Genomic DNA, 72,089 nt, shown 5'->3' with positions numbered 1-72,089 from the left:
GAGAACCAATTGTTAAATTTTCAGTGTGTGCATTTATATCTGAGAAATTGTTAATCATTGCAAATAAGGGCTTGATTTATTGTTTTGTTCATTGTCTAGAATTAGAAAGTTTTTGTAATTCAGATTAAGCTTAAAAGTTTGTGAATACATTATTTTCTGGAGAAACCAATTGTTAAAGATTTACCTGCATATCTTTATATTGCTCTTTAAAGATCAGGTGAGCTCAGCAGGAGTATAAAAGAAAGCTCAAAATGAAGAAATCCTCACACCAGAGACCCAGTGAGTGAAAGTTAATGATAACAGCATCAGTACCAGTAGCAGCAACAATAACAATTATAATAATAACTTTCATTTGAAGTTTGCACTGTGCTTTAGATTCATTATTTCATTTGAACTTCAAAACATTCTTTTAACTAGTCCATATATGACTAGAAAAGAATTTTTGCCAGTAATACAGGAAAAAAAAATTTGCATGTGACCCAAGTGTTATAGCTCCTAATTTATTGCTCCTCCCATTCACCAAAACATGTGTTCTAGATTTTCCTTCACTATTCAAGTTTCTCCAGATGAAACATACATTTTTATAAGCTCCTTTTTCTCCCTGTTATCTCATTTCAAAATCCTTTACATCTTCCCCCCTTCTTAGTCTTTAATCCAGCTGTTAATAAAAAAAGGGCATTTCTGTAAGCAAAATAAATTCTTTTTGACAGAAGGTCCTAGATCCCACAGCCTCTCATATTAGCTAGCAGATTACTCCCACTATCATTTTTCCATCTCTCTTAAGTCTTAAGATTTTATCTATTGTTCCTTTTTGGTTGGTTGTGAACATTCCCAAGTCTCTCAACATGGGGGGGGGGGGAACAAAAAACAAAAAAAAAAATAAAAAAACAAAAAACCAAACAATCAACAACTAAATAATCCTCTACAAACTCAATAGATCTTCCCAGATATGTAAGCTTTTATCCTATATTTGCCCTTCTTTTGTTAAGCAAATGTACTTGTTGCTTCCACTTCCTCTTCTGATTCATTTTTCAGCACTTTTGTAATCTGAATTTGCAAGTCAAGTACAATGACTCCCCAGAGCTGTCAGTGATCTTTTTTCAATTTTTAAAAAAAAAAAATATTTTAATAGATGCTTCACACTTAAATGAAAAAAAAATCACTTTTTTTTTGGAGGATTCTGGAAAGATGGAAGAGTTGGTTGCTAAATTTCAAGCTCTTCCTATTTCTCCCACAAGTAGAACAAATTTGTGCCTCAAAGTGAACGTAGACTGGTGAAAAATCAAGAAAATTTGGGGCATAACAGACGTCGTCCTGGTATAACCCAAGAAGATCTGAAGAAAGGCTCAAGGCAGGTATTGAACTTTGTGAAGTCCAAATACCTCCAGGCTAGTTCCACGAAAATATCAAGTAAGTAACCTCGGGCTAGCTGGATATGGCTGGAACCTCATTAGAAACTACAGAAATTTCATCCCCTGGATTGTTTGTGTAGTCTGAGTCTGAGTCTGAGTCTGGGAAGACTGAGGGAACTTTGGCTGATTATGTATGACAGACCCAACTATACTGCAGAGTCAGGACCTTGCATGAGAAGAAATCAGCAGCTGCTGAGTGCAAAGGCAGTGGGCAGAAACTGTTGGTTATGAGCACTTGCTTGAGGGGGAAGCTTTATTGTGGTAATCCAGATCCCAGGAGAGAATTGAAATGAAGCTAGAAGTAACATTTCCTCACCTCAGGATTAGAGATGCTTAAACTATTACCTCTTATTAAAAAAAAAAAATGAACCACCAAAGAAGAAAGATTCCAACCATAGATGTCAAGGTTCATCTTCAGAAGAGGAAATTGAAATAAAAAAAAAACACAAAAAACAAAAAACTTCTACCCCAAAGAGTAACATGAAATGTCTCCTTACTCAGAGATAATTTTGTAATACAGATATAATGCTATTTCTGGGTCACAGTTCTAAAGTTCTTTGGGTATAGTTCCAATTGTTCTCCAGAATGATTAGACTAGTACACAACTCCAGCAAGAATACATAAGTGTCCCAGTTCTTCTGCTTCTCCATCCAACATTTGATCTTTTCCTTTTCTGTCATTTTGACTAATCTGATAATTATGAGATGGTATCTCAGAAGTTTTTAACGTGCAATTTAATTAGTAGTGACTTAGAGAATGTTTCATGAGGCTCTTGATAATTGATTTGTTCTTTGAAGCTAACTTCTCTGGTCATTTGTCAACTGGGAAGTGGCTCTTATTTTTATAAATTTTGCTGAGTTTCTGTTATACTTGAGAAATGGAGTTTTTATCAGAGAAAACTTGCTATAAAAGTTTTTTTTCCCCTAGTTTCTTGTTTTCCTTCTAATTTTGGCTGCAATAGTTTCATTTTTGCCCAATTGTCTCTTAATTGAAAATTTTAATGATGTTTACTCAGTCTTTATGCTTTTTAATGAGGAACTTACCCAACTTCTTCTCTTGGACACTCTCTCCTGTTTGGGTTTACACAAAACTATTCTCTATTGGTTTTTCTGCACGTCTGAATGCTCATTAGTTTTCTTTGTATTATCATCATTCATGTCATGTCTGATAACTCACTAATTATAATTATCCCCTAAGGCTCCATACAAAGACTTCTTTTTTTTTTTCCTCTACACTTTTCCAACTCTCAAATGATCTTTTTATGTATATACACGCACATATAAACACATAACATATATACACACATATACATACACATACACAGTCTCCCACATCCTATAGAGGATCTATTTAAAAATAGAAATAGGTACATATATAGTAGTTAAATTGTTTTAGTCATGTCCACCCCTTTGTGACCTCATGTGAAGTTTTCATGACAAAGATGCTAGTTTGCCATTTTACAAATCATTTTACAAATGAGAAAACTGAGGGATAAATGACTTACCCGAGGTCACACAGCTAATATATAAAGCCAGATGTCAAATCAGGAAGATGTGTCTTCTTGACTATAGGCTCTGGTACCACTCTATCCAAGTACACACACACACACACACACACATGTGCGTGTGTGTGCTTCTATGTATACATGTACATGTGTGTATGTATATATGTGGGTATTCATGTGAGCATAAATATATGCATATATTTGTATATGTGTCTTTTGTATATGTGTATACATATATGTAACTATATGTATATGTGTATATTATTTAATATATACATACACACATGGAGTGAATGATTATTCCTTATGCATATGTGCACACATACATCTATACACACACAGGGAAAGATAATTGAGAGTATGTATATATATGCTAGACTGAGGCCTTCATTATCTCTCACCTAGAATACATCCAGAGATTCCTAATTAGTCATTCTACCTTACGCCTCTCCTCACTGAAATTCAGCTTCCCCTCAGATGAAAAAGTGGCATTCCCAAAGTACAAATTTGATCATACAGCTACTTATTACACCTAAATTGAAATATATACTCCCCTGTTTTGTATGTAAAGCTCTTTATACACTTACTGTATCTAAGCTACTTGCATATTCTTCTTTGCCACAGATTTTATGGTCAAAAACAACCTTCTTTCTGTTCCTCACAGACAATATTCTATTTCTGTGTTTCACACTAACTATGCCTAACTATTTCTTGGAATATTTTTTTTTCCCTTTAAGATCCAGCTCATCTACCATTTTCTGGATCCCACTTCTGTTCTTCATACTTGGTTCCACTCCTTTGCAAGTGCCTCCCTCCCAGAAATTTACCTTTTATCTGCTTACATATATATTGTATTTGTTTTGTATGTAAGAAGGATGCATCATATTTTGGCATTAAAACTTTTTAATTTCCATCTAATCTACTTACACATTAATTATTTCTATGTAGACTGTAATCTAGTCAAAATAGACTTTTTGCACTTCTAGAAAACTTTATGATGTCTCATTACAAAAGAATATAAGCTTTTGAGAGCAGGGACTACTTCTAGTTTGTCTTTATATTCCCAATGCATAGAAAAATGCTTGGTTTATAGCAAGTGCTATATGCACTTGAAACTTGCAACTTGCAACTGATTAATTTTCAAAAATGTTCCAAAGAACAGTTCTCTTTAGAAATCATGGCTACATTCTTCTGTCAAATCTTTTAAAGGTTAGTGCTCTCTTCAGTACAGAATGTTTTAAGAGAATCAACAATAGGAAGTTTGTGAGGCTGAATCTTATTGAATAAACACACATTGTTTTAAGAGAAATTTATTCAACAAAGAACAACTAATATATGAACTCTGAGAAAAAATTTAGCCTAGCTCAACCCAATCTGAAAAGCACTTATCCAGAAGCATATTTAATATGAGACACTATGCTAGTTCTTGAGATAAAAAAAAACACGAAAAAAGAAAATGGGAAAAAATCTTTCAGAAAATCTATATTTTACAAAAGATTGTAATATATGAAAAACATACAAATAATAATAAGAGTAAGGAGAGGAAAAATCACAAACAATTAGGAGGGAAAGGAAAAGATTCCCCTTAAATAATAGTTCATGATTTGAGCGCTTAGGCATCCATAGTAAAAAAGGCTCCTCTTTTGTTTTTTTAGTGAACCATCTGCCCTGCTCAAACAAGCTTCCATCTATCCTTAGTGGTGTGGAAAGTGGACATCTGGTTCAGGCATTTTGCTTTTCCTAACAGAAGAGAAACTCTGTTGCGATAGTAAGGATCACAAGGGAAATGAAGAAGAGTACCATGACTGTTCTACACTGGGGAATTATATATATGCTATTATCTACTTCCACTGCTGCTGCTAAGCCTACTCCTACTAGCTTATAGTGATTACTAAAGTGATGATAGTTGAGAAGGATTTGTAAAGGACTTTCACAATTCATACATATAATCTGTACCCAGCAACAGATACTCTGACTTTAAGTGACAGTTCAATCTCTCTTTGGCTTGTTTTTGCTCTCTCATGGTCCTCTACGACCTTATTGTCAACCTCCCCATCCCCCCCAACACACACACACACACACACACACACACACACACACACACACACACACACACACCTGTATTACTCCTGGAATTTTTTAGAATATAATCAAATTAATTCATATTTATACAAATCTCCACTCTAACATAAGCACTAAAAGCATATTAAATATAGAATAGCTTTTGTTTCACCCTAGGGAAGATTTGAAAGGGACTTAAATGTCCCTAAACAGATAATTTGAGATCTGCGGAAGACCTCAGCTTAAAAAGGTTAAGATCTCCTATTTTATCTGGGGCTTGATCTATCTTTGGCCACTAGACCCAGATAGATGTCTTTGGAGGGGAAAACAAAGTAGTTAATCTTGCCCAGCCCTCCTTCACTCAAATCCTATTAATTTGCATGTCATAGCATCACCTCCCTGAGGTCATAGTCCTCTTTGAGAATAAAGACAAACAACATCAATCCTTGGAAATATGTCCCTTTATGAAATCAACATAGTGTAGAGGAATGATTCCTTGAGTTGCAATCAGGAAGCCTCTGTTCAAATCATAGCACTAGTTCTTTCAGTCTATAAGAACTTGAGAACACCATTTCATTTATGTTTTTTCATATATAAAATATAAAGTATACTCCCTAGATTACAGGGTTGCTCAGGAAATACATTGTCAATGTTAAATAATGATATTCTGTCAGCATAGCACTGAAATTACTTTCAGTATATATATATATATATATTCATTGTTGTTATTTTTTTCTCCTTTGTTCTTGAAGATTTTACTAGCATATGGCTATCTTCCTTCTTCCTAGAGGTTCCTCTTTATGTATGGATTACAATCCATTCACATCTATTAATGTTTATTACTTTTTCACATATCCTCTTATAACTTCTCTACAGAGGGCTATTTTTGCTATGTCCCTTGGATAGCTCTTGGCCTGGATCTTCTGTATCCCCTCCCAACAAGGAAGTAGTGCCCCAAAGCCTTGTGCCTAAGGTCACAACTCAGACATCTGACCACGACCCAAATCACTTATTCTGGGGAGTATTTTGCCATTCTGTTGCTGCAGACACTGATGTGTATGTGTATGTATATCCACATTTATGTATACATGCTTATTTATATTTATATGTATATTTATGTTTAAATGTGTGCATATTTATATATGTATATGTTTGTAGGTAGGTATATACTAACACATTCACAAAAGGTGAAATAGTAATCATAGAATCAGCACTATTAGTTTTCCTCCATCCCCAAAATACAATCCATTTTTATCATGAAATTACTGGCTAGTTGTTTTTTTTACACTTTAAAACTTTAGATCATATTTTGTTCTTCTTAATGATGACTTCAGCATTTTTTTTAAAAATCCCTGATTGCTACAACCAGGATACTCTTCCTAGCACTTATATAGTTTGTTCCTCCTTGATTGATGCCTTAGCAAGTTTGTGAATTATTGTGGTCAAAAAACAACTTTATTAGGTGGTGGCCAATCTTTAGGTGATTTGCTACTCTGAACTTAGATAAGCTAGTAACCTGGATATAACAGATAGGCACACTGATGCTAGAGTTAGCACTCAAATGGAATTCATTTGAAAGCTCAGCATGCCCTCTATGCCAAGCAAAGGTGTCATATTCATTGTCCAACAGAAACTGAATATGAAATTTCAATTAGGCCTATATGACTGCTATTAAACTCTAGTAAGACATAATTGTAATTTATTCTCTGATATCACACACACACACACACACACACACACACACACACACACACACACACACTCATACACGATGTGTATATGATAAGGCTGAGCCAAGATGTTGGAGTAAAGGCAGGAATTTTCCCAACTTCTCCAAACTGCTCCAAATTCCTTTAAATAATGACTTTAAACAAATTTTATGACATTAGCTAGAAGACAGAGTACAACATTTTACAGCTGAAGGCAACATGGAAGGTCAGCAGAAAAGGTCTCTAGAACCAGAGTCGGAGCCTAATGTGCAATCTCAGGGCAGATCCCAGTCCCAGTTCCATCCCTGGCCTGGATCCCAGTGTCAGTGAGTCAGGACTTCTGAATCAGCATCAGGACCTCTCTGGAAGCTTACAATATTTTCTTCTTGATCTTGGAGTTCTTGAATTTAGCTATAATATTCCTGGGAGTTTTCATATTGGGACCTCTTTCAGGAAGTGATAGATGGATTATTTTAATTTCTATTTTACCTTCTAGTTACAGAATATAAGGAAGTTTTCCTTCAATTCAGTACCTCTCAACCCCGGGGTTACCAAGAAAGACTCACAAAGTCAATGGGGAGGCTCTGTGGCAACTGGTGTGGTGTAGCCCAGTCCAACACAGTAGATCTTACAGTCACAGCAGAATGGGACATAACAGCTCCAGGGTAGAAAAAAGTGCTTGGGCTAAGATTACTAGAATATCTGAGAACAGCTACATAAAATCTCTGAAGCTTGGAATAGTGCACCCTTTACCTTAGAAACAGAGACCTACTGTAGTAAAGAGTTAAAAACAGAGTAATGGGCTAGAAAGATGAGAAAAAAACAAACCAAAAACAAAGTTTTAACCATTGCAAATTATTCAAAATGCATACTCAGAAGATGATAAAAAAGTCAAAGCTCCTACATCCAAGTGTACAAGAAAAATAAAAATTGAGCTTAGGGTATGGAAGAGCTTTAAAAATCAAGTAAGAGATATAGAGGAAAATTTGGGGAAAGAATTGAGAGTGGTGCAAAAGGAAATACCAAAACAAACAAACAAAAACAAACACACACACACACACACACACACACACACACACACACACACAAAAAAAAAAAAAGTAACGGGAACAATGCCTTAAAAAGCAAAATTGACCTATTGGGAAAGGAGGTACAAAAGCTTACTGAGGAAAATAATTCCTCAGACAATAGAATTGAACAAATAGAAGCTAATGACTTCATGAGAAATCAAGATACAATAAAGCAAAAGCAAAAAAATGAAAAACAAAACAAAAAAAAAAGTAAAATGTTTCTCATTAGAAAAACAAATCATATAGAAATAATTTAAAATTTTTTGGTCTACCTGATAGCCATGATCACAAAAATGAGCCTGGATATAATCTTTCAAAAATTATCAAGGAAAACTGTCCTGATATTATAGAACTCAAGGGTAAAATATAAATTGAAAGAATCCACTGATTACCTCTTGAAAGCAGCTTCTACATTACAGAACTGGAGGGCCTGGCATATGATATCCTGCAGAGCAACGGAGCTAAGATTGCAATTAAGAATCACCTATCCTGCAAAACCAAGCATAATCCTTCAGAGGAAAGGATGGTCATTCAAAGAAACAGGATTTTCAAACATGTGTGATGAAAACTCCAGAGTGGAATGGAAAAATTGATTATCAAATATAGGACTCTGAAGAAGCATAAAGAATTAATCAGGAAAATGATATAAGTTTCTTAATAAGGTTTATCTGTTTACATTTATACATGGGAAGATGATACTTGTAATTCATTAGAACATTCTTCTAATTAAGGCAGTTAGAAGTAGTATATATAGACAGAGATCACAGTTAGAAGTTGAATATGAAGGAATAATTTTTTAATGGTGAAATTAAGGGATGTCAGAGGAATGTACTGAGAGAAAGGGAAAGGGAGAAGTGGAATTATGCAAACTCTCTGAAAGAAACAGAGGCAAGTAAAATCATTTACACTGGAGGGGAAGAGGGAGAAAAGAAGGTGAGTCAGTGGATCTTAGTCTCATCAGAATAGGTTAAAATAGGAAATAACATACTCAACAGGTATATATAAATCTATCTTAAATAAATAAAATTGTTTTTAATGTAACTGGGGAAAATATTAAATAAAATTTGAAAAAAGTGTGCAAAATAAACATTCATACACACATACTGAACACATATGAAGATAACCAGATAAGTTAATCATTTATAAGCTAATATCTTAAGTCAGATTGAGGAGAGCAGAACCAAGATAGCAGAGCAAAAGAAGAACCCCAATGGGATGTCCCAACATATTTCTCCAAACAATTTAAAACAATGTCTCACATCAAGACCTGGAATTCAACATTCTAAAAGACCAAGATAACTTAGGAGGCATGAAAGAGACATGTGTGACCTGGGGATAATGAGTGGATACTGACTCAAAACTCATATGGATGCAACCCCAGTGAAGGGATTAGGTGGTAAGACAAAAACAGGAAAGGCTCTGGGACATATTAAGTTAGAAATGGTAAGGAGAACTGGCAACTGATCAAAAAGAGACTATAGTGAAGCCCTGTTCTAACAGTGGACAAAGGGCTAAAAGCTGTATGGCAACTCCATTACCTATACCCACTTAGTCACACTTTGAGGACAGAGAGGAATCCTATAATTTAAGAGTGAGCAGAGGGTCCAAGGAGCATTAATTATTGTTTTCAGTTACAAGAAAATAAAGTATCTTCCTTGTAAAGTACCAGAACTCAGACCAAGAGAACAGCGACCACATCTCTCCCTAGATTACAACACCTAGGAAGTGCAGAAAATTTCCAAACTTCAGGACTAATTCTGACAAAAGCTGAAAAGTCTAACACTTAAGACAATCCTTGTGTATATTCTAAGAAATTCTCTGGAAGATTATATATATATATATATATATATATATATATATATATATATATGCAAAATAAAGGAGAGTATTAAAGAAAACGTTTGATAGCCATTTGGACATTGTTCCAAATTGCTCTCTAGAATAGTTGGATCATTTCACAACCCCACCAAAAATGTATTAGCATCCCAGTTTTCTCACATCCCTCCAACATTCAGAATCACACATAATTTAGCAGTCATCAACTTAGAGGCCTGAAGGACTTAGAATATAATGATCTACAAGGCAGAATAAATTCTTACAAATAAGAATAACCTAGCCAAAAAACTGAATATAATCCTTAAAAGGAAAAAGATAAAATTTTAACGAAATAGAGGACTTTCAAGTATTCCTCATGAAGATGAGGGCAGATTATTAAATCTGCATTTCAAACATGAGGTTTTCAAGCACTTTAAGAGTTTACAAGAAACATTGATCACAACTTGTGTTTAGACACCTCCGTTTTCTGATATTACTTGGATTTCATTTTCAATTACAGCAGGATCAGATGGAATTGTCAGCCTGTGAACAAAAATAATACCCACTAATCTTTATCAAGACATACTAGAGGCATTTCCCCCCCTGTTTTTTTTTCTCTTAAATTTTGAATTCAAAATCAGAGAATAGCATAATACTTTTGAGGCACTGCCTTACTATAACAACTAGCATGAAAAATAATGTTTAAAATTATAGCATGCCTTAATTTAGTAAAAAAAAATCTATTTGTATAAACATAATTCTAAAACAAATGGCTTAGGAATGATTTATCAATTTTTTCCTGAAAATTGGCACTTCCCATGCAGTTAATAGACATGGAGATGTAGAGTGTGTTTAGGGAAGGTTGGTTCCTCTGGGGTGAGGGTTGTCAAACCTTTCATAGGGCTGCTTTCCATCTTTGGTGTTCATCTGATCCACCTAACTCTCACCTGTACCTACAAGAAACTGTATCATGCATAGTAGTCTCATCTGGGTAAAATGCTTTGGTAGATAGGCTAAACCAGGATGAAGATATTAAAAGGGTCTCACATCCTATAATATTGTTAGGGGGATGTCCACCCAAGCATATAGAGACTTCCCCTGGTGGAAGGGGCAGATAAAACAATTTGTTACAATGGCCACGAGGTCAGGCAAGTCAGGTATTATGGAGCATTTAGAGCTTTGTTAGACATTGAAGGCACCAAAGTCATCCACTGCATCTTGAGTCTTCACTAGTCATCTTGCCATTGTTCTGCCATTGGACAGTAATGATTCTACAGGAATAAGACCAAAGACTTTATGTAACTCTGCCTTACTTAAATCCAATTTCCACAAGAATCAAAAGATAGCACCTTGCCATTTTACTATTTCAACTTATCTCAAAGTCCTATGGAGACTGGCAAATGATTAAGCTGCAGAGGTAGATACACTCGGAGCTGTAGTCAGGCTGCACACAGACAGCCCAGGCCAAGGGCCATCTTCCACTGGAAGAAGCTGTGTGATTCAACAGCTTTCTGGGTATCTAAGTGGCTTTTTAAGGATTACACTACTCACCTCTAGGTGTAAGGAAGGAACTAGAAAAGGTGCCTTAAAAATGTCTGCTTACCCAAGCATAGACTAGATTATCACAATAAATAGGAATCCTACCCTGAAGTCAAAACATTAACAAATGTACAAAAACTTTTGCAAAGTTGATCCTACTCATTATTAGCACAAGGAATGTACACACTCTTATAGAAAACACAAAATCCAGTAGATCTGAAAAACACAACTGCTTGTTGTGAGAGAACTTAACAGGCATTGCCTCCAAATAGGAGCCCTGAGTTAAACAAGGTCTGGAAATGAAGGCCAGCTTTATGAAGTAGGAGTTGGATGCATATGTTTTTCTGGAGTGACATGAAGCTTATATAGGTTTTATAATCAGAACTAATCTAGTTAACATGCTTTTATACCTTTTAAAAGGAGTGAATAACAGATCATTACAAAGTGATTCTTACTTGCATGAAAACACCAAGCCACCATCATTAGTGTCTATGCTCCCAACAAGACAAATTCTGATGAGGTCAATTTTTTTAATGAATATCTGGAGACCTTGTGCTCAAAGAGGACAAATTTATAATTCTGGGAAACTTTAATGCTAGACCTTCTCATGACCAATGGCCTCATGATCAATATTGTATTTCATTTACCTAAATGCAATAAAATTTTGTGAATGCATTCTTGCACCAAACATTGGTATTTAATGAACTATGTGATTATAAGAAGAGACAGACAAAATGTGGAGGTGACAAAGGGAATATGTGGTGCAGAATGATGGACTGATCCTAGATTTATCCACTCCAAGCTGAATATTCGTTCAACAGAAGCAAAGGCCCTAAGACAAAAAGACTGCTTAAAGAATCAATGTCAACAGATGAGAGCACTTCTCTGAGAGAAAACAGTTGTTGCCAACTTGGAGATTAAGTTAAGGCAACACACAGTAGCAGTGGAGAAGAAAATGTGTGGATGGCTTTCAGAGATTTGATATCCAACACTGAATTTGGTCATCTGAATTAGAAAACTGGCGAACATCAAGACTAGTTTATAGCAAATGATGGAGAAAAGCAGAAGCTGCTAAATGAAAAGTGAGGACTCTATACTGTGTACCAATTGGATAATTCATCCATCTCTAAGAAAATAGCATTCAATCCCATCAAGAGCAAAGCACAATTGAAACTTAGAGGGATTCAGGAATCTTGGCTTAGTAAGAAGGCAAATGAAATTCAATTTTATGCTGATAGTAACAATCCAAGGCATTTTTATAATGCACTGAAGGCTATTTATGGGCCAAAAATATGTAGTGCATCTCAGATCTTCAATACTGATGGCAACACATTGATTAGTGATAAAGACATAATCCTGGAGAGATGGATTGAACACTTTCATAGTATTCTCAATGTGAAGCTATTGAATATTTACCTCAAGTTGAAATTAATCACTCCTTAGCTGAAGTTGCAACTTAAAGAGAGGTTTTGAATGCCATTAGCCTACTTTCATGTGGCAAAGCAACTGGTGCTAATTCTGCACTAGCTGAGATTTACAAGACATCAGGGATACAAATACAATGGATGAAAAAAAACACTATTTTCAAGAAACTTTACACCATATCACCTTGCAGATGATCTGATAATGGACCTCTTCAAATGTAGCTATTCTGAATCCCAGGGAGGAGGTAAGGATCACTATGTCCATATCTAAAGATTTTCAAGCTTACTTATACTTACCAGAGTTTGGGCAATGTAAGTATAGTTTTTTATAACCCAGGATTACCTTTCTGCCGAGAGAGAGAGAGAGAGAGAGAGAGAGAGAGAGAGAGAGAGAGAGAGAGAGAGAGCGCTAGGTTATTTTGTATATATTTATTTTTTATCCTTAGTGCTTAATGCCTGACATTGTTTATTCATTAATATATATTTATTAATTGTATAATTATTACTACATTATTTATTATTTTCTATTTTCATACATATGGGTTTATTGATGTACTTTCTTTGCAACATATTTGTAAATTTTTCTTAACATTCAGAACTTAGAAAAGGCTAGATGAGGTTAGGGGAAGGAGAGTTCATTAAGAGGTAATGGAAATTTACACTTGTCCAATGCAAAACTAGAAACTATATTCTGGGGGGAAAATTATAAACCTTCAGATATCTGAAATAGCATAGTGAATTACGAATTCTAAACACAAAACGGTACTCTAAGGATCTGAAAGATGTGCTCTAGTTCCAAATATGACTCACAGGTTGTTTTTCATTACCCAGAAAGAGTAAGGCTCAACAAAAATATAAGATATAAATTTACATAAAGAAAAGGAAAAGGAAATCTCTATGGTAGTAATTAAGTATATAGGCCAAAACAATGAATGGAGTTCTACAATGAAAAAAGTTTTATACTCCAATTTCATAACCATGCAAATTTGTGAATATTTACATATATCTATTTAGATGTACATAGATATATATGTAAATTTGATATTTTACAAACTGTGGGTACCATAGAAATCATTTGTGAATTATCTTTTAGAAGATTTTTTTTTTGTACTCTTTCCATTGTTTTTGTCCATATTGGCAGTTACTTCCATCAAAGATTTTACTTAAGATATATGTATATGTTTATGTATGTGAGTGTGTGAGTGTTTTTACAATACCATGAATAAAAGGTAGAATACTCTGAAATGCCACATATGAGAAACAAGTTTAGATTAATTCATATTCTAACTCCAATATAACATTCATTGTTGAGATTATTTGTGGACTCACCCAAGCAAAACACTAGTCTAATTCAATTAAATAATTATCAAAAGAAATGAAAAATTTAGCTAACAAGATTGAATGTTAATAAAAATCACATGAAATTAATATTGATTACATTTTTTAAAAAAAATCACTAAAATTTTTAAACAGTATCATGCAAGTTGCCAGACAACCATAGTGGATTCATTCAACATTATATTTAGATTGAGTCATTCTTTATCTTTTACTGCCATAATAATTCTCAACTGCAAAGAGGCAAAATGTATTTCAAGTAATATTAAGAAAATGTTATTTTCTATAACAATTGTAATAGAGATGAGAACTTTTTTAATAGATCACATTAAGAATGTTTAATTGGGATCTGGTCACCTGTTACCTATATTTCCAATCCTTTTCTTTTTTTTTTTTTTTTTTTTTTTTTTCTTTTTAAGTACCTGAAATTTATTTCATTGGCACAATTACTATTCAATAATGAATAAAAAGAATATTCTATTAAAAAGACATCAAATGAATATTCATTTTGTTTTAGTAGTTTATAAAAATCATTGAAGAAAGCCCAAAGGGAGCCCTGTTATAGGAAACTATTGGTAACTTATAGCTAAATAGGAGAGAAAATAATAAGCAATTTTTTCCCAAATGATGCAATTTTTCATCCATGAGAACTAGTAAACATATTCACTAAAGTATCTCCTGTTTAAATTTTTCCTAACTACATTTATCTTGAAAGATAATATTTATTGGTACTATCATTTCATCTGTATTTTCTTCACCAAGGCAGACTACAGTGTAAATAATAATTTATAGAATTAGAAATTTGACTGAAGCTTAGAGGGATACTTATTATTAATGTCACCTGGACCTCTAAGTTCACAGTTGGTTAAGGCCAGTCTGTAGTCAGGAAAATCTTGAGTTCAAATTTGGCAGCAAGACTTACTAGCTTTGTGACTTTGGACAAGCCACTTAGTCTCTCTTTCTCTCTGTTTCTCTCATCTATAAAATGTTATAAAAACAGGATAATAATAGCATCTATAATTGGGGTGGGCAGGTAGATAACATGACAGGCATAAAGTTAGGAGAACTCATCTTTCTGAGATCAATTCTGGCCTCATATACTTATTAGCTGTGTGATCCTGGACAAGCCGTTTAGTCTCTCTTGGCCTCAGTTTCTTCATCTTTAAAATGAATTGGAAAAGAAAGTGGCAAACTATTCCATTACCTCATCCAGGAAAACTCCAAAGGAAGTCATTAAGAGTCACACATGACTTAACAACAAAAAATATTGGGCATCTAGATGGTGTAGTGCATAGAGCATCCACACTGGACTCAGGAAGGCTTTTGAAAATGAGTCAAATCTGGGAAACACTTACTAGTTGTGTTATTTTACCATATTTTCCTGAGTTTCTCAGGAAAATGAACTGAAAAAGGAAATGGCAAACTGCTCCAATATCTTTATCAAGAAAACCCCAATAGTATCATGAAAAAGTCAGATATGACTGAAATGACCAAACAATAAATATCATCTACTTCACATGATTGTTGTAAAGAATAAATAAAATAACACTTATAAAATATTTATCAATGTCTAATATATACTGTTATTTCAGATGTAACAATATGAGGTCATGCAACCAGGTCATGGCAATATTAGAGGAAAAAAATTATATTATATAACTAATAAATCTCAGTCAGACTTTGAGTTCAGCATGCTATTTAAAACAACTATTAATTAATTAGTTAATTTTCTTTTAATATATATTGCTTTATGAATCATATTGGAAGAGAAAAATCAGAGCAAAAAGGAAAAACCATGTGAGAGATTTTAAAAAACAGAAAAAAGAAGTGAACATAGCATTTCTTGATTTACATTAAGTCTCCTTAGTTATTTTCCTAGATGCAGATGGCATTTTCTGTCCAAAGTCTATTGAGATTACTTTAGATCACAGAAGCACTGAGAAAAAAGTCTTTCATGGATGATCATCATTCATTCTTGCTCTTATTGTGTACAGTGTATTATAGGTTCTGCTTGTTTTGCTCATCATCAGTTCATATAAATCTTTCCAGGACTTTCTAAAGTCCGTTTGTTCATCATTTTTAAGGAAAAATAATTTTCCATTATCTTTATATGCCACAATTTGTTCAGCCATTCTCCAATTTTTATACTAATTTTTCAGTTCTTTGCTACCACAAAACGAGTTGTTACAAACATTTTTGCATATGTAGGTCCTTTTCCCTCCTTTATGATTTCCTTGGGCTACAGACTCAGTAATGGTACTGCTGGGTCAAAGGAAATGGAATGCACAGTTTTATAGCCCATTGACTAGATTTCCAGATTGTTCTTCAGAATGGTTGGATCATTTCACAAATCCACCAACAATGCATTAGTGTCCCTCTTTTTCCACACCTTCTCCAACATTTATCACTATATTTTCCTTACTCAAACTGAGAGGTATGAGGTGATACCTCAAAATAGTTTTAATTTGCATTTGTCTAATAAATAATGCGTTAGGGCAGTTTTCATATGATTGTAGATGGCTTTAACTTCATCATCTAAGAAAGTGTCTGTTCATGTCTTTTGACCATTATTCTATTGAAGAATGACTTGTATCCTTATAAATTTGACACAGTTCTTTATATATTTTAGTCATGAAATATTTTTTTAAGAAATACTGGTTATAAAGACTTTCCCCTAGCTTTGTACTTTCTTTTTAATATTATTTCTGTTGGTTTTCTTTATGCTAAAACTTTTTTTAATTTAAGGCATCAAAGTTATCTATTTTACTTTTCATAATGTTCTGTAGTTCTTCTTTGTTCATAAAGTCTTCCCTTCTCCAAAAATCTGATAAACAAATTACCCCTTATTTTCCTAATTTACTTATGGCATCATCCATTATACCCAAAGCAAGTATTCATTTTGAGCTTATTTTGGTATGGGGTGATATAGGTCTATGTTGAGTTACGATATATTATTTTCTAATTTTTCCAGCAATTTTTATCAAATAGTGATTTCTTAATCCAGAAGCTGGAGTTTGGTGATTTACCAAATGTTAGATTCCTATAGTGTTAGGTTTTTACTAAGTGCTAATGAGATAATGAGATATTAGGTTTTTACTAAGTGCTAAGTTGGTACATAACAATTCTCTAGTTCAGGCCTTTACTAGGAGATTTACTTGTGAACTTCTGGGGAGCAGCTTGCATGCTTAGGAGGAGCAAGTTCATTGGTTGAAGTAATTTTTCCCAGAAGCCCTTGCATTATCCCATGCCCATTCTCTGGGAAGATAAAAGAGGGCAGCACTCAAGAGAAAGAGAATCTCTGGTCTGGGCCAGACTTGAGGTGGCTATCTGGAGGAAAGAAGAGTCTCTGCTCTAGGCCAGAGTTGAGGCGGCTCTCTGGAGGAAGAAGTCTCTCTTCTAGGCCAGAGAGCGATTGGCAGTTTCTGGAGACAACAGCACATTACACTATAGGTCTTGATTATTGTGTTATATGTATATAACGTATTCCACTGATCCACCACTCTATTCTTTAGCCAGTACCAAATGGTTTTGATGACTGTGGCTTTATAATATAGTTTTAGGTTTAGTACTACTAAGCCACCATCCTTTGAATTTTTTTTTTCATTATCATCTTAATATTTTTGAAAATTTTTTTTCTTTCAGAAGAATGTTGCTATTATTTTTTTTCTACTTCTATAAAATACTGTTTTGGTGGTTTGAGTAGTATGCCATTGAATAATTAGACCAATTTAGGCAGAAAAATAATTTTTATCATATGAGCTTGGCCCAGTCATGAACAAGTGTTATTTTCCAATTGTTTAGTTCTGACATTATATGAGATATGTTTTGTAATTATGTTCATATAGTTCTTGTGTTTGTCTTGGCAGGCAGACCCTCAAGCATTTTATTTTTTCTATAGTAATTTTAAATGGAATTTCTCTTTCTATCTCTTGCTGATGGTCTTTGTCAGTAATATACAGAAATGTTAAAGATTTGTATGGGTTTATTTTATATCCTGCAACTTTGTTAAATCCTTGAATTGTTTCCAATAGAGTTTTGGATGACTTTTTAGGATTCTCTAAGTATCATCATATGATTTGAAAAGAATGATAATTTTATGTCCTCATTGCCTATCTAATGCCTTTAATTACATTTTTTCTTTTCTTGTTGCTAAAGCCAACATTTCTAGTACAATGTTGAATAATAGTGATGATAATAGGCACCCTTATTTAAGCCCTCATCTTATAGGGAGTGCATCCAGTGTTTCTCTATCACAAATAATATTTGCTGTAAGTTTTAGATAGATATTGTTTATTATTTTAAGGAAAGCTCTCTTTATCCCTATGTTCTTTACTGGTTTTTTTTTGTTTTGTTTTGTTTTTGTTTGTTTGTTTGTTTGTTTTTTCCTGAGGCAATTGGGAGTTAAGTGGGTTACACAGCTAGGAAGTGTTAAGTGTCTGAGAACAAATTTGAACTCAGTGCTCCTGACTTCGGGGCTGGTGCTCTTTTTACTGTGTCACCTAGCTACCCCCTTCTCTACTATTTTATTTTAATATCAATAAGGTGCTGTATGTATTCAAAAGCTTTTTCTTCACCTGTTGAGATTATCATATGATTTCTCTTGGTTTTGTTATTGATATGGTCAATTATGGTAATAGTTTTCTTAATATTGAACCAGCCCTGCATTTCTGACATAAATTCTACTTAATCATAATGTATTATCCTACAGATCAATTGCTATAATCTCTTTGTTAATGTTTAAATTAAAATTTTTGTTTCAATATTCATTAGGAAGATTGGGCTTAATTTTACTATTTCTTTATTTGTTTGGTAGAATTCACTTATGAATCCATGTAGCTCTGGAGGTTTTTTTCCTTTGGAGTTCATTACTGATTTATTCAATTTCTTTTTCTAATTTATTTCCTCTTCTGTTAACCTGGGCAATGTATATTTTTGCAAATATTCATACATTTCAGTTAAATTGTCAAACTTGCTGCCATGAAGTTGGACAAAATAGTTCCTATTTATTGATTTAATTTCTTTGTCCTTAGAGGTAAGCTAACTCTTCATTTTTGATGCTCATGATGGTTTTTTTTCCTTTTTTCTTGTCAAATTAATTAATATTTTATCTATTTTTTAATAAAACCAAATAAGTTTTATTTATTAGTTCATTAGTTTTCTTAGTTTCTATTTTAGTAATCTCTCCTTTGAGGTTCAGAATTTCTAATTTAACATTAAATTAGGGGGTTTTAATTTCTTCTTTTTCTAGCTTTTTTAGTTTCATGTCTAATTAAATGGCCTCTTCTTTCTCATTTTATTCATGTAGCTATTTAGTGACATAAATGACATAAAATTTTCCCTTAGAACAGCTTTGGCTGCATCCCATAGGTTTTGGAATGTTGTTTTATTATTGTCATTCACTTGAATTAAATCATACATTTTTCTGTGATTTATTGTTGGACTCATTTTTTAGAATTAGATTATTTACTTTTCAATTGATTTTTAGTTTATCTTTCCCTGGCCCTTTATTCAATATAATTTTATGACATTGTGTTCTGGAAAGGAAGTATTTATTACTTCTGCCTTTCTGCATTTGACTATAACATTTTAATGCCCTAAAACATGGACCATTTTTGTGTAGGTGGAATGTACTGCCAAGAAAAAAAGGTGTATTCCTTTGTTTCCCAATTCAGTTTTATCCAGAGATCCGTCATATTTACATTTTCTGGTGTTATTTAGATTTCCTAGTTTCTTTCTTGTTTATTTTGTGATTAATTTGTCTGATTCTGAGAGGTGAAAGTTGAAATCTCTCACTAGAATAATTTTGTTGTCTATTTCTTCTTGTAACTGACTTAAATATTCTCTAGATATTTGCCTGCTCTACTACTTGGTGTATACACATTTATTATCATTACTGCTTCATTATTTACAGTACACTTTAACAAGATGTACTTCCCTCCTTATCTCTTTTAATAAGATCTATTATTACTTTTGCTTTTTTTGAAATCAGAATTGCTGCTCCTGTTTTTTTTTTTTTTTTAATACTGTGTCTGAAGCATAGTAAATTATGTTTCAGCCTTTTAACTTTACTCAGTATGTGTCAGTCTTTGGCAAATATGTTTCTGGTAAACATATTATAGGATTATGTTTTTTGGTATTTGCTTCCATCTTATGGGAGAGTTCATCCCATTCACATTCACAATTATGATTACTAGATTTGTATTTCCCTACATCCTATTTTTTCCTTAATATATGCTTTTGTTTTCTCTTTCCATCTTGTCCACATACTACTTTATCTCCTATCATATAATCCTTCCCCCTTCCCTTATTAATGTTTTGTTTTACCCACCCCACCTACTACCTTAACTTCTACCATGCCTCCCTCTTCTCTTAATAATGTTTTTTTTTCATTCATTCCACCCAGAACCTTGTCTTCTATCAACAACCTTTCCCTCCTTCTCTTACCTTTTTTTCCCACTAGTGTTTCTGTCCTCCCTTCTATTTTGTCTTTCCCTCCTCTTTTCATCTTTCTCCTCCTTCTTTATAGGGTTAAATAAATTTCTATACACAACTGAATGATTAACTTATTCCTTCTTATATTGAAAACTGATGAGATCAAGCTTCAGACAATGCCTAGACCCTCCCTTCTTTCTCTTGATAGGACATTTGCATCTTTTCATGTGAACTGATTATCCCATTATACCTCCCTTTTCCTCTTTTTCCAGTACAGACCTTTTTTCACCTCTTTTTCTTTAATGTAATTACATCAGAGTTGATTTACAAGCACATCCTCAGTTCATGTGATGCCCCTATCTGTCTTCCCAGTGACAGATACAGTTTACAAAAGAGATAAATATCATTTTCCCATCTAGGTATGTAAACAATTTAAGTTTTAAATTATATATATTCCCCCCTGCTTACCTTTCTATGCTTCTTGAACCCTGTGTTTGTATATTAAATTTTTGTTTAGTTATATTTTTCATAAAGAAATGATTGAAAATCTCTTGCTTAATTGTATATCCATAGCTTCCTAAAAGATAATTCTGAATCTCATTGGATAGTTAATTCTTGGTTGTGACCCCAGGTCCTTTGCCTCCCAGATTATGCTATTCCAGGTTATCTGATCCTTTATTATAAAAACTGTCACATCCTGGGTGATCCTGACTGTTGTACCTTAATATTTGAATTGTTTTTGCCTGTCAGCTTGAAATATTTTTTCCTTGAGATTGCAGTTTTTGAATTTTACAACAATGATCCTTGGGTTTTCCTTGTGAGATTTTACTGTTGAGTGAGTGAGAGTTTACTGTTGAATTCTTTCAATGAGCCTTTGTTTATAGAGTACTGGGGCAATTTTCCTTAATGAGCACATTTAGAATGCTATCCATGCTCTTTTTCTGGTCATGGTGTTCAGGTAGTCCACTAATTTTTAAATTATCTCTCCTAAAACTATTTTCCAGATCACCTCTTTTTCCAGTGAGCTATTTCACCTGTTTTCCAATTTTTTTTTAGTTTGTTTGACTGATTTTTGTTGTTTCATAAAGTCATTAGTCTCCATTTGATATATTTTAGTTTTTAATGTGTGATTTTCTTCAGTTAGCTTTTGTATCTGTTTTTTCCATTTGGTTAATTCTACTTTTTAAGGAGTTGGTTTCTTCAGACATTTCTTTTTCCTTTTCCAAGCTGTTGATTCTCTCATTCATACTCTTATTTGTTTTCTCATTTTCTCTTATATCTCTCTTATTTTCCTTTTAAAGTCTTTTATGAGCACTTCTAAAAGCCTCATTGGTTATGAGACCCATTCATATCAGTTTTCTTCTGTGGACATTCTGTCCTCATCTGATTTTGTGTTTTGGTCTGCCTGGTTACCACAATATCTTTCTATCGTCAAAGTTCTTTCCTTTTTTTTTTTTTTAATTTCTTCTATATTTACTTTTATGGTTCAGCTCTGCTCCTGGGGTTAAGGAAGCACTGTCCTAAGCTTCCTGTGCAGCTCTAAGCCTTAGCTTTGAGCACAGGGACCCTTTGTGTTTGCAGGGGGTAACTTTGCTTACTGTTTTTAGGACACATCCTGGTTTGCCAGAGTTTACTTTCTGAGCTGAAATTGGAAGCTGCCCCACTGATTTGCTCTGCTACTGAAACAAGACTGAGGGTATTCATTAATGATTTGCTGTGTGAAAGGAAAACTCTTTCATTGGCTTTCCAACTTACCTTAAACACCCTTTTCACCACAGTGAAGTTTTTCTAGTCTATCTTGAGTTAGACAGTGATTTAATTTCATCAGACTCTATTCACAGGTTTGTTTTCATGGGGTTTTTGAATGATATTGGGAGAGCTGGAGTACCTTCCAGACTTTAATCTGCCATTTTAGCTCCACCTGGAAGTCACTAGCATGCTATTGTAAAAACATATTGTTTCTCTTATTTTAGGGATACATGAATATAAATATGTTTCAAGGAATGTCTGAAATGGAAGGAACATAAAATATAATTTTATCTACTTTATTTATAGATGAAGATATTCAGACTAGGAGAAATGATTTGGTGCAGGTAGTGGCTACAAACTCAACATGAACCCAAGATACAGAAAGCAAACATATATTGATATTAGTACTAAATTAATACACAGAAGGAAAGATCATAGAAAGTCAAATCTGTCCTAGTCATCCATGCTCCCCACAAAGCTTCTTAAGCCTTTCTGTCTAAGGCCACCTTTTACATTCACTATATGGTTTGTTACTAATCTTCATTCCTTAAATGTTGTCTACAGTAACTGTATGATCCTACAGTTACTGGGGAAGGTGGAGAGGTTACTCTTTTTGGACTTTTATCATAAGTTTACTCAAGATATTCAAAAGATTTAGTAAGAAACTTTATCAATATTTTTTCCCATTCTTCCTCTGTGCCAAACACTGTACTAATGTCTGAGGACATAAATATGAAACCAAATCATATACCTACTCTGTTTCTAACACTGGTTTGAGCTCTGAGGATACTGATACAAAGAATGAAATAATCTTTACTCCCAAGGAATTCACATTCTCTCAATTTGGCTTAGATTTACTTAATAATACAAAGTTGATTGATAAAGCAATGATAAACTTAACTATTCCTTTACCAATATATGTTTGGAAATAGTACCTTATGTACCCACAGCAGGATCAAAGCAATTCATAAGAAGTAAAAATTTTTATGATAAATTGTCAAGTCATGTATGATATTAGGCAAGAGTCCTCATTTTTAAGAAAGGGAAAGGAGGAAAAGGAAGTGACACTATTAGTTTTAGCAGGATCAAAAATTCAAGTTGTTCATTTTCTCAACACTCTCAAATGCTCAGTTTCTCATGTTGAGAAAATGAAGATCCAAAGAGGTATTAAATGGACAAGCCAAGATTTTTCTTAAACTTTTTCTTAAAATTCAGTCTTTCTATATATATATCTAATTTAGTTGACATTTAATCAGTCAGGTTTTCAAACATTCTGGCTAGATTATAAAATATAATATATCAAGTTGATACTAGTCATTGATAGTATCATAGACCTACATTGTCAGATACATATGCAGCAGTATTATTAGATTTGTAGACAAATTAAACATTTTAAAGCCATTTACTGAGTGGAGCATTAAACTTTTTCCTGCAGGAGAAAGCATATTCACATAAAACACAGACCTTGCCTTGGTGAAGATTACAGGTTTGTAAGGATATAGAACATAATCACAAATAACTATATCAATAAATCCATGGGTGTTTATGCCCTTCCATTAGAACACATCAGAGCCCCCCTGATTTGCTCTGGTAAGCATTTGCATAGGTAAAGCTTGTCCATGGGCTTCCATAAAATCTTTGTGAATGATATCAATGAAATGCAATAATACATTAAATAAGAAAGAAAGTGGCAGATATAAAGCTTTAGCCAGCTTTAAGATGCTTGTTTCTACTACAGTAAACAAATGACCTCTAAGACCAGAGAAGTCTGAGAAAGACAATTTTAAGTCTAGTCTAGACAGAAAGAATTTAATGAACTTAATCAATTAACCACTCAAGAGGTATTAAGTACCAGTTGTGGTCAAGGGACAGTATTAGAAGAGGAATATAACATAATGAATAAAGCAATCTTATTTGCTTGAAATTGAAATCTATGATATTTATTTTGTATGTGATTTTTGCACAATGCCTCAATCAAATGCTATTGATAAAAGGGAAGGAAAAAATGGCCTCTAAAATAGAAAGGAAACAGGCATTGATTAAATGCCTAGAGCATGCCAGACTTTGTGTACTTTGCTACCATCAATACATTTGACCTTCACAACCCTGGGGAGTAAAAGTTAATTACTATTAAGGAAACTTAGGCAGAAGTTAAGTGGGTTGACAAAGATCATATTATCAGTAAATATCAGAGAGCAGTTTTGGACTCATCTTCCTGAGTCAAAGTCCAGTGCTCTTTTCATCATTCTACTTTGCTGCCTCTGAGATAACTCTTAAATCTTATTTTATGATTCTGCTGTAAAGAATGCTTCTATTAAATTGAAATCACATAATTCCATTTCTGTGGTTACATTGCTATTCTAATAATTCCAACTAATTCAGATGCTAAAAGAAAAGTAAACCAAATATTTCTATCATCCTTATAATAACAGTAAGTTTCATTTCCTTCCAGGAATCAAACTCTACCATAAACAGTCATAATTCTACTTTACAAGGTTTCCAGACATTTAAAAAATATATAAAATACAACTATATTGGCATGAATATAGGTAATAAATATTTTGCCAATGTGGTTTGGAGAAAAGACGAATACAGTCTTACATCAGTGTTAATTTTCTTTTAAAAAATTCCCTTCCTCAAGGATTGTTTTTTGAAGTGTAACTATATTAAAGAATGCTATATTTGATCAAAACTACATTATGGTTCCAACAGTTCACATTTGAAAGATATTAATGTGGCATGATATTTTAGTATTAGTCCTTTGGTATAATGTAAAACTAACTTTGCTTTTTTCTCCTGCCAAAATTTCTTGGCTGTTGGTTTTCTAAGTGGACCATTGTTTTTCATATAGGAATGCTTAGTGAGGTCAATCCTTTGTAATTTTTGCCAGCTTCTGGGTTACATTTTTGAAATATATATGAGAACTTAATCAAAGTCTCTGCTCTGTATCTACCAAGTGAGTCACCTTGGCAAGACTCCATTCATTCCCAAGGCATTCATGCATTTCCCAACTAGTCACAACAGTCAAAAAAATAAATGAAAAATACTCAGGTGTCAGGAAGACAGATATTCACCATCCTCGAAAAGTAAACAGGGAAAAAGTTCTTTAAACTCCCAACATGTATTTTTAAAGCATGAGCAATAGAAAGATTCACAATGTTAAACAAGGTTCTTGGTTAACCCAGTATAGACTTGAGGAAGAACAGACTTATGAACAATTCTTGTATTAAAGATGTCCACAGCAGGAAACATTCTAGATTTTCTTTCTAGAACTATCAAACTTTTCTTAGTCCAATCTCCTAGGTAAAAACCTGTGGGGGGAAAAAAACAAAACAAAAAACCTTTTCATTGAATATTCTAATATACTAACATCAATTCCTTTCTCTTGAGACTGTATAGCAAAGTAGTGTTTTAACATTTTAATTTTTATGTAAGAATATATGGCTGAATAAAAGTTCAGTTTATGCTATGTGGATTATTTTTTATATGTATGTGACTTAGTAAGCTTTATTTACTAAAAATATTAGCTCCAAATAACAGTTTTATGGCAAATTATATAATTTGTTGTGTAGAGATAAGATTTTAATGCATGATTTCATTATCACAGAGAATTAAGGTGAGGAAACTTCTTGCATGACTGATAAAGGTCAATATCTTATCCAAATTTTCTAGTTTGAGAGAATCTGAGAGTTATAAGACAGGAAGAACTTAAGTAACTTTTCAAGGGTCACATTCATCATGTGTCAGAGGAAGAACTTTAACTCATGCTTTCCAGATTTTCTTTTGAGGTTATTTCTCCATGTGCTAAGTCATACTGCTTCTAGTGTGTATGAAATAAAATAGTTTTCTAAATGACCTCAGGAAAGAGAAAAAAAAACTTTTCAGAAAAAACAAAATTAAAACAAAAGTATTTATAAAATTGTTATGTTTAAAACAAAACTATTATGTTACCCATTCAGAATAAGTTATGTGAAAATATTAAAAGATAAATGTAATGTTCATATGAAAATGCAAATTGATACTGTGTTGCTGGGTTTATTATTTGTTACAACATTCCGGAAAGAAACTTGTAATAATACACAAAACATTATTAAATTGTATATTTCTAGACCCCTAATTAAAAATAACAAAGAAATATAAAAAAGTCTCCATACAAAATAAATGTCTGTAGCAACTACTTTGATGGTGCCAAAAAAATGGAATTGAAAATGTTGTCATATAATTGAGGAGTAGCTAAAAATGTTGTGAAATGAGGAAATAGTTGATTTAGAAAAAAAAAAAAACAACACATGGAAAAAACTTATATGAACTAATATAAAGTGAATCTGTAATCAAAAGCACAATTTATCCTATAATATCAAGATTATCAAAATAAACTATTTGGAGGACTTTTGTAAAATCCTAAAGAATGAAATTAGCAGAACCAGAAAACAACTTACATGATAACAACACTAAAAGCAAACAATTTTGAAAAATTTAAGAACTTTGATCAATATGATGACTATTCATAATTCTAGAGGATCAGTGATGAAAAATGTTTGTATTTTTACTATAGAGTGGTAATAGATTTAGGTTGTAGAATTAAGCGCATATAACTTTGTACACACTCAGTGAATGGCTTATTTTTCTCATAATTGTTTCAAGGGATTATAAAATGAAAATTTCATGAATGAATGAAATGAAATGAAAAATTAGATTTCTGTTCATTAAAAAAAATAAAGTGGTAGAGTATGTACAGATATGAAATATTTCAAGAATTTTTAGATGAGCTCACTGTATTAATTGCTTAGCTTATTTATTTTCTTTTTTGTAAGAGCTCTCGTGGTAATCTGTAAATGTAATGTAAATAAAATCAATAAAACATGAAAATGAAAAGACTTGCACATATATGGTCTTGGTCTTAGATTCAAAATGTCAACAAATATTGAATATTTTATAAAATAAAATTAACATAAGCTAAAGTCTCATACTGATGTCTTCCATAAGTTGTTCAACAAACACTAACATACTTTCTTCTATAGATATGAAATAGGCTTTCAATTACCCTTGTCACTTTACTGGGCTATTTTGCTAGTTGGTTTCTACTTAAACACTTTGTTTACTTCTCTCTGACAGTTTGTGAATCTGTCTTCTCCTTGTATTCTCTCTATATATCTAGAGTATTTAAAGTTTTTGTTGGTGGTGTTCAGTCATATCTGATTGCTTTGGGTTTTCTAGACAAAGATATTAGAATAGTTTGGTATGTCCTTCTCCAGCTGATTTTGCAGAAGAGGAAACAAGGCAAGCAGGGTACTCAAGGTAACATAGCTAGTAAGTATTCGAGACAAGATTTGAACTTAGGAAGATGAGTCTCCATGATTCCAGATCTGGTGCACTATCTACTATACCACCTAGCTGTCTTGTAGTATAAGTGCTAAATATTAACAGGTTAAATGCATGTTTCCCCTTTTAACCTGATTAATTAATTTTTCATGGCAATAGTATTTTATTTGTCTGCCAAATCACCATTTTTTTTCCCCAAGAAAGCATTTAGTTTTTAAGGAGATAATCAGAGCACATTTGCATTTGTCATTTCTTTTGTTAGTTGAGTCCATAGCCCTGAGTAACTGAAATACCAAAAGGCCCAAGACTTCTTAGGTTACCTATCTCAATCAACAGGCCTAGCTGTCCCTATAATTTAGTTAGAATGACTGAATTCTGGGTATTTTGTCTTTGCTTTAGGTTGTCAGCCATGTAACATCTTCCTGATAGTTCCCAATACAATTATCATGCCCAGCTGAATCTTTTTGTGGCTGGAGAAACACTATTAAGATTTTCTATGTACTTTGATCATTTCTGTCATTTTCTATCCTTCTTCTATAAGACTAAGCCATTTAAATTACTCTGAGCTTCAGAGAAAGATGGAGAAGGTAAACCAGAACAGATAGTTTGTGATGGCTAGAGGAGAGACATATAGCCTTGATTTTGCTGTCATGAAGCATTACTTACTTTTCTTTCTCATCCACCCCAGCCCTCTCCAATACATCTCCATTAATCTTTCCTTGGTTACTATCATCTTCAGATTTTAAAGGGAACAGTAGTAAAGAGGAGTAATGATGTATTCCTCTTCGAATGCTGTAACATGCCAAGGAAGTCTTTAGGAAATGCCAAAATATCATGATATACTGACTAGAAAATTGGTCCGGGTAAAGAGAAGACAAATTTCATAGTTTAACTATTTCTTACTTGCTCTTGGGGTTTGGGGTGTGTTTAGGAGAATGGGCATCATACCAGAGTATGAGGGCTTGCCAAAATATTTTCAGGGTTGCTGATCTGTCTTCAATATTCAACTAATTCACTCAACTACTACTTGCAGCTCTAAGAAGCTATAGGAGGCACAGCAGCCATGCATTGGTAAATCATCTTGGCAGAGGCCTAAGTTAGGCTTAGTGCCACTGATAAGCCTCAAAGTGTGTGTGAATTAAGGGGATGTCTAACCCAATCATATCAAGATTTTCCTCAGAGGAATAGATGTATGAGAACAATTTGTTTTAATAGCCATGAAAGCAACTGAAATAAATGCTGTGAAACCCTCAGAACTTGGCTTTAGAGACTTTCCAATTGAAGACTTTCACTGAAGACTCCAAAGTTATCCAAAGCATCCCTGATCATCACAGTTGTAGCTTTTATACCTTTTATCTTGCCTCTTGACTTCAAGAACTCAGGAAGAGAAAGTGAGATTGATGACTTTGTGCAACTCTGCCTCATTTAAATGCAATTCATGTGCAAGTTAAGACTTACTCAGGATGCCATTGGTCCTCTGAAATAGAAAGACAAAGAACATTTTCTATTGATCATCTTAAAAGGCTGTATGGAAGGAAAAAAGACTGGATGCTATTAACAAAAAATATCTTTAGGGATTATCAAGTTAGGTATTATCTTCCTATCATTAATTAAGAGGAATAACTATCAAGTATAAGCTATAATTATCACAACATCATTGAAATAAATAATAAAATGTCCACTATTATCAGTCACCATAGTGGATATCTATTGACTGTACTCAAAATATAAAATTACACTAGGTATTATTGGTTACACAAAATAGAAATAAATTGTGAAACAGACAAGACATAGAAACTAATCTTAGGGACAATACATCCCAAGCAACATAGTAAAATAATAGAGCAAGTTATCATTTATATGATCCTTTAAGGCTTGCTATGTGTTTTATGTATAATATCTAACTTTATCCTTCTAACCACCCTGGCAAGTAAATGCTGTTATTCACCTAATTTACAGATAAAAAGCACTCAAAGCTGACCTATATTAAGTGATTGTCCAAGGGTCAGGTTCCAGATAGTATCTGACTCCAAATGTAAATTGAGGTCTTTCTGAATCCAGGTCTGTTTCTCTGTCCACTATAAGCACTTAGCTGAAGACCTTGAAGAGAGCAGATAAATTTAGCTCTATGGGTGAGAGATATGAGTCTTATTTTTTCACAAAATATTAAAGAAGGAAATAAAATTGAAAAAATTTACCCTCAATTCTTGCAGCTCATAATTCTGAGGACATCATCACAGAATTTCATCAAAGTAATGAGAGCTGAAAAAATATTTTCATAAGTATAGACTAGCCTTATTTTACTTTTAAATAGCAGACTAATATTTAGATGAAATGGCAATCAATGTGAATTTTATGTAAGAATTAATTCAAAAGGATTTGAAGCTTCATTCTTTGGAACAATTGCAACTTCAAAACTAAATATCTTGTGTTTTTGAGAGATGAAGATTTCTATTTCTCAATGCAATTGAGGAGCAAGGCATGCTTCCAATTTCTTATTTTATAGTCTTTATTTTCTCCCAAACAAGATCAGGGATAAAGGCAAAAGGTCAATTAAGAGAGATTTTAAATATTCTTAATTGCCACTGTTTAATGACAATAAAATCTTTTTTCCATACTATTTCCAACTCCTATTGACCTAAGGCATAAGACATAAGGATAATATGTCATCTTCTAAAGTATATTTTACTGTCCATTTATGTAATTATCTTTCCAAAGATGTATTCTGGAGTCTGTCTTGCTTTCATATATCAATAAGCTGACTGAAATGCAATTCAGGACTATGCCTCATTATTCTGACTAAAAATAATAGAATAGTCAATTTGATCAGTCATGAGGAAGCATAAATTTCACTCTAAGGAAATATGAGAAAGGGCCAAAGAATTAAGAATATGGCTATACAAAGATGTGCTCTTACTATGTCTAATTTAACTAACCTGCCCTAAGACTACATTATTATCACTTATGTGTGTTTGGAATATGTGTTCATTGTAATATTACAAATATTTTTCTGCAATTCCCTTCATTCACCACCCTCTCATCTGCTTGTAGGGGTCCACTAAGAAATGATGTTACAGAGAGTTGACAGATAGAATGTATGAAAAACTATAAACAGATTCTACATATTTATTTAATATGATTAAAGAAAGAGAAAGAGGGAATCAAGTGTGTAGGTATAGACATATTTTCAACTGAATTTTGACTAGATGTTTGGGTATAGGGAGTCCCATACTATAAGCCCACTCTTCATGCAACATTATAGATAGATCATGGAAGAAAATATTATGACTGGTGTTATTTATAAATCAATCATCATGTTTTTACTCATTAAACTTTTTTATTTAGAAGATTTACTTCTACTTTGTGCCTGGCAATCTGCTAAGTTCTAGGGATGCAAAAACAAAATTAAGCACTCCTTCCTCCTTGATAATTTTCATGAAAAAATTATCACAATGATTACATAATGTGCTGTTTTCACGTGGAAATGAACATAAACAGATAGTAGTGCTGATAGAAGCTAGACCTGGATACAGGAAGACGAGTTCAAATTTACTAACTGTATAACTCTGATAAGTCATTTAAATTTTATCAGTCTTAGTTTCCTCATTTGTAAAATGAGGATATTAATATTGTCTACCTTCCAGGATTGTTGTGAGAATTAATAAGATAGTATTTTAAGGTACTTTGTAAACATTAAATCATCACATAAATAATGATTGTTTTTGTTTTATTATTAGCCATGCGATATAATGCACAAAAGCAGTAACTTTGATTAAAAAAACAGACTTTATTCTCAGTCATAGAATCATTATAATTCCCCTTTCTTCTTTGAGCCCCAGGTCCCTCATCTGTAAATGAGAATAACATTTGTCCTTTCTTAGAGTTTTGAGAAGAATGCTTTATAAATTTCGAAGTTTATACGCTATTTTAAATGAAGATAATATTGTTTAAATGCAATCAGAAAAATAATTTTAAAATAAATTTTAAAAAATGTAGTCAGAAAGACATGCAATTATTTTTCTTATAAACTCTCTATACATGCTATACAGTCTTTTTTCTCCTTGCCTTTGAAACCAAAGTAATGAATTTATAAGAACTCAGAAGTGAATGGGGCCATGAATGTATGGATGGTAGTGGGAGGAAGGATGTAATATGTACATATGAATTAAAGAGAAAGTCATTGAACCATAATGGGATTGAAATATCTGCATTTAATTTTTGTTGCACTATGAATAGGTGTATTAAATAGTTAAGCTTTAATGCTCTGGTGGGGGCAGGAAACAAAGAAACATTTTATTTCATGAAAAGATACACATTTAGTCTTATTCTTTACTTTTGTAATGCATTTCTTAACTAATTTACCAGAACATTACAGAACTTTGTATGTGTGCATACATATATATATATATATATATATATATATATATATATATATATATATATATATATCTGTGTGTGTGTATGTGTGTGTATCTATCTATCTATCTATCTATCTATCTGTGTGTGTGTATATGTGTGTGTGTATATATATATATATATATATATATATATATCTGTGTGTGTATGTGTGTGTGTGTATATATATATATATATATATATATATATATATATATATACACACACATATAAATATATAGAGAAAGATGGATATAGATATGTTAATTCCAAGCATTTCTTCTGCATATTACCACTTTTCCTAGGTAAATAATAGCAAATATTATTCTCCTTTTTTAAGAAAAGAAATTTCATTTTAGGATTGTGGTTATTCAGTCATATCTGATTCTTTGTGACCCCATATGGAGTTTTCTTGGCAAAGATACTACAGTGATTTGTCATTAGCTTTTCCTGTGGATTAAGGCAAATTGAGGTTAAATGACTTGCATGGGTTCACATAGCTAATTATTATCTGAGAAGAAATTTGAACTCTGGTTTTCCTTCCTCCAGGCTTATCATCTTATCCATTGAACTACCTAGCTGCCTCAAGGTTTAGAATTTGCAACTGATTAGTCAAAGCTCAGCTGAGTTACAAAAAACACTTGTGGGATTTTTTGTGCATTGGAAAAATCAAAATTAAAGTGGCTAATGGAAAGCCTCAATTTGTTTCTTTTTTATTATTTTTTTAAATTTTTTTTTTATTAATTGTATAATTATTTTTTTTGACAGAGCATATGCATAGGTAATTTTTACATTGTCCCTTGTACTCCCTTCTGTTCCTAATTTTTTCCCTCCTTCCCTCCACCCCCGCCCATAGATTCCCATACATATTAAATATGTTATAGTATATCCTAGGTACAACATATTTGTACAGAACCGAATTTTGTTGTTGTTGTTGTTGCAAAGGAAGAATTGGATTCGGAAGGTAAAAATAACCTGGGGAGAAAAACAAAAAATGAAAGTAGTCCACATTCATTTTCCAGTGTTCCTTCTCTGGGTGTAGCTGATTCTGTCATTTGGATTGGATTGGCTCTTCTCTATGTTGAAGATATCCATTCTTATCAGAATACATCCTTATATAGTATCATTGTTGAATGTGTAATGATCCCCTAATTCTGCTCATTTCACTCAGCATCAGTTGATGTAAGTCTCTCCAAGCCTCTCTGTATTCCTCCCGTTGGTCATTTCATACAGAATAATAATATTCCATAACATTCATATACCATAATCTACCCAATCATTCTCCAATTGATGGGCATCCATTCATTTTCCAGTTTCTAGCCACTAAAAAAAAGGCTGCCACAAACATTTTGTCACATACAGGTCCCTTTCCCATCTTTAGTATTTCCTTGGGATATAAGCCCAGTAGTAGCACTGCTGGATCAAAGGGTATGCACAGTTTAATAACTTTTGGGGCATAATTCCAGATTGCTCTCCAGAATGGTTGGATTCTTTCACAACTCCACCAACAATGCATCAGTGTCCCAGTTTTCCCATAGCCTCTCCAACATTCATCGGAATTAGTTCCTGTCATCTTAGCCAATCTGACAGGTGTGTAGTGGTATCTCAGAGTTGCCTTAATTTGCATTTATCTGATCAATATGATTTGGAACATTCTTTCATATGACTGGAAATAGTTTCAATTTCATCATCTTAAAATTGTCTGTTCATAACCTTTGACCATTTATCAATTGGAGAATGGTTTGATTTCTTATAAATTAGAGTCAATTCTCTGTATATTTTGGAGATGAAGCCTTTATCAGAACCTTTAACTGTAAAAATGTTTTCCCAATTTGTTACTTCCCTTCTAATCTTGTTTTATTTGTACAAAACTTTTTAACTTGATGTAATCAAAATTTTCTCTTTTGGGATCAATAATGATCTCTAGTTGTTCTTTGGTCACAAATTCCTTCCTCCTCCACAAGTCTGAGAGGTAAACTATCCTATGTTCCTCTAATTTATTTATGATTTCGTTCTTTATGCCTAAATCATGGACCCATTTTGATCATATCTTAGTATGTGGTGTTAAGTCTGGGTCCATTCCTAGTTTCTGCCATACTAATTTCCAGTTTTCCCAACAGTTTTTGTCAAATAATGAATTTTTATCCCAAAAGTTGGGATCTTTGGGTTTGTCAAACACTAAATTGCTATTTTTATTATCTTGTCCTGTGAACCTAACCTATTCCACTGACCAACTAGTCTATTTCTTAACCAATACCAAATGGTTTTGGTGACTGCTGCTTTATAATATACTTCTAGATCAGGTCTAGCAAGGCCAACTTAATTTAATTTAATTTTTTTCATTACTTCCCTTGAATTTCTTGACCTTTTATTCTTCCATATGAATTTTGTTGTTATTTTTTCTAGGTCATTAAAATAGTTTCTTGGGAGTCTGATTGGTATAGCACTAAATAAATAGATTAGTTTGGGGAGTATTGTCATCTTTATTATATTCACTCGGCCTATCCAAGAGCACTGAATGTCTTTCCAATTATTTAAATCTGACTTTATTTTTGTGGCAAGTGTTTCATAATTTTGATCATATAATTCCTGACTATTCTTTGGTAGATGGATTCCCAAATATTTTATACTCTCAACATTTGTTTGAAATGGAATTTCTTTTTGTATTTCTTGCTGTTGCATTTTGTTGGTGGTATATAAAAATGCTGAGGATTTATGTGGATTTATTTTGTATCCTGAAGCTTTGCTAAAATTCTGAATTATTTCTAATAGCTTTTTAGCAGAGTCTTTGGGGTTCTCTAAGTGAACCATCATATTATCTGCAAAGAGTGATAGTTTGATTTCCTCAATACCTACTCTAATTCCTTCAATCTCTTTCTCGGCTCTTATTGCCAAAGCTAGCATTTCTAGTATAATATTGCATAGTAATAGTGATAGTGGGCAACCTTGTTTCATTCCTGAACTTAATGGAAAAGGTTCCAGTTTATTTCTGTTGCATATTATGCTTACTGACGGTTGTAAATATATGCTTCTGATTATTCTAAGGAATAGTCCATTTATTCCTATACACTCAAGCGTTTTTAGTAGGAATGGATGTTGGATTTTATCAAATGCCTTTTCTGCATCTATTGAGATGATCATATTGTTTTTGTTAATTTGGTTATTGATATAGTTGTTTATGTTAATAGTTTTCCTAATATTGAACCAGCCCTCCATCCCTGGTATAAACCCCACTTGGTCATAGTGTATTATCCTGGGGATGATTTTCTGTAGTCTTTTTAATATTTTAGTTAAAATTTTAGCATCAATATTCATTAGGGAGATTGGTCTATAATTGCCTTTCTCTGTTTTCATCCTACCTGGTTTAGGTAACAGTACCATGTCTGTGTCATAAAAGGAATTTGGTAGGACTCCTTCAATGCCTATTTTTTCAAATAATTTATATAGCATTGGAGTTAGTTGTTCTTTAAATGTGTGGTAGAATTCACATGTAAATCCATCTGGTTCTGGGGATTTTTTTATAGGGAATTGGTTAATAGCTTGTTCTATTTCTTTTTCTGAGATGGGACTATTTAGACTATTTACTTCTTCCTCTGTTAATCTGGGCAAGCTATATTTTTGAAGGTATTCTTCCATTTCATTTAAGTGATTGAATTTACTGGCATAAAATTGGGCTAAGTAGCTCCTAACTATTGTTCTAATTTCCTCTTCATTAGTGGTGAGTTCTCCCTTTTCATTTTTAAGAATAACAATTTGCTTTTCCTCTTTCCTTTTTTTAATCAGATTTACTAAGGGTTTGCCTATTTTGTTGGTTTTTTGATAGAACCAACTCTTAGTTTTATTAATTAATTCAATAGTTTTACTTTCTATTTTACTAATCTCACCTTTCATTTTTAGAATTTCAAGTTTCTTCCCCCAACCAAAAATTAAACTCGAAATACAAAAATTAAAAGGAGAAATCAATAAAATTGAAAGTAAAAAAACTATTGAATTAATAAATAAAACCAAGAGTTGGTTTTATGAAAAAGCCAATAAAATAGATAAACCTTTGGTAAATTTGATCAAAAAAAAGAAAGAGGAAAATCAAATTGATAGTCTTACAAATGAAAAGGGGGATCTTTCCACCAATGAAGAGGAAATTAGAGAAATAATAAGGAGTTACTTTGCCCAACTTTATGCCAATAAATTTGATAACTTAAGTGAAATGGATGACTTCCTCCAAAAATATAGGCTCCCTAGATTAACAGAGGAGGAGATAAATTGCTTAAATAGTCCCATTTCAGAAAAAGAAATAGAACAAGCTATTAATCAACTCCCCAGGAAAAAATCCCCAGGGCCAGATGGATTCACATGTGAATTCTACCAAACATTTAAAGAACAATTAGCCCCAATGTTATATAAATTATTTGAAAAAATAGGGGATGAAGGAGTCCTACCAAATTCCTTTTATGACACAGACATGGTACTGATACCTAAACCTGGTAGATCGAAAACTGAGAAAGAAAATTATAGACCAATCTCCTTAATGAATATTGATGCTAAAATCTTAAATAAGATATTAGCAAAAAGACTTCAGAAAATCATCTCCAAGATAATACACTATGATCAAGTAGGATTTATTCCAGGAATGCAGGGCTGGTTTAATATTAGGAAAACTATTAATATAATTGACCATATTAATAATCAAATTAATAAGAACCATATGATCATCTCAATAGATGCAGAAAAAGCATTTGACAAAATCCAACATCCATTCCTACTAAAAAACTCTTGAGAGTATAGGAATAAATGGATTATTCCTTAGAATAATCAGGAGTATATATTTAAGACCGTCAGTAAGCATAATATGCAATAGAAATAAACTGCAACCTTTCCCAGTAAGATCAGGAGTGAAACAAGGTTGCCCACTATCACCATTACTATTCAATATAGTACTAGAAACGCTAGCCTCGGCAATAAGAGCCGAGAAAGAGATTCAAGGAATTAGAGTAGGAAATGAGGAAATTAAACTATCACTTTTTGCAGATGACATGATGGTATACCTTAGAGAACCCCAAAGACTCTGCTAAAAAGCTACTAGAAATAATTCAAATTTCAGCAAAGTGGCAGGATACAAAATAAATCCACATAAATCCTCGGCATTTTTATATATCACTAACAAAATGCAACAGCAAGAGATACAAAGAGAAATTCCATTCCAAACAAATGTTGATAGTATAAAATATTTGGGAATCCATCTACCAAAGAAAAGTCAGGAATTATATGAGAAAAATTACAAAACACTTGCCACAAAAATAAAATCAGATTTAAATAATTGGAAAGACATTCAGTGCTCTTGGATAGGCCGAGCGAATATAATAAAGATGACAATACTCCCCAAACTAATCTATTTATTTAGTGCTATACCAATCAGACTCCCAAGAAACTATTTTAATGACCTAGAAAAAATAACAACAAAATTCATATGGAAGAATAAAAGGTCAAGAATTGCAAGGGAACTAATGAAAAAAAACTCAGAGGAAGGTGGTCTAAGTGTACCTGATCTAAAGCTATATTATATAGCAGCAGTCACCAAAACCATTTGGTATTGGCTAAGAAATAGACCGGTAGATCAGTGGAACAGATTAGATACAAAGGACAAAAAAGGGTACATCTATAGCAATCTAATCTTTGACAAACCCAAAGATTCCAACATTAGGGATAAAAATTCATTATTCGGAAAAAACTGTTGGGAAAACTGGAAATTAGTATGGCAGAAATTAGATATGGATCCACACTTAACACCATATACCAAGATAAGATCAAAATGGGTCCATGATTTAGGCATAAAGAGGGAGATAATAAATAGATTAGAGGAACAGAGGATAATCTACCTCTCAGACTTGTGGAGGAGGAAAGAATTTATGACCAGAGGAGAACTAGAGATCATTATTGATCACAAAATAGAAGATTTTGATTACATCAAACTAAAAAGTTTCTGTACAAATAATACTAATGCAAACAAGATTAGAAGGGAAGTAACAAATTGGGAAAATATTTTTAAAAACAAAGGTTCTGACAAAGGTCTCATTTCCAAAATATATAGAGAACTGACCATAATTTATAAGAAACCAAACCATTCTCCAATTGATAAATGGTCAAAGGATATGAACAGACAATTCTCAGAGGAAGAAATTGAAACTATATCCACTCACATGAAAGAGTGTTCCAAATCACTACTGATCAGAGAAATGCAAATTAAGACCACTCTGAGATACCACTACACACCTGTCAGATTGGCTAAGATGACAGGAACAAATAATGACAAATGTTGGAGGGGATGTGGGGAAATTGGGACACTAATACATTGCTGGTGGAGTTGTGAAAGAATCCAGCCATTCTGGAGAGCAATCTGGAATTATGCCCAAAAAGTTATCAAACTGTGCATACCCTTTGACCCAGCAGCGCTACTACTGGGATTATATCCCAAAGAAATACTAAAGAGCGGAAAGAGACATATATGTGCCAAAATGTTTGTGGCAGCTCTTTTTGTTGTAGCTAGAAACTGGAAGATGAATGGATGTCCATCAGTTGGAGAATGGTTGGGTAAATTGTGGTATATGAAAGTTATGGAATATTATTGCTCAGTAAGAAATGACCAGCAGGAGGAATACAGAGAGGGTTGGAGAGACTTAAATCAACTGATGCTGAGTGAAATGAGCAGAACCAGAAGATCACTGTATACTTCAACAACGATACTGTATGAGGATGTACTCTGATGGAAGTGGAAATCTTCAACATAAAGAAGATCCAACTCACTTCCAGTTGATCAATGATGGACAGAGGTAGATACACCCAGAGAAGAAACACTGGGAGGGGAATGTAAATTGTTAGCACTAATATCTGTCTGCCCAGGTTGCATGTACCTTCGGATTCTAATGTTTATTGTGCAACAAGAAAATGATATTCACACACATGTATTGTACTTAGACTATATTGTAACACATGTAAAATGTATGGTATTGCCTGTCGTCGGGGGGAGGGAATAAGGGAGGGGGGGTAATTTGGAAAAATGAATACAAGGGATAATATTATAAAATATATATATATAATAAAAAAAATTAAAAAAAAAAAAAAAAAAAAGAATTTCAAGTTTCTTGTTTGTCTGGGAGTTTTTAATTTGTTCCTTTTCTAAAAGTTTTAGTTGTAAGCCCAATACTTGACCTTCTCTTTTTCTATTTTATGCAAGTAGGCCTCTAGAGATATAAAACTTCCCCTTATTACTGCTTTGGCTGTCTCCCACACATTTTGGTATGATATCTCATTATTGTAGTTTTCTTGGGTGAAGTAATTAATTATGTCTATGATTTGCTTTTCACCCAATCATTCTTTAGTATAAGATTATTTGGTTTCCAAATATTTTGGTCTATTTTCCCTTGGCTTTTTATTGAATGTAATTTTCATTGCATTGTGGTCTGAAAAGGATGCATTTACTATTTTTCATTTACTGCATTTGATTTTGAGGTTTTTATGTCCTAGTATATGATCAATTTTTGTATAGATTCCATGAACAGTTGAGAAGAAAGTGTACTCCTTTCTGTCTCCATTTAGCTTTCGCTAAAGATCTACCATATCAAACTTTTCTAGTACTCTATTTGCCTCTTTGAATTCTTTCTTATTTATTTTGTGGTTTGATTTATCTAATTCTGAGAGTGCAAGGTTGAGATCTCCCACTATTATAGTTTTGCTGTCTATTTCTTTTTGCAGCTCTCTTAATTTCTCTTTTAAGGATTTAGATGCTGCACCACTTGGTGGGTATATGTTAATATTGATACTCCTTCATTATCTATGCTACACTTTAGCAAGATATAATGCCCTTCCTTATCTCTTTTAATTAGATCAATTTTTGTTTTTGCTTGATCTGAGATGAGGATGGCTACCCCTGCTTTTTTGGCTTTGCCTGAAGCATAGTAGAGTCTGCTCCACCCTTTTACTTTTAGTTTGAATGTATCACCTTGTTTCAAGTGTGTTTCCTGTGAACAACATATAGTAGGATTCTGGCTTTTTATCCAGTCTGCTAACTACTTCCTCTTCATGAGGTAGTTTACCCCATAAACATTTATGTTTAGAATGACTTATTCTATATTGCTTGCCATTCTGTTAACCCCTGCTTATGCTTTTCTCCTTTCCTTCCTTCTTACCTGTCCTCCCCAGTATTAAACTTGTGAGCACCACTTGTTTTTCACAGCCCTCCCTTTTTAGTATCCCTCCCCTACCTTAAAGTTCCTCCTCCTATTTTACCCCTTTTCCTCACAATTTCTGTCTTCCCTTCATCTTAGCTTTCTCCTTCCCTCCCACTTTTCAATGAAGTGGAAGAAGTTTCACCATAAATCGAATATGTCTATTGATACACACTATCTTCATCCTCATCCTTTTTTTTTTTTTCTCTCAGATATAATACCTTTGCCTCTTCATGAGATGTAGTACCACCACTTTACCCTTTTTTATGATATAATTTCCTTTTCACCTCTAGTTTCTAGGACAAATTATACATATGTTCTTTACATATCTTTATGGCAGAAATATAGTTCCCAAGATTTCTTTTTACCTTTTTTAGAAATCTCTTGAGTCCTGTATTTGAAGATCAAACATTTTGGGTATATCTGTTTTTTCATCAAGAATAGATGGAATTCATTCCTTTTGTTAAATGTCCATCTTCTTCCCTGGAAAAGGATGATCATTTTTGCTGGGTAAGTTATTCTTGGCTACATACCAAGTTCCTTAGCCTTTCAGAACTTCATATTCCAGGCCCTTTGTTCCTTTAATGTGGATGCTGCTAGATCCTGGGTTATCCTTATTGTGGCTTTTCCATATCTGAATTACTTTTTTCTAGCAGCTTCCAATATTTTTTCCTTTGTCTGATGGTTCTTGAACTTGCTCACTATATTTCTTAGCGATTTGATTTTAGGGTCCCTTTCAGTAAGTGATCGATGAATTTTTTCAATGTCTATTTTACCCTCTGTTTCCAAAACATCTGGGCAGTTCTCTTTGATAATTTCCTGGAAAATAGTGTCCAGGCTCTTTTTTTTCCTCACATTTTTCAGGGAGTCCGATTATTCTCAAATTGTCTCTCCTGGATCTGTTTTCCAGGTCTGTTGTCTTTCCAATAAGGTACTTGACATTCTTTTAAATTGTTTTGTTTTTCTGGTTTTGCTTGACTACTTCTTGGTTTCTCCTTGAGTCATTCATTTCTACTTGTTCAATTCTAATTTTCTTTTTTTTTAAATTTTATTTATAAATTTTTTGACATTATATATGCGTGAGTAATTTTTAATAACATTATTCCTTGTATTCATTTTTCCAAATTATACCCTCCCTCCCTCCCTCTACTCCCTCCTCTTGATGACAGGCAATCCCATATATTTTACATGTGTTACAATATAACCTAGGTACAATATATGTGTGTAGATACCATTTTCTTGTTGCACATTAAGTATTAGATTCCAAAGGTATAAGTAACCTGGGTAGATAGACAGTAGTTCTAACAATTTACATTCACTTCTCAGTGTTCCTTCTCTGGGTATAGATGTTTCTGTCCATCATTGATCAACTGGAAGTGAGTTGGATCTTCTTTATATTGAAGATATCCACTTCTATCAGAATACATCTTCATACAACATTGAAATGTACAGCAATCTTCTGGTTCTTTTCATTTCACACAGCATCAGTTGATGTAAGACTCTCCAAGCCTCTCTGAATTCCTGCTGCTGGTCATTTCTTACAGAGCAATAATATTCCATAACCTTCATATACCATAATTTACCCAAACATTCTCCAATTTATGGGCATCCATTCATCTTCCAGTTTCTGGCCACTATGAAAAGAGCTGCCACAAACATTTTGGCACATACAAGTCCCTTTCCCCTCCTCAGTATTTCTTTGGGATATAAGCCCAATAGCAGCAATGCTATTGTTGGTATCTTTGGGTTTGTCAAAGACTAGATTGCTATAGATGTACCCTTTTTTGTCCTTTGTATCTAATCTGTTCCACTGATTGACTGGTCTATTTCTTAGCCAATGGTTTTGGTGACTGCTGCTCTATAATATAGCTTTAGATCAAGTACACCTACACCACCTTCATCTGACTTTTTTTTCATTAGTTCCCTTCCCTCGACCTTTTATTCTTCCATATGAATTTTGTTGTTATTTTTTCTAGGTCATTAAAATAGTTTCTTGGGAGTCTGATTGGTATAGCACTAAATAAATAGATTAGTTTGGGGAGTATTGTAATTTTTATTATATTCGCTCAGCCTATCCAAGAGCACTGAATGTCTTTCCAATTATTTAAATCTGACTTTATTTTTGTGGCAAGTGTTTCATAATTTTGATCATATAATTCCTGACTATTCTTTGGTAGATGGATTCCCAAATACTTTATACTATCAACATTTGTTTGAAATGGAATTTCTCTTTGTATTTCTTGCTGTTGCATTTTGTTGGTGGTATATAAATATGCTGAGGATTTATGTGGATTTATTTTGTATCCTGCAACTTTGCTAAAATTCTGAATTATTTCTGATAGCTTTTTAGCAGAGTCTTTGGGGTTCTCTAAGTATACCATCATGTCATCTGCAAAGAGTGATAGTTTGATTTCCTCATTTCCTACTCTAATTCCTTGAATCTCTTTCTCGGCTCATTGCTGAGGCTAGCGTTTCTAGTACTATATTGAATAGTAATGGTGATAGTGGGCAACCTTGTTTCACTCCTGATCTTACTGGGAAAGGTTCCAGTTTATTTCTCTTGCATATTATGCTTACTGATGGTCGTAAATATATGCTTCTGATTATTCTAAGGAATAGTCCATTTATTCCTATACTCTCAAGCGTTTTTAGTAGGAATGGATGTTGGATTTTTTCAAATGCTTTTTCTGCATCTATTGAGATGATCATATGGTTTTTATTAATTTGATTATTAATATGGTCAATTATACTAATAGTTTTCCTAATATTAAACCAGCCCTGCATTCCTGGTATAAATCTTACTTGACCATACTGTATTATCCTGGGGATGATTTTCTGAAATCTTTTTGCAAATATCTTATTTAAGATTTTAGCATCAATATTCATTAAGGAAATTGGTCTATAATTTTCTTTCTCAGTTTTCATCGACCTGGTTTAGGACCCAAGATGGCAGAGAAGATACAAGCGATTTTGTGAGCTCCCTTCTTCCCTCATTACCAATTAGTTAAATCAGCCTCAAAAAAAAAAAAAAAAAAAAAAAAAAAAGCTGGGTTGATAGAAACCACAAGGTCTGGAAGCACGACTTAACACCTGAAGAGAATCTGGAGTTTCAACAGAAAAGGTTGGTTCCCAGGGGAGGAAAAAAGAGGCCAGCACAGATGGTTGGGTGCTAGTACACTGTGTCGATTTCAATTTTCAATGTTGTATTTTCTTCACCCACTTTTTAAATTCCATTTTTGTGAAAAGACTTTTACCCAAGTGTGGATATTCCATCTTGGCAGCAAGCTAGGAGCAGCAGAGAAGGTGTAAACACTGGAGGTAAAGAATAAAACCCCATAAAGCTAGCATCTCTCTGGACCTGGCTACCCCCACCCCCACCCAGAGTGACTCAGTTCATTCTTAGAGTCTCAGAGCACAGACACATTGCAGCCATCGCGGTACTGTTAGTGCCTTGCTGCTATCTCCTTTTTCTCTTACACACCTACTACAATCTTTGGCAGAGGATTTCAATCTGACAACTGTGATGTATTTGTATAAATGCATATATGTATACATAAAAAATATGTATGCATACAAGTATAAGCATAAATGTTTCAGTACAATTTCTTTCCATTATAATGCCCAGATCCGGTGTTGCCCTGGGGTATAGTTCCTTGAAGAGACCTATTGGACAAGTATCTCTCAGGTAACATTGCTAGCCATTGATTTGTTGCTGCAGAAAATAGAGGAGAGCCAAGAATGTAGGAAGAGAAAGTATCAACACATGCTTAAAGTAGACCCTTGTTGGATGGGCACATAAAAAAGGGAAGAGGAAAAGTAAATTAGGACAATATACTTAGTCCTAATCTAGAAACATGGGACATTTGTCTCATTTGGGTGCTGGCTGTTTTTGGGTCCATATTAGATAAACCTTGAGGTCTTTGAAGGGCTTTGCCATCTATTGAAGAGCAAGAAATATCTTCAAATGATTCAGGAGTTCACAGTCACAATTTTGGCAGATGTGACACAAGTCAAAAGGTACTGGTAGAGGCCCTTAGACACAAAATGTTTTACATTCACCTTTGAATCTGTTTCTGGTCAACAAGCATAAACCCTACTTTTTCCAGTCAGACAGAGCTAAGTTCAAACAGGTTAATAAAGATTGCTCCCTATAATTTCCATAATTGCGTAATTATGCTTATAAGTCTTATAATGGACTAGTTCTGAGAAGGAAGATTCATGTCACCAAGGTAACCAAAAAAACTTAAATATAATCATGATACAAAAGACCAAAGCAATAAAATGATTATCACCAATATTAATTGACAACAAGTCTTTTTGTATCATCATAAGCCAATCTTACTATCTATTTAACCAGGACATTTTAAGTCCCGAATGCCTCATGTAATTATCTAGTGAACAGATATCTTTATTTGGACAATAGGTTTTATTTTCATGACAGCTCTAAAAGACATTCTATTTGTCTCTTCCAAATTGAGAGTTTCCTATATAATTCTTATTTAATATAATTTAGTTCAGCCACTTAAAATTTGTTCTCTAATTTTGAAACTTGAGAATTTCAGTTTATACTGAAATTTTCTATTTCTAACCTTACTTAAATACTTTGATATAAGAATCTTTAAAAATGCTATGAGGATCCAAATATAAAATAAACTTTTATGACTTTTATAATTATCAGAGAGATACTTTAATAATGAGAAAATAATTTTATTTTCTTTACATTATGAACATAATTTATGTTACTTCCATAATCCTTAATTAATAAATCCTTAATCCAATTTTAAGAATTTATTATCAAAATATGCTCAAAGCCTGAATTTTTATGGTAGATAAATTTTGCAAACCATATACATATCTGCGAATAATTCTTAGTGAAAACAGTCTAATCCTGTTGCTTTCTTAAAATGTATTATTCCATTTATTTACCTGAAGACCACCTGCCCTATGAGACTTAGCTCCAATACAAGCAATTGTAATGTGTTTTGTTTTGCAGTCTTGGCTTCAGGAAAACTTCCACATTTTCTACTGGGAAAAAAAAAAAAGTTGCATGGAAATTTAGTCTGTATAAAGCCAGTAGAATTAGATCCATTAATTTCAATGGGAATTGAATAGCCATCTAGGGGGAATTTTCCAAATTAAGGATTACAGTAGTCAAATTTAAGATAAGTGTCATGAGTATATTTGAAAGTATAATTTAGGCTAAAGTTATTCAGTGTAGCTCATTAGTCACACCTAGATGTCTGTTTTCAAATTTGAAAAGGTAATAAAAATAACTGGAAGAACAATTAAGTACCAATTGAGGATGCCCTGGAGAACTTCCTTTGGTAGAAAGATTAGTTAAAGAAAGCATAGCGGACACTAAATACCTCAATGATTGTATAATGTTAATGAAAAGGTCACATTTAAAGGTTTTCCTATAATATTGCTTGGGTATCTCAGGAGTCCTAGAAATTTGCCTTACTATAGAGAAACTATTACAGATATATATATATATATATATATATATATATATATATATATATATATATATATATATATATATATATATATATATATATATATATATATATATATATAACTATTAAATTATATATATAAATATATAATTTATATAATACATATATAAATTATATATATATAACTATTATATTAAACTATTTTATATATTATATCCGTATCCATATATATATATACCAAAGTTCATTTAATTTTTCTACTCAGATTTCTGAAGTAAACTTAGTCACTCACATTCAGGATTAAAAGAAATTAATCCTAAAAAAAAAAAAAAAAAAAAAAACAGGCCAAAATAAAGACTTTTAAGGAACTGGAGAAGTGTTTCTATGCCCAGGAATCCTCATTTACTGCCTTCTGAGAAATTGAAATTGGAGGAATATAAGCATCAATGCAGCAATCATGAAGCACAGAAAAGTTTAAAATTGCTTCAGGAACCAAGATATTACCTTAAATTAGTTACATGTATTGGAAAATCAGTTAACCTCTATAGGTCTCTTTCATCATCTATAAAGTTAAGGGTTTATACTAGAAAATATTTAAGTGATCTTCAAACTCTAATGTATTATGAATGTACTACACAAAGCCTACTTACTGTGTAATTAAAATGGCATAATGTATAGGCAAAAAGGTTGTTTCCAATAAGAAGGGGATCTGAGTGCCTAACATTTGGTGTACATTTGAACCTAACTGAATGGATGAAGTTAGGGACAAAATGTGATGATATGAAAGATTCCAGTTAAACCTGCTTCCCCATAACCCCATTTCAAGAACAGCTAGAAAAGATAGCAAAGGAAACTGAAGATCAACAAGCATAATAGAAGCCTGAAAAGAATCCAGAATTAGGGAGGCATGTCAAATACAGATTGAAAAATAAAAAAAAGTAACAAAGAACAGTACTAGAAGCAATCCCCCAGGCTTCTCTGAGATGGTGCAAAATTAGAGGGACATAGGGAAAAAAAAACAAAAAAAAAACAAAAAAAAAACTATTGATCATTATAACCCTAACTTTGGTAAATCAGTTTAGAGAGGAAGAAGACTTCATGAATGAATGAGTATGGACAATTCAATATGATCTTTAGGTAAGTCTTAATTTTTGCATACTAAAAGCTTCAAGACATTGGGATTTTCCTCTACTTTTTAAAAAATCAATATACTCACACACAATTCCTAGCACAATACCTTATATAGAATGAGAGCTCAATTAACATTTGTTGAATGAATTTGAAAATTTGTTACTGTGAGGGCTCTTCCTTCTGTAAAGCATGAGTACCTATTTTAAGAAATTATTTTAATATGTATATAAAAGAATTGATTTTATTTTTTAAATACAGCTGCAAAACCAAATACAATACTTGATTACCTCAAAAGTCTAAGAATAAATACAATGCAAAGAAAAATTACTTCAGCATTGTTTGTGTATATATTTACCTAAACAACATAGCTGAACTGTAATAATAATAATTTGTTCAGGAAGTTCAGTGTTTATCAGCAATACTAGAAGTGTTTGTTTTGTTTGTTTGTTTGTTTGGTTGGTTTTTTTTAAGAAGCATACCTAAAATATCACATGCTTCCTCTATGGCTTAACTAAGACTTCATGTTTGAGAGATACTCCATGTCTCTGTTTTTGAGTGAGAAGGAACATGATGGTGTCCCTTTTATATCCCTAAAAATAGGTAAAAAATATTAAACCATCACCAATTTAGAGATCCAGATGGGGAAAATGTCAAAAGTAAATTATTAATTATTTATCTTTTGAATATCCCATGACTATTTCAAAGCACTATATCTTCTAAAATTTATGCTAGTTAACCATCAAGGCTTTTCCAGAAGATTTATATCATCCTTTGTTCCTTTGATAAAGAATGCAGAAAGAACAGGGTATTCCTGAGCTAAATAACCATCCAAACCTACTATGGGAAAAAAATTGTCCCAAATAGTTAAGAAACAATTTGCAAACACAAAAATGAAAATGTACCGCATCTATCTAATTACCCAGAAACTACTTTAGAGGATAGATTGTATACTTCTAATTAAAGTAAATACTACCTAGAGAGCCTTTTTTTACTTCATTAAACAAGTATTAGGATAAATATTCTTTAATCAATAGCACATCAAATAAAAGAAAACTAAAATCAAACAAAACATATGAGTGACTGCCTTAATTGTACAAGTTTGTTTTTTTTTTTGTTTAGAGTGTGCATTTCTTTTTAAAATAAGATTACAGTCCTGTTTCATAAAAAATGATTATTTATGTTAAACATCAATTTAGCTTTATTTCTATTTTAAGAATAACCAAAAATATTCATGTTCCTGACAATTTAAAGCAACAAACCTTGCCTAAAACCTTGCACTTAATAGGCTTTCTTTTCAGGAAATATTTCTGCTTTGATAGCATACTCTTCAATAGTTTTAATAAAATTTTGAGGATTTATTACATAGGCAAGATGGTAAATTGTATTCGACAAGATTAATCAATGATCATTATAAAAACAACACTTTCCAAATCATTATCAAGTAGAATTGGCATTTAAGGAAGCTTCTACTCACAAAGAGTTTATAACCTCATTTTTTTGCCACAAGATATATTATGATAGTATAGAAAAATGTGCTGAATTGTGCATTACAATCAGAAAATAGTGCAGTGTATTATAAAGTGTTTCAGACTAACAATGCCAAAGGAATTTGAGAATAAGTAAATCAATTGAAACAAGAATCATTGGGAAAGACTTTTAAGAAGAGCCATATTTGGAGAATAGATAAGTTATATAGAGAAAATATTGAACAATTATTTAAATTATTGATCAATATCATGTAGATTCAAAAGAACAGATAGAAAATTAATTTCTAGGTCCAATAATACTTAATCAATTTATTCTTCTGAATTTTATCCTTGACAAAAAATAAATACAACAGATGAGTATAAAATTTTGCATAAATGCAAATTGTAAATATTCAACTAATTTAATAAATGTAATTGCATTAGAAAAGAAAATAATTTACATTTCTATTTATCACTAAGTAACAAAAACATGAAATAATATTTGTAAGGAATTTACACTGTTATTAATAGTTTTGAGTTTTAAGTTACGATTGAGTTATCTAGACATTAGCTAAAATGATTAATTTAGAGAGTAAATTTTGCTAACTTCATATATACATACATATATATATATTTATATATCCATAAGCATAAGGCAAGTTTGGATTCTGAAAATCCAAATTTTATCATATTTCCTTCCCTGCATTTTTGGAAATTTACACAAGGGCAAACATCTAAATACCAACCAATTTTTACAGTGGATGAAAGAAAATAAAATCAATTGGCCTAACCACATCTACTTAAAGGATTATCTTCTTGAGCATCCATGGAGGGAAATATAAAGATCAACACTTATTTGGGCCTCTAAATTCAAACATTTTAATAACATGTTTGATCCAGTGAAAACCATAATCCAGAATTTACGTGCATCTATTTTTGCTAAAACTGATTATTTAAAAATATTTATCCCTAGAATTATCTGATTTTAAAAAAAAGTTTATATAGAGCTTTTCTTATTTTAAACACAGGAATTTGTTTTTGAAATTTTACTTTCTTATATTGATTCTTGAATTAATATTCAAGTCAAGAAAATTCATCAAATGTTTTCTAAATACTATCATGGGCTGATCATTTTGAGGGACCTTGAGGATGCAAAGATGGGTCAACAACAACCTTATCTTGAAGAATTTCCCAAACCAATGAAGTAAGGAAGACAAATATCATGTTAAAAACAAAACAAAACAAACAAACAAACAAAACCTATGTAAAAATGAAGTGAGCAACCATTCTATACAATTAAAGCCTTTTAATATGTTGAACAAATAAAATAATTTAAGTACTTCAATTTACTCAGGAAATATCTTTATGCATTCACCTCAAGAGAATTCAAGAAACTATTTTTTTTCTAAATTATTATCTCTCCCACAGTTGAAGGCATAGCATCATTACCAAGTTCTACAAAACTGGAAAAGGATTTTTATGTTGGCAAAAATATTTTATACCACTAAATTATCGATTTGTTATAATTTGTAGATAAACAATATCATATTGTCCACAAAGTAACAAAGTAAAATTAGTTATAGCCACTCTCAAAAGCTTCCAAGTACCTTGAAAAGGATTGGTAATATGTGTTTCAGAAGGGAATTCCTAATCAAGGATGGAATAGGTATATGCCCTTGGGATTTCTTAGGTCCTTCTAATTCTCAGTGATACAACATTCACCACCAACCACCTCAACCTCTTTTCACCCCCCAAAAAGCATGTGTTAATATATGTGTGTGTAATGTGTCTGTATGTTTGTGTGTGTGTGTGTGTGTGTGTGTGTGTGTGTGTGTGTAGAATCTTGGAATTTGGAATCTATTGTTGCTCCAATGTGTTAATGAATCAGTGGTTTTATTAATGTAGGTACTCATAGCTTGCAATGATCTATGCCATCTCAAATCTATGTTATTTTTGTTATCACCCTCCCTTAAGATCCCCCATAGGTGATCTAGCCAATATGCTAGATATCTACTAAAATATCTTTTAATATTTGAACCATAAAATATTCCAGAATACCACTTAGGTTGTACATATTTCATATCTTATTCTCACTGTATAAATCAGTCTTCACTAAGTTTGGGAGTTCAGTGGACAGATGATTGAGTCTAGAGTCAGAAAGATGAGTTGAAATCTAGCCTCAGACATTTATTATCATGTGACTCCAGAAAAAATTATTTAACTTCTGTTTGCCTTAGTTCTTTTGAATGTAATATGAAAATAATAATAATACCTATACACAGGGTGAGGATTGAATGAGAAAACATTTGTAAAGTACTTAGGACAATGCCTAATACATGGTAAGCACTTGATAAATGTATATTCCTTTCCCCGCCTTTTATTCTGATTATATATTTCTTGGATGATTTATGATTCATTTTTATACCTATTTATTGTTGGCAATAAAATGCAGTGGACTAACATTCACCTTATGTCTCTGTTGCCTTTCAGATTACTTGCAGTTTGGTTTAGCTATTGTGGTATTCCATGATTTATTACTATACAGATAAAAGAATGCTGATGTTTAAAATGTTTTTTTTTTTTTTTTTGTATCAAAAAGCTATATATGCTACTGAAAGTAATTGTACAGATTTCCAAATATAATCCAGATCAACGTTTTCCTTTCCATTCTGGATTCATATCATGATCCAAATGTAAAGCCTCTTCAATATATATGATAGATCATTGAGCTGAATATTGAATAGCTTGTCCTTGTCTCAACAATGTGTTATTTATTCATTTATTTTTGCTCCTGTGAATTGTTGGGCTGATTCATTTTGAGTAGCTATGATTTTATTTATGATTCTCAGTATTTTCAGGCTCAATTAAGTTAGCATTATGTAAGGCAAGGGAATTTTTGCAACCATAGTCCCATGACTGTTGAGAGAATAGAGGCAGGCTTCATTGTTGCTTCATAAATTATTTGGAACATAACATCTTTTAACGACTTTTATTATTGATGGTGTTGTATTAATTATATCATCTTCTATTTCTGCTTACCTCACTCTGCATCATATTATACAAATCCCCCATGTTCTATCAAATCCTCATTTTTCTCCTTTAGTTTTACACAATAAAATTTATCATATTTTTCCTAAGTCCTTTTAGTACCATAGGGAATTGATGATTTTTAAATATTCAATGGGAGCAATCACATTTTGAGGATAGAAAAAGCTAAAATGAGAATTTTGTTTAATTTATTGATTGTCCAGATATCATAAATTGATATATAATGTGTTAATAATGGAGATTAAATGTTAAAATATGCTATGAATATATTTTATGTCAGAGAACTTATTCCTTACCTGTTTGTTCCCCCTTCTACCTCTCACACAGAATATGTAGACATATATTCAGTCTCTGGGTTGTTCCACTTCCCCTGACTTGCCCTTCTTATGGCAGGTCTGAGTTCCCACATAACAACAACAGCAGCAACTACTCTAACAATATCATCAATAAGTGGCATTTATATAACATTTAAAAATTTGCAAAACTCTTTACATGTTATCTTATTTGAACCTCATATAAACCAATTAGGAAATTGCTATTATTATCAATCTCTTTTATTTTTCAGGAAACCAAATATTAGAGAGATTTTGAATTGCCACATAACTAATGATTCCCTGAACCACAAGTTTTAACTCGGATTCAAAGAGAAAGACCATCAAGTGGTTATAATAAAAATGTCTCAGTCTTCAATTGCTATGGAATCTACTTCACCCACTCATTATTTTCTTTATCTTTTATATTGAACCAGACACTTACTACAATGACAATGATTTTAGATATACACGTTTTGATAAAACAAAATAAAAAATAATAGTATCACAAGTATTCATATATTAAAGCAAATAAAGGAATAATAAATGTCATAATTTGTGTGTAAATATAGACACTATGCTTTTTTTAAACCAATTTACTTCTTATAGATATCTGCCCAGAGAGAGCAGGAAGACATTTATAGAAATCTATAGAAAGGCTTAAGAGTAACAGAATTCCATATAGTCAGGACACATCTTTTTTTTTTTCCTATAATTAGTAAATTGAATTTTGGTCTATGTTCCTAGAACAGTTTTAGTATCCAAATTCTTCAGTTATTAATTTCCAAAGCTTCACATATAAAACATGTATCTCCTTTTACTCCAGTATTTAATAGCTGGTCACATTTACAAATGAGCAACTACTATCCTATAACTCTAAATGAGACTGGTTGCTTTTCTTAGAAATCTGACCAGAGATATACCCCAGACAAGTGAACCATCAAGGTAAATAACTCAACAAGTGGTTTTTCTCAGACTCAATATTCATGTTCACAAACAAATGAAATTTCAAGAACTATTTCTTATTATATCCCTCATTTTTGTACCACAAATCAATTATCTAATGGATACTTATTTCTTTACTACTATACTACCATAAATATTGCTGTAAATATGTTGATACATACTTGGTTTGACATTCTGTACTTTTTAAAAAAGTTGTGGTTATGACTCAACTAACAGAATCAGAGGAGCCAAAGATTAAACATAATTTAGTTAGTTTTCCCCAATTCCAAATTTTGCACTAAATTTTTGAACCAAATTATAGCTATATTTAAAGGATATTAATATTTTACATGCTCATATTGTGTTCAACACTTTTTTATTCTTTGTAAGATTTGTCAGTTCAAGGATGTGGGATGAAACATGATTCACATTCTCTACTTTCTAAAGGACCTTAAATAGTTGAAGCCAAATATGGTAGTTGAATTCATAAAAATAGTTTAAAATAGAAAAGTTGATAAAGATGTCTATGTGTTTGTGCTTGCTCTTTCACCAATAAATGGTTTGGATATATCTGTTAGGATTACAAGGTGATAACTCAGGTTGTTTAAACAATTCTCTAGCTCAGAATTCACACCTTTGGTTCAGGCCTTTAAAAGGAGTTTTCACCTTTGGACTTCTGGGGGAGAGTTTACATGTTTAAAGGAGTTTGCACCTTTAAAAGGAGCAGTTCATTGGCTGTAGGAGTTCTACAAGCTCTTTTGAATTCTCACTAGCCCAATCACTTCGAGGATAAAAGAGGGCAACACTGGGTCTGGAGAGTAGTCTGACTGGGAGATTGAGTTTGATGTGGTCTGGAAGGAGAGTCTGGCTGAAAGATTGAGTTTAGACGGTGATCTGGAAGGAGAGTCTGGTTGGGAGATTTGAGTTGAGACGGCAGTCTGGAAGGATAACTTAGATACGACTGGACCTTTACATATATCGACTTTCAATATGAAGTTATTGTAGATGTTTTCCTTTTACTTTTTTTCCCCAAGGTTTTATGAAGCTCCCTAAGAATCAAGGCATGTGCACAAATAAGCATTATATAAGATAGAGTGTGATAGAAAAAAAATGAGCAAACTATATAACATATTCTAGAAATATGTGAAGTTGGAGACCATGTTTAAATTTGAGGAATGACTCAAGAAATATTGCATTTCACTGAATATCAAAAGTAGACATTCTTGGTACTCAATGGATATGATCATCTTGAATGAGTTTTAGAGATCATTGAGAAAAGTTCAGAACAATTTATGTAACCTAGTTGAGACAGGGAAGAAGAAAAATATTAAAATATTATAAGGGAGTTGCAATGATTCTCTTAATTCCAAAAGACTCATTGCATGGTACTCTAATAAGGGATCAAATAAAGATAGTGAATAAAAATCAGATAGAGAAAAAAAGCAGCAAGTAATCATAACTTAGAATATCACTTGGATGAATTTAACCACAAAATGGAAACAGCAGAAGGGATTAAAAAAAACTGAATTGAATAATATATTGCATTCTGGAAGCAAAACAACATTGAGAAATACACATAGAGGTAAAATGAAGGGCTGAAATAGAGTTCTTTTTGTAAATAAAAAAGAAGTAGTTATCATTGTTTTATATTTGTTTTTTTTATTGAATTTTATTGAATCTTTGTATCTGTGGTGGACATGGGACTGTTCTTTCTTCCTTTTTCTAATGTTTCTAACATTGTATGTTTTAATAAAAAAAATTAAAAAGAGTTTAGACGTTGCATATTAAAAATAAACAGTTAAAAATCACCCCAAACTGACTGTAAAAAGAAAACAGAGATGTAACCAAATACTTGCTAACACCCAATGTCCCTTGCTTACCCCATTTTCAATTCTCATTACTGGTTGCATAGAGTCCCTGTTCAACCTTTTCACTATGAGTAAGACTTTTAGTCATTTTCCTTGACTCATTGATTGAGATAGGAGAGTTAGAATAATTCTTATTTCCCCATTGCCACTTCCAAGTTCGCCCTCTACTTCCATTTTAAAGGGTCATATTATTCATATCTACCACCCAATAAAAGTTCTAGAATCCTCAGATCACTCCCCTTCTTTCCACAATGAGTTCACTATCTGGGTGACAATATTTCTCTCCTTCCAATTTCTGCTCTTCCTCAGACATAGTGAGCACTCAGTTCATCAAACTTCTCCCTTTAAATGAACTAGTCATCTCCACCTCAACAACAAAGTTGGTCAAAACCTTGATCTTCTCATCAATTATTAATATACCACATCTATGTTCAGGAATTATGAAATCCCCTTATCTGGTGAGATTTCTGGGAAAATGACATAGTAGTCAGAAAATCCTCCCAACAAATCAAACAAAATTGTGTCTCAGGAAGAACATAGACTGTGAAAAACAAATAAGGTTCAGGACTGATAGTAGTCCTCCTTAGACAACCCCAGAAGACCTAAAGAAAAATTCCAGAACAGAGGTGTGAAGTGTAAACATATCCACACTAGTTTAGCTGAAAGAGCAAATAAGGGCTCCTGGAATTAGCCAGATTGGAAGTAACCTCAGCTCAAACCACAGAAATTTTCATCTCTGGACAGTATGAGGAGTCAGGAGTCTGAGTCCGGAAAGATTAAGGGAACTTCTTTTGATAAAGAATGCCATACCCAGTTGTATTGCTGAGATACAATCCTGGGAGAGGAGGAAGCAGCATACCCAATGAATGTTGAATCAATGGGACAAGGAAGCTCCTGGCTGACAGCACTTGCAGGAAAGTGATTTCTTGATTTTGGGTTCCAGGTTAGAAGGAAGAACTGATGTGAAGCCAAAAGCACCATAATCCCCCACTCCAGGACTAGATAAGTTCTCATTAAAAAAATGAGTAGGCAAAGTAGAAAGAATCTTATCACAAAAACTTATTATGGGAATATGGGATACCAGAATTCATCTTCAGCAAAGGATACTGAAATAAAAAACAAAAAGTATCTCCTTAGCCAAAAAGTAACATTAAGTGGCTACCTGCCCAGAAGAAAATTTATAGACCTCAGCAAAGATTTCAAAAATGGGTAAGATAAATTGAGGATAAACTTTTTTTTTAAATCCAAGAAAAATAAATTTTTGAATAGAGGAAAGATTTATTTGCTTCCTGTGAGAATGGGTGCCTAGGTAAGTAGACACCAAAATAAAATCTGTAAAAAGAAAGTAAACCACAAAGGAAAGTAAATTGTGTCTTTTTATTTTATTTTTACTTTTAAAGATTTTTTTTAATTTTAAAAACATATGCACCAATGATTTAACAGCATCGACCCTTGCATAGCCTTGTGTTTCAGATTTTCTCCCCCTTCTGCCCACCCCTTTCCCTATATGGAAAGCAATCCAATATATGTTAAACATGTTAAAAGACATGTTAAATCCAATATGTATAAACATATTTATACAATTCTCTTGCTGCATAAGAAAAATCAGATCAAAAATCCCAAAGTAAATGAGTAAGAAAACAAAATGCAAATGAACAACAGCAAAAGAGTGACTATGTTGTGTTGTGATATACATTCAGTTTCTACAATCTTCTTTCTGGGTGTAGATGGCTCTCTTCATCACCAGATTGTTGGAACTGGCATCAGTCATGCCATTGTTGGAAAGAGTCATATTCATCAGAATTGATTGTTGTATGTGATATTGATGTTGCCATGTACAATGATCTTCTGGTTCAGCTCATTTCACTTAGTCTCTCCATGTAAGTCTCTCCAAGTCTCTCTATAATCATCCTCCTGATCATTTCTTTTGATGTGGACAGATACTAGAACAATAATCTTCCATAACATTCATATACCATCATTTATTCAACCATTCTCCAACTGATGGGCACCCACTCAGCTTTCAGTTGCTTGCCATTATGAAAAGGGCTGCCACAAACATTTTTGCACATGGGTTCCTCTCCTTCCTTTCAGGAGATCCAGAGTCTTCAAAAAGAAGAAAAAATAATTCTTTGAAAATTACAAGTGGGCAATGGGAAGCTAGTGAAACTATAGAAGACCAAGTAACAAAATATAAAGAACAAAACATAAAAGAAAATGTAAAATATGTTTTAGGAAAACAAAAGATCTGGAGAACAGATTAAAAAGAGAAAAAAAAGAGGAATAATTGAACTACTTGAAAGCTGTGGGGAAAAAAAGAATTTTGATACATTACAAGAAATAATCAAAGAAAAATTGTCCAGATAGAACAAAAAGGGAAAATAGAAATAGAAAAAAATCCACTAATCATCATCCCAGATATCTCCTACAAGGAAAACACACAGGAACATACAGGAACATGCTACATTTTGAAACCTCCATATCAAAGAGAACATTTTACAAGAAATAAACAAAAAATCCAATTCAAAATACAAGAGCTATAATAATAATAATTGTTCAGAATGTATCAGCAGCAACTGTAAAAGGCCACAGGTCCTAGAATAGTATCTGTCCACATAAAAAGGACTAGACTTGTGGTCAAAATATTATTACCAATAAAAGTAAGCATACTATTGAATGGGGAAAAATTCATATTCAATGAACTTGCATATTTTCAGGATTTTGTTTTCAATAAACCAGAATTCATTAGAAAATTAAACATAAAAGAACTAATGTCCAAGAGTAATTTCAAATGACAAAACAAGGACAAATTTTATGTTTTATACTCAGGAATATAAAACATTTACCTAAGATTTATATCAGTAACTGGGTAGTCCAAAAGAAAGACTGGGATAAAGCCAAATATGATCTGACTCTAAAATCCAAAATCTTCTAGGAAAGGGTAAAACTAGTCACTATGCTCCATGAAAACAATACAGAAAAAGAAATGACCCCAAGATATTAAATGGGGGAGTAGCTCTTACAGTTCTGAAAGCCTACTCACACAGAGAAAGGATTAAATAGAGAATATAGAAATATCCCACAAAAATGTATAGTACCCTCTAAAATCTATTAAAAATAGGGAATGTAGATTTACAGGAGTGGAACTACAAGTCACTTAAACTCTTTGAATTACTTCTAGCAATTTGTCAAAATAATGACAAAGTATCAATACTGGAAGAGCTATAAGAAAGGAAGGCCCAGGGTCCATCATTCATTAATTTATTATTGTTAATAACTCAGTTTCTCTTGAAAACATTTTGGAATTATACAAAAAAAATGGATCACATCTTTTACCCAGCAATTCCATTATTGTACATATACTCCAAGAAAGTAAAATAATAAAGGAAGTTACCATATCTACAAATATATTCATAACACTATTTTATAGCAACAAAAACAAACAAAAACTCTCTAAATAAGCAGATACCTATTATTTTAGTAATTGCTGAATATTTGATTAGAAATGAATATTATTTTGCTATAAAGATTGATCATGATATTCAAAGAAAACAAAAGCTTTTATGAATTGATAATGAATAAAGTAGAATCATTATAATAATATGTAAAATGACCAAAATAATGCATATGAACTGACACTGTTTATTGTAAGAACTAATCCTAGTTCCAGAAGTCCAGTAACCAATTCTGTGTTACATGCAAATTCATGAAACATCCATGGTATAATAAAAAGAGGACTTCTACTTCCATACAAATTTCGCTCTTATTGATTTCTATTTTTATGACATTGGGCAAGTCATTTAGCCTCCCTATTTCATAATTTTCTCATCTGCAAAAGGAGAGGATAAACTTATCGTGATATGCCTTTTAGCAATAGATCTATGACTGATGATACCATGTGATGAAATATATACTACAAATGGCTTCTGATATAATAAGCTATAAATTCCTTCATTGGAATCTAAGGTCATACAGGATAGAGAATATAATTTAAATATTATCTCCAGCACATATATCTTCCACATAATAGGCACACAATAAGCATTCTTGCAATGTATGCTTTCACTTGTCAAATGAATGAATTGTTGTTTTGCTTATATTTATTTTTTATGAGAAAGAATCCTGTGGAGAAATTTTTTTGGGAAGTGATAGTGGTGTAAAAAATTTAAAAAATGAAAATATTTAAAATAATATTTTAAAAATGAAATAAGGAAACTGGGGGAGATGATGACTACAATCCCTTCTAGTTCTAAGGTTATGACATTATCATCCTATTCTCTATCAATTCAGTACCATATCAGGTGACAATCATAATATAGCATAATCTGGTTGAAGAGAAACCAATCTGAAAATTAGGCTGTAGAAACTGAGGTTCTAAGCCAATCATTAGCTTTCTAAAACTGAACAAATCATTTATCTTCTCAACTTAAATAAAGTAAAAATACTAGACTAACACAAATTCTAAATTCCTTTCCTGACTCTAAATTTTGAGTCTCTAAGGCCAATGTAGCTAAGTCCAAATTATATGTAACAAATATTCATGTTACAGGAAACCTCAATACTCACTTTTTTAACAGCAGGTTTTTATGATTGGTTTTCTTTGATACCAGACACAATAGTAATTGTCAACAAACAGCCAACCTTGTATTGGTTATCAATAATGAGCAAGAAACAACCAGCGAAGGAAATTTTAGTAAGCATCTGAGGTGAGGATCAAACTCAGATCTTTCTCACTCCAAATTAATTTCAACCATTGCAAGACTATAGCAAGGTATCTCTCATAGCTGACCTCATTGTAGACCTGCACAATATACCAGTGTCATGCCAGGAAACTGAATCACTTCCATTTGAATTGTCTTAAGAAGATTCTGAAGATCACCTGGCAGGATAAAGCACCAGACACTGAGGTCACCTCTTAAACAAACTCCCTAGCATTCCAACTCAGCTGCAGAGAGCACAACTCCATTAGGCTGGCTCCATTGTTTAAATGACAATAGTATGCTTGCCACAAAGATTATTTTATGGAAAGCTCACAAATGGCAAGTGTTCACTTGGGGATCAGAAAAAAAATGATACAAGGACATTCTCAAGGTTTCTTAAGAATTTTAGAATGTGATTGTATGACATGAGAGACTCTGGCATAGGACTGCCCAGCATGTCATGCTCTCATTATAGAAAGTGCTGTGCTATATGAGCAAAGCAGAATTGAATCAGCTTAGAAGAAATACAAAAAAGTGCAGAATTAGAGGAGCCATCCCAAATGTTCATAGGACAGTATCTGAATTTTGGCAGAAAATTCCAAGTTTGTATTGGTCTGATTAGCCACAGTAGAACACACTTAAACTCTAATAGTGATATCATTTTGGTTTCTTCAAGAATGAAGTTCAAGCCGATTCTATTTGTACAGCAAAACAACTGTTTGGACATGTATACATATATCGTATTTAATTTATACTTTAACATATTTAACATATATTGGTCAACCTGATAAATGGGGGTGGGGAGGAAGGGAAAATTAGAACAAAAGGTTTGGCAGTTGTCAATATTGTAAAATTACCCATGCATATATCTGATAAATAAAAACTATTAAAATGATAAAAAAATAAAATCTACAAGAAAAAAAAAGAATGAACAAGAACTAGAGGATTATATCTAACAATATTTTAAGCATAAAGGCATACTCTTATAAAAATGTCTCTATGCTAAAGTAGGAGATTCAAAAATACCAGGTGATTCCACTTTAGCAGCTGTTGAAGAGAGAAACTAGTGTCTTCTCCCAGTCATGGCTCTAGTGAATGCTAGAAGGCATGGCTGAAAAATCAGCATTTAAACACTTTATAATTAATGATTCTGCTATTGCCAAGCTACCTAGGGATAAGAGTTTCATAGCTGATCAACATCATATAAGTGTCTACACAGTGCTACTTTGTTCTCAGAACACAGTAATTTGTTCTTGCTTCCAAATGATAACCCTTTATATATTTTAAGAAGAGATAGTATGTCACATCAAGTCCTCCGCTTACTAAACTAAACATCCCCACTTTTTTCAATCTGGAATGGTTTGTAATTTCCTCCTCCAAATCACTTTATACATGAGGAAACTGAGGTAAATAGTGTTAAGTGGCTTGCCTTAGGATCACACAGCTGGTAAGAGTATGAGATTGGATTTGAACTCAAGTCTTTCTGAGAACAATCACCCTATCCAGTAGCTTCTTAACACTTTCTTAAATTTTCATCTATCTAACTGAAAATATTTTAGGTATGCTCTGATAAAGAGCATATTGTAATGGCAGGAATATAATCAAAGCCTTCAAATTTACTTATTTAAACAAGCAAACAAAATAGATTATAATGGTGTCAGGTGGCTTAATAGAGTATTGGACCAACAATAATGAAGACAAGTGCAAACCCAGCCTCAGATACTTCCTAAGTAGATAATCTTAAGTCATCTAATCACTTTATCTCTGTATGGCTCAATTTCTTCAACTGAAAAATAAGATAATAATAGCACATATTTTTTCAGGGTTGTTCTGAGGGAGTTGGGTGAGATTATATTTATAAAGCCCTTGCAACAATGTCTGGTACATACTGGGTACTTATTAAAGAATCATTTCCTTTCTTCCATGTACTTCAGAAATTTAACTTTTCTAAAGCAATAAACAGTGAAAAGTCGAATGAGCTTCAAACTAGCAAATTTTATCAAGAGGATAGATCTGTAATTGAGGTTAATTCTACTTTGTCAAATCTCAAATAGAAAGTGAGAAGTTGAAAATAGCAAGAAATGCTAGAGGAAAACATGAATGTATAGGAAATTTACTGTAAGAAGCAATTAAAGCCAATAATCCTTGAAACATATAAGAATTGACTTGGAAGACAACACATGAAAAAAGCAAGGGAGTTAAATCTGTTGATATTTCCCTACCATTGACAGCAGAGTGGTCCCTGACATCTTAGTCTTTAATACCACACATCAAAAAGTCAAAATGACACTAAAGAAAACAAACACAGGAAGAGTATATGAACCAGACCAATTGTATAGATACATACTATGGAGAAAACACACATTTGAGGAAATTAGGAATGAATTCTCAAAACCTCTTGAACATTTGAAGACATAAAGTCTGGGAAAATCCCAGGGATAAATAGTACTAAAAGAAATCAAGAAGATATCACTAAATATTGACCCATATGCTTATTATTTCACTGCAACAAAATCTTAATGATAATACATGTTACCACAGCACGCTTAAAAAAAACTTGTGAAAGAAGAAAGCTTTCAAATTAATTGAAAATGAAATAGATTGTTTATGTATGAGAATAAAAAATCACATATAGTGAATCCATACTGTATTGATTGTACCCATGTGATCTTCAAAAATGTTCCTCATTATATTCAATAGATCACTTGGGAGGAAAGAGTTCAGTGGAAAAAAGCAGTAGACATGAAGCTGAAGATTCAAATTATCAGTTCTACCTCTTACTATCTGTGTAATCCTAAATAAATTACTCCAATTATTGGGCCACCTATTCCCTCACCTATAAAATGGGAAGGATAGAAGGAAAGATATAGACATAGACTCAATGTTTCCTTTCAGCTAAATGTCCATTGTGTGAATTGTTTATGGGAAGACATGAAAAATTAATATAAAAGATGAGAAAGTGTGGTTGGGTTGTGGTTTTTGCTTTTAGAATGAGTAAGAATGAAAGTAAAATATAGATGTATTAAAGTACATTGTAAATTCAGTCTTTCTGACAGCAAAGGGCCTGCTTAGATAAATTCAAAGAAGTTCTTCACAGAAAGTTGATCACAGCATAAATTCCTTGACAACAATAATCCATAATATAATTAATCTTCTAAAAGTAAGTGTAGTAAATTGAATCACAGGTTATTTTAAAATGTATATACATATATGTATGTTTCTGTGTCTGTATATATACATAAATCCATATAAATTTACATATATACCTTGATAAAATAATTCAAAACTATTTTTGGTAATGAAAATCTGAATATAAGTGATGAGACCTTATTTTAAAATTCACGAATTATTTAAGTACCTTTTATGGCTTTCAGGACCCTATAAAATTTTATAAAACTAAGTTAGGCATCTTTATTATGGAACACTTCAGAAATTAATTCATACTTTGCCATTCAGGAAAAAAACAAAAACAAAAAAAAGTGATATATAACAGCAGTATAAATGGAAGCCTAGTACACTCATTTGCATATGGATATATTATTTTTATTGCTTACTCTTGAAAGTGATGACATAGTGATCATCATAATGATTTTTAAAAGTTATTTGTCAGTGTCATTTTTAGACATGTTCTTAGGAAATTCAAACTTTTTCCTGGTGCATCAATAAGGAACTATCAAGAAAAACACAGAAGTCCAGTTTTGTTGAAAACTATTCATATTATCTTTTAATCACTCTTACAATCTCTAACAGATTCCTAACCGGTTCTTTGGTTTAAAAAAATTCTGCAAATCATTTCGCTACTAAATTTAGCACATTTCTAACTCCAATTTTATAAATGAAACATCGATAACACAAGCATATTTCTTGTAAATGGTAACTTCAGTTTTATAAAAAGCAATTTACTAGAGGCTTTGCTGCAAATTCATATTGTTCAAGGTAGATAAATACAGAAAACATAAAAGAAAACCTTCAATTTTGTGACAAAGAATGTTAGAAACAAATTGTGCAAAAATAATTTTCACCTTAGCAGTTATATCACCACCATACCTTCCCAGATGCAAAATTTCTAAAGAAGAAATGGGATGTCATTCTTCTGTAACATTTGGAAGTGGTTCTGTGGTAGAATAGCTAATGCCCAGGTTTTATTCTGGCATCTACTTGAAGCTCATGAATTAATCAATAATTGCTTAGACTAGAAGCACCTGAAAAGGAAGTATTTTATTTAGGATCACTTGTTTCCTATTCGTTTTCCTATTAAATTAACAAATATGTAACAGGTGATAATCTTTTTTTTTTCCACCATTAAGTGGATATTTGAGTTTATCAACACAAAGAAGATGTATTTGATACATCTTATCAACACAAAGAAGAGAAAAAGGAAACTTGGAAGGAAAATACAAACATGTAAACAGAAATAAAGTAAAAAAATGTGAACTAGGAGAACTAACAGCAGTGTGTGGTATAGGATTCACCTGCTGATTAACTAATCAGAATTAATCTGAAGTATCATATTAGTATTTTTCCCTATTCCATGTACATGTAATATTTATAGGAATTCTATATTTTGCTTGATTTCAAGTAAGTTGAAAAAACAGAAAACCCATGGGTTTGTTTCTTTACAACAATAGAGAATGGTATCTCATTTTTGTAATTATAATATTATATACTTACCATATTGTTTTGTATATTGTAGATATTTAATAAATGTTTGCTTAACTGAACTGAATTTCATACAAAACACAGTTTTCTGTGGGTTTAGGGGGAATTAAGCAGGCTATATATGGCCCTAAATAGCAAGATGAAAAAAGGAGATGGAACTTTCAAAGAGACAAATTTATAACAAGAGGGAAAAGACTTTCCAAAAATTAAAGTAGGATGCATTCCCTCAAACAATGGTCTCCTCAGTGGAAATCTCTGAGAGGAAACATCCCTTTCTCCCTGATATTCTATTGTATTAAAACTTTGAAAGCATTAATTTCTCCTGATTCTTTTATTAGTCTGACCTACACTTATCTTCTTTGCTACATCTTAATTCAGGTCACATTCTATAATCATAGAGTCTCCATGGCTCTAACCTAGATCCTCTTCTCTTTTATGTCTACAGATATCTTTATGTCTCCACCTTTTATTTCAAGGCCTAGTTTAACTGCTATGTCCTTCCTGAGATGATCCTTAATGTCAGAGACAGAATATGTATGAATTTAGGTCTTTTGAATCTGGCTTACGATCAGTTTTTTTTTTTTTAATTTATAGTTTTATATATTTATGTTTTTATAGCTAAACCAGGGAGAGGAAAACAGAAAAAGAAAAGTATGAGACAGATTTTCTTAATATGAAGGAAAGAATTTTAAATAAAACACTAGCAAGGAAAGCATAACAATAAATCACTAAGATTATCTAGAACTAGCACAAGGATACCTAGCAATATCTTTCTGACTCATTTCAAGGTATTCTTACCATGTCTTATTTGAGAGCTTCAGAAGCTGCTGCTACTTCTGGCACTACTGCCTAATTCTACTACTGGCATTTCTTCAATATGGGCTCTGGACTACCCTCCTCTTGTGTGTCAGAGAAATCTCTTTCTTACCTGCTATGTTGCCTTGGCCTGGAATAATATATCATTCTGATGATTTTTGACTCTACCCTTCTAGAAGTTAATTTGAGGCATTATTTTAAAGTTTATTGGAAGGGAATGTCATGGGAACTTGGCTTAGCATTTTCTCTGCTTTGTCATCTTGGATATGGCCCCATAAGTCTCATAATAGATCTTTAATTCTTGCTCATTGATTTTATTGAACTGATTGTCCTCTTATGGACAATAAGTTTATCCATGCTTTCCTTCAGCCATGTTGTCCAAACAGACCATTATCTCCAGACATGGTCTGATCAGGACAAAGTCTGATCAGAAACACTCACTTATAACTGGAAGCAATGAAGATCTGTATTTTCCCAAGATCACATAATTATGAGTGGCCATATCAAATTTCTATGTCATGTTGAATTTGTAGTCCACTAAAATCCCCATGTTCTTTTAATTTCCAAGGCCTGAATGTTTTAATTTTTAATTTATACTAGGACTTTGTACTCTACATCTCTAGAATGGCTTTCTTAAAGGTGATTAAATAATCCCTTTTTCTCTGCATAAAAATGACATTTACACTCATGCTTTCAATAATTGTTTAATCGTTTAAACATTCCATGATGTAAAAAGGAAATGCAAACTATTCATATATTAATAATTAATTGATAATATATGATATTACATTATATATGTATGTATGTGTATATATATACAACTGATAATATATGATATTGTCTCTAAGAAACAATTAGGATCTTTATATATTATGTTACATATAAAATTCCTCTGAAAGATTTAGTTTTAAAAAATAATTCTTTGAATTAACTTAGAGCTTAACGTTTTAATTAACTATTTTTGTGGGAAGGAAAGACAATCTAAATTGAGGACTTCTCATTAGAATTTAAGATTCAATGACTTTAGATGTCATAAAAAGCTAATATTGAGAAGTTTCAATCAGTCTAGGAAATGAGGAGTCCATCAGTCAAACAACAGTTGCTGGGTATGCACTGTCTTCTGAGCATTAGTTAGTGTCATTTTGGCATTTCCATCTCTCTTATTATTGTAATGATATGAGATACAAATTTCTGTCTTTTTTCATCAGATTTGAATGAATCACAATCCAAATAGCTACAAATTCTGAAAAAAGTAAAAGGTAAAAGAACTTTAACCTTCTTTTCAAATAGATCATCTTACTTTTCTCTTACGATTCATACTTAAAAAAATTCCAATTGTTTTTACACATTTCTCACTAGAGTCCATTAGTATCCTTAACTTTATCTACATTTATCAATTCTATCCTCTTCTCTAAAACACTTCAGTTTGCATCATTAAAGAAAGGATGTTTTCCCTGCTCAGATTACCATAAAAAGAAGCAAAAAGAAAGCTCTAAATTTCTAAGTAGGCCCAATAATGTAATGGAAACGTGGGACAGAGAACTATAATTCAATGTCATTTTCATAATGGCTTATTCAACTGTGAGTTAGGAAAACTTTGGTATTTTTAGTTCTATCTTTCTTTCTCTTTCTTAGCTCTTTCTTTTTTTTTTTCTGCAGACAAGATAACACTGTGAAGTTTTCAAATTGAGCAACCTTAGAATGAAATGACAAAAACTAACTTGCATTTCCTTTTATCTAGTCATAGGATCTTATATAACACTCAGAAATATATTAGGTGCTGTGCTTTTCTTCATCATCTTCTTTTCTTTTTTTTTTTTTTTTTTTCTTTTTTTCTTTTTTTTTATTTCTGAATGACTTTCAGGGAGGAAAAGTGATTACATCTATCACGTTTTCCCTTGTAATTATGCATGTCTGACCTGCTGTAATTCATGGGTGACAACACAATTGTATGTTTTATCTTGTCCAGGTTCTAATACTCTGCCTAGGTTTGTGAAGATATACAACTCCCTCTGTCAATTCTTTATTTTGAAGCAGGGAATAAATTAAATAATAAAATAAAAATTAAGAAATAATGATTTCTGCAATTGTTTATTTACACTAAAGATTTTGAAAGAAAAAATGAACCTTTTCCTTATAATCACTTTTATGAAAGAAATAATTATTATCACTTGTAATTCTCAAATATGTTTAATAAATATAAAGCAATTAAATAGAAAATATACTTTGGAGATTAATTTACCATTTAACTTGAGCATCCCCCCTACCCCAAGGATAAGAAAAATTAGTTGATAATTCAACTGAAGAAGGTATTGCATAGCTCATCAGAGCAATCTATTCTGAAGACTGGGAAATTAAATAATAACAATTTCAGGGGTTAGTATATTGATGATACTAATATTTTGAGTCCCACAAACAATATTATTTTACATTTTCTATAGCAAGCACTTCCATAAGTTTAATGAGTTTCATGACATTATTCAGACTCACAAATACTCAATGAACTGTGTCTATACATTTTCATAGGAGATAATAAAAAGACTAAATTACTTCCTAAATTTATTTTTTTTATCAATGCATATAAGTTAAGATGGAAAGAAGCAAAATAAATAAAATAGTTATTTCTACAGGAACTTTATAACAAGTAAATTTATAAGCCACAAGTTTTCAATAAAAGATTCTCATTTTTATTTCCTTAAATCTCATATCTAAATATTAATAACAAGAGTATTACATGTTATTTCTAATCACATAGTAATACATAAATGAATAATACTTATTACATTAAAGGTCACCTATTTAGGATGCCCAATTCTCATATTTAGGCTTAATCTGCCAAATTAAAAAATGAAAGCCTAGGTAGAGTGGATAATATGAACTCTGGTTTAATATTTATGAAAAATCTCTCTGAGTTCAGAGAACACTGGATGTATTCTTATATGGAGGAAGAGATATGGGTGTCAATGCTTGTAATTGCATTCCCTTTATAAAAAAAAGAAAGAAAAAAAAAAAAAAACAACCAGCTGTCATAAAAAGAAGAAAGAGGAAAGAATAAGTATTAATAACTTTTTTTTTTTTCCTGAGTCAATTGGGATTAATTGACTTGCCCAAGGTCACACAGCTAGAAAGTGTTAGGTGTCTGAAGTCATATTTGAATTCAGGTCCTCCTGACTTCAGGGCTGGTACTCTATCCACTGTGCCACCTAGCTGCCCCATGTTAATAACTATTAATAAAATTTTAGACAGGACACACATGAGAAAAGTCACTAAAGCTAAGTGAAAAGAGAAGTTCTATGAGCAATTATTAAGCACCTCCTCTGTACAAAGCACTATGTTAAGCAAAAGGCCTCTTTGCAAAACTGAAGAAGTGAGTAAGCTTCTTTAGCACTGAATAGGAATTTCTAAAGGGAACCACAATAAAGGAGGAAGATCAGGGCTACATAATGGAAAGAACACATTTGTCCCAAATCCATTGTCATTTACTGACTGTATGACTTTGAGAAAATCTCCTCCATCTCTCTGAGCCTGAAAATTCTGATTTATAATATGAAGATAATAGCATTTGTATTACTAGTTTCATGGTTGGGGTGGCATAAGGAATGAAATAAAAGTTCTTTAAAGTATAAAGAACCATATAAATGTAAGTGATCACTGTGCTGTTGCCAACACACTTCCCCACCCAAAATGAAGAGTTTGTGCATAACAGATAAGAAATAGTACTTGATATTACCAGTAAAATGAGGGTCATGTGTCACATGATCTCTAAGGATCCTTTCATGCCTAAATAAGATGGGCATTATCTGACTATAATTTCTATAATAGTGGGGAAATGGCCAGTGACAAGATAAACTGTCCCAAGCATAAATTTCTGCTTAATATCAGTTTCATGTACTATGTCCCTGAGATGTTTCCCTTCAAAACTTGACTCAAATTCTATTTTCTTCAATGTCTTTCCTGACTCCTATTGTACCCTAGAGTAACATCTTCTTGCTGAAATAACTTTTTTCTTTGTAAAGAGAAACAGAAATACACAGAGACACAGAGAGAGATAGAGACAAAGAGAGACAGACAGACGTGGTTTTCAGGTTTTCCTGAGTATAAAAGAATTTAATATGATAGCAATAAGTTTTTGTAAAAAGAAAAAAAAAATGGTGCATTATCACCACATTAGCTGATCCCCAAGAATTTCCCATTGTATATCTATTGTGTTCACACCAGGCCTATATTGATTTGTTTTTGAGTCTTTCTGGAGCCCAACTTGCCTCCTAGTCTATGCCTCTACCACTTCCTTTTGGAAAGTGTTTCTGTATAATTGCTGGCTGTATGTTCTAATGATTTTCACTGCTAACCTTTCTCTGCTGTGTTCCTTCAGACACTGTTTGCTTGACTGATTGCATGGCTTATAGGTTTACACATACATCCTCAGAGACAGCATAGACAAGAAATGCTAAAGGTAAAAATTCATGATTCCTTTTATTCTTAATCCCAAAGCATTTGTATGTATTCTACCAGTCATTCAAAAGAAAAAAAAATAATTTCTGTCCATCAATTTTCTCATTTCTACTTGTCTATATCTATATGTTTGTATTCTGGTTTCTAATACATTCTTCTGACCTCTTCTGTTTATCAGTGAGTTCATTACATTTATATTCACAGTTATGATTGCTAATGGTGTATTTCCCAGTTGGATTTACAAGCTAATTCCGCCATATATTTTAAAAGAAACTAATTCCCATAACACAAAAACTGTTTTTTTATTGGATAAAGAAGAAATACTACCTATTCTACCAATCATCTTTCTCTGACATCTTTAAATTAATATGGTAATTGTTTTCAGTCTTGACTCCTTCCTTAAGTTTCTCATAGGCCAACATGAGTCTAGAGGTCTCCTTAGCCTTCTACCTTGTTCACAACAGAGGTTCTAGGATAGTTAATGGTCCACACAAGAGAATGGGAAAGAAGTAGCAGCAGGAGGGGAAGGAAAAGAAAGAGGAGGAAGAAAAGAAGAAAAAAAAAGTAGGAGAAAATAGCATGAGGAGGAGGAAAAAGGATAGGAAGAGAAAGAGGAGTAAGGATGAAAAAGTATACTTCATGAAAAACAATTTATGTATTAATTTTTGATGGCTAAAAGAAAATAAATAATTTAATTTTGACTCAATTTTAGATAAGTACTAGACACCAATTTTGAGTACATGTTCAAAAGCTTAAAAGAACTATTTAATTATGTCATTTAAAGTAGATTCCATTTGTATGGTTACCAAAGTTTACCCCAACAAACATAATATCTTCTTGATAAAAAATAAGAATCTTATTAGAAAAACGTATGAAATAGACAGATACCAACTAGCAACTTCAATCAAAACCTAGGTAATAGTAAGCCTTAAAATAAAACTATCTTTGAACAGTTATGATAAATACTATGATCCATGCAAAAATAGGGGTTTAAACAACCTTGTTAAGTTTAAAAACCTAACATTCAGATTGGTTTTTCAAAGAAATACTTACTTCAAAGATATAGCAAGTTTGAACATATAGTCATCCTCTCCCTCCCAAAACCTGGAAGGAAGCACAATACCTTCTATACATGGCTCTATTCATAGAATAAATAGGTCCACTTCTTAAACCACTTCCTATTTAGTACCTTCCACAAACTTCTAAGAACAAAGTACCTCTGCATCTAAGGTTGCCATGATTTGAGTTCCAGGGTTTAAAGACCCTACTCCATGCAAATTTAAGTGAAAAAGTACAAATGAAAGAAAACCAAAACATGAAACTTTTTTTTCTCAGACCCAGAGGGTATAATGAGAAGTAGACGGTAGTCTTTCCCTTACCCAGCTTAATACATACCATATTATAGGGAAAGAGGACTTTATCCCCAGATATCACCATAAAAAGAGTGACTCTCATTTTGTCATGAAAGTTTAAAGATAAAGCCATTTTCAGTTGTACAACCAGTGGGAAAATATTGCTCCCATACATATGGTAAATAAAAAATGAATGCCTTCTCCAAGATTCAGAACTTGGGCAACTCCTACAAATTCCATCTTAGGTGAACTAAGAATACATAAAAGTCCTGAGAGGAAGAGAAGGTTTAGGACCTTTAGCTGTGGGTATCATTGAGATTCAATCTGGAAAGAGTAAAAGTAGTACTTAGCATGAAGCAGACTTAATAAGAATAACACAAAGATAGAGAGGGGAAATTCTAATGCAGAAAGAGAATTTTGAAATTTATCATTATGGAAGAATAACAACTTTGGGGGTAATTTCAAGTCCTAATGTGTGACTATCTTTATATTTATCTGAACTAAAATAATGATTGTCGTTATAAAAATTGATGAGCTGAAAAAATAAGAAAAATAAGTTGAAGAGACATTAACATTAATGCATACTTAGGTATGCATTTCTCTTTTCTATTTTTGTATTTATTTATTTATTCTATTTTCTATGTATTTATTTCTATTTGTTCTATCCCAAAAGTCAAACAGAAATACCAACAAGAATAGCAGATATTTCTTTATTTAATTAGCACATAGTAGGCAATTAGTAACATTTTGTAAAAATTAGTTTTGATAAATGGAATGAAAAAATCCAGTTCTTTAACTTTTTGGAATTTCTTTGCATTAAGTTTAAAACACACAAAGTGTACCCTATATAGGTAGAAGGAGAACCCAAGATAACAGTACAGTAGAGATACTTTTTAAATTTGTATAAAAATAAAGTCTATATTCTGACTCTTCTACTTATTATTTATGTGTTCTTAGGCAAATAATTTGACCTGTGTATGACTTGAATGATTTAGTTGAGGGATTTAGATTAAATATCATTTAAAGCCCCTTCTAGTTTTAAATACTTGAATGTATCAGTGTTCCCAAAGACAAATTCTATCTCATTTAGCTGGGGGTTTCAGGAACAAGCTGCAGTTTGATTTGATTTGTTCTTTGTAGATAACAGAAAGGATAAATTTGTAACATAAAATGTCTCAAGTGTAAATAATACATACGTTCTCAAATCCTAATGAATTGTTAGTTTTCTTCTAAATAATCATCACACATAAGAGATAAAGTCATTCTAGGTCTATTGTCCAGGACAATACTTGAAAAAGTCTAATGAAGTAAAAATCTGATGAATTAATGAAGAGAAGACTTTAAGTATTACTCCTCAACACATTCATGGGGGTAGAGCCAAGATTAAAGAGAGTAAATAGCACATTGTCTTGGCTCTTACAAGCTTCCATAAGATGACTACCAGATCAAGTCTCTGAACTGGTTGTGGAGTGACAGAACACACAAATATTCGGAATGTAACAAATTTCCAGCAGAAGATATTTTGGAAGAATTTCAGATCTGTTTCAATTAGCCTCCAGGGGAGGTGATAAGCACAGGCACAGCTCTAGGAACAAGGATGGTGATGTATATGTGGAACACACTGGGAAGCTAAGAGCCAAAATACCCATTCAGCATAGGAAGGGAGATGACAGTACTGGCCCCAGCATCACCTGTAGAGGAAGCTTGATATAATTTCCCCTTTATCATAAGAGTAGACTTCATCCTTTAAAAATGAGAAAAAAAGCAAAAAGAACTCTGACCATATTTAGATTATTATGGATACAGAGAAGAAGAACAAACTTCAAATCTTGAGGACTTAAAGTCCTAAAGGGAGATATGAGTTGGTGCCCATCTCATAAGACTCTCATGGAAGAATTC

The sequence above is a fragment of the Sminthopsis crassicaudata genome, chromosome 3, assembly GCF_048593235.1.
Source record: "Sminthopsis crassicaudata isolate SCR6 chromosome 3, ASM4859323v1, whole genome shotgun sequence".
Lineage (NCBI taxonomy): Eukaryota > Metazoa > Chordata > Mammalia > Dasyuromorphia > Dasyuridae > Sminthopsis > Sminthopsis crassicaudata.
This window is presented reverse-complemented; position numbering follows the sequence as displayed.